The 72,089-nt window shown below is 34.5% G+C and overlaps 2 protein-coding genes, 1 long non-coding RNA gene and 2 pseudogenes across 3 annotated transcripts; 1 reads left to right on the top strand and 4 right to left on the bottom strand.

The window, feature by feature from the left end:
• Positions 1-27: 27 nt before the first annotated feature.
• LOC120577323 (TMV resistance protein N-like) lies at positions 28-1,348 on the bottom strand (annotated as a pseudogene).
• Positions 1,349-20,374: 19,026 nt separating this feature from the next.
• On the bottom strand, positions 20,375-21,695 carry LOC120577322 (TMV resistance protein N-like; annotated as a pseudogene).
• A 12,484-nt stretch (positions 21,696-34,179) lies between these two features.
• Positions 34,180-63,267, top strand: LOC25502826 (probable LRR receptor-like serine/threonine-protein kinase At3g47570). Its single transcript, XM_039828493.1, has 6 exons — positions 34,180-34,824; positions 37,430-37,645; positions 48,026-48,100; positions 54,410-54,625; positions 60,514-62,499; positions 62,672-63,267. Exons 1-6 carry the CDS (start codon positions 34,200-34,202, stop codon positions 63,022-63,024), a joined length of 3,471 nt encoding a protein of 1,156 aa, XP_039684427.1. The 5' UTR covers positions 34,180-34,199; the 3' UTR covers positions 63,025-63,267.
• Positions 63,268-64,102: 835 nt separating this feature from the next.
• LOC120577321 (disease resistance protein RPV1) lies at positions 64,103-65,287 on the bottom strand. The gene is made up of 2 exons (XM_039828496.1): positions 64,665-65,287; positions 64,103-64,562 (listed from the first exon to the last, which is right to left on the bottom strand). Exons 1-2 carry the CDS (start codon positions 65,153-65,155, stop codon positions 64,277-64,279), a joined length of 777 nt encoding a protein of 258 aa, XP_039684430.1. The 5' UTR covers positions 65,156-65,287; the 3' UTR covers positions 64,103-64,276.
• A 1,875-nt stretch (positions 65,288-67,162) lies between these two features.
• Positions 67,163-68,044, bottom strand: LOC120577324 (uncharacterized). The gene is made up of 2 exons (XR_005643377.1): positions 67,909-68,044; positions 67,163-67,642 (listed from the first exon to the last, which is right to left on the bottom strand). It is a non-coding gene; the product is annotated as an uncharacterized lncRNA (long non-coding RNA).
• Between the last annotated feature and the right edge of the window lie 4,045 nt (positions 68,045-72,089).

Below are 72,089 nucleotides of genomic sequence, written 5' to 3'. Positions count from 1 at the left end.
GGTAACTTTGGTACTTGTAGTTTGATAGATTGAGAACATGAATTTCTTTCTAAACTCTATGTTGAGAATCTTTCATTGACACTGAATTTGTTCTCAGACAGTTCTGAATTACCTTAGTTTTACTAAACTCACAGTTAGACACATTGTGCTCTTAACTTTGTGCTGATCAAAGTTTTGTAACACATTCTTTCAATAAAACAAAAAAAGTTTTTTAACACATACATTGATCAATATGTAAAAGAAGAACCACATTTATAATGCAACTAAAATAGTTTTTCATAAGCTTCTGAATCTTCCATGTATGAAAGCATCTCACGTGTCAAACGAAGCATGTGGATGCTTCTCTTCATCTTAAGTTCAGTTATGCGTTGAACCGTTGCCTCATGACTTACTTGATTTTCGTAAGTATCTATGCTTTTATAATATTGAAGCTGAAGTTGTGCAAGTTGCTCTAATTTAATAATTTGCTCTAATTTAATATTGAATCAACTTTTGCAGCACATCCATCGCAATTTCCTCAACAAGTTCAGCTTCTGTTCTGTTTGTACAAACATGGAAAAATATAAACATACTTCTTTTTTTTAGAACAATTCGCCCATTCAAATTGACACCGGAGAAAATCGAACGTGAGATCTTAAAATGAGCATACTTCTAGGTCCCAAGCCAATACCACCCGGCCAACCCAAGTGGATTCATTTTTTAAAAATCTTATTTTTCTAATAGTTAATCAAATAACATTAATATGATAATAAAAAAGTTACCTGTTGATGGAGCAATCCCACCCAGAATGGTTGGCTGCTTCTCCCAAAGCATCCCTCTATTTTTGCAAAATATTCATTGTACTTCCAAAACGCTGCTCATGCTTAACAAATGCCTCAGCATAAACTTCCTAATTGGTGTCGAACATGGAAAGGATCAACTTCATAAAAATCTGGCAATATAATTTGCTCTTTGTATTTTCTACACTCGAGTATTTTCACAACTTCATCCAAACACCATTTTGAAGTTGCATAGTTTTTTGAAAAAACAATCACAGAAAGTTTTGCCTCATCGATTTCCTTGAGAAGCGCTTGTGATATTTCATCTCCTCTTTCAAGATTGTCATCTATGTAAGTCTTGATATCTAACCTTCTTAGTGCACTATTGAGATGGCTTGTGAATGTTTTACGAGTATCCTCGCCTCTGAAGCTAAGGAATACCTCATGTGTTTGTTTAGGATTTGTAGAGGAGGAGGAGGAGGAGGATTTTTCCATTTACTATTGCTATAGCTAGATTATGAAACTTGTTTGGATATATGGAAGTTTATCCTACCTTATATACTTGAGAACTTCCCTTTTATATAGATAGATGGTCGATCTATGCAACTTCTTTGCTCATTAAAATATGTAGAAATTAAAGCAAAGAGAGAATTGAGAATCAAGGGAGTTTAAAATATTGGGTTAGTTTCTAATGTTAAAAAGAGAGTGTACAAATATTTAACTTAAAATATTAATTTAAACTTGTAGAAACAACAACCAAATCTTATTCTATTAAGTGGGGTGATTTCAACTCGTAGAAACTTAATGTTAAAAATGAGGACGCCTAACATGGATCCGGTCCAAAAGTGTACAATCATATTACAAAATGACATGCTAAATAAAACTTGCAAGAGAGCATGGCATTCATTGGCTTGTTAATTATGTTATAAGCATAAGTGTGACTTGATTTAAACGAATAATAGCTTGTCATCATCTACAAGATCAAATCCAACCACCTGAATGTAGAAGAACACTGAAGTAAATAACAAAAAAAAATCAAGAAAACAAACAAGTTTAAGAATCTAACTTCTAAGGCTTAAAGTAAAACAATGAAATTAAAAAAAAAAAAAAAAAAAAAAGGCTAATGAAGAAACAAGTATTTTCTTCTAAAGCATTCAGTATAGGCCACAGACCGCTGCAATATGGGGCAAGACCTTTTTCCATGCTACAGTAATAACGCTATTGAGATAAGATTATAAGAAGGAATTTTAAGTGAGAATGTCATAATGTTAGAAATTGAAGCTAGGGTTCATAGATTCTAGAGAATTCACAAAGCTCTTTGAGCTGTTTCTATTGATTATGATTATTGAATCATTACAATGATCAATGATCTCTATTTAAAGACTTTCCTAACCGTAACTAACTCTTAAAGTTAGTTACAGAACTTATGCTAAGCTACAGCTAGCCTATGATAAGTAGCATGCAATTGTAACTAATTAGTTACAGTTGGTTACATAGAGGTGTAACTACCCTAGGTGTAGTCTATCATACATACTGTGTACTCCTAATAGCAGCCCTCAAGTTCACCCTGGTGAGAAATGTAAAATAGGATGCTGCGGGTTTCAATAGAGGCATGGAGGATTGTTGAGCCCAAAGTGGAGTCAGTTGACTTGATTGTGGTAAAGCATCAAGGGTTGTGTTGGAACTTGGAACATAGTCTTTCTTGAACCAATCGTAGCAGGTTGATGCATCATGGTCATACGTATGACACACTTGACATCCAAGGTACTACGACCACCTCCTCGACCATTACGGACACCACGACCATGGTTGCCAGACCCTTGGGAGTAATTGAGATCAGTGACGTCATCTGAGGCTTGAGAAGAATTGTCTGGAGACAAATTTGTGAGTGGAACAGAATTCGGACTACTGGACGCCACTGACGAAGCAACAATAATTGAAGGAGTTGATTTCTTACGAAACCTCTCATTATGACTTCATGTCCAAGAAGTACGAGTTTCAACTTCAATGATGGAAATTAAACCAAATTTCCAACTGATAAGCGAGATTTTAGACTCTTAATCTTGAGGCAAACCCTTAAGAATCACATCCAAGTATTCTTTAGCTGAAAGAGTTTCAGCAGTTGCTTGCAATAAATCAATTAGTGATTGATTGTGAGCAAGAACAGAAACAGAACCTTGATCGATTTGCGTAGCTCGAAGCTCAGATTGCAACCGTTGCGATTTAGTTTGTGAGATGTGATGGATAGTTCCTCCTGCTGGCACCACACGAGGTAGTTTTGAGTATCCAAATTCTCTTAATTTGCATAGAAATGATTGCGATAATGCGAAGACGATGCAACCAGGGGCGGAGGAATGATTGAATGCACCACCATGGAGGTGCTGTGCGGCAGAGGAGGAATCGGAATCGAGGAATCCATTGGGACTTCTTCTGATACCATGTAAGAAATTGAGTTGGGGATCATAGGTTCAAGATAACTCACAAAGATCTTTGACCTGGTTCTATTGATTATGATTATTTTTATCATTACAATGATCAGTGATCTCTATTTATAGATCTCCATAACTCTGAAAGTTAGTTACATAACTTATGCTAAGCTAGCCTATGATAAGTAACATGCAACTGTAACTAACTCTTGTTAGTTATAGTTGGTTACAGAGGTATGACTACCCTAGGTGTAGTCGATCATACATATTGTGTACTCCTAATATATAGGAACCAAGAAGAAGGATTAGGTCACCCAAGTCTAAATGAGGTTATCGGGCCTAAGGTATGAAGAGCATACTACTATAAGAATAATTTTTTCCCAAAATCATCTTTTAGAAGAATAATTGGATAGATATTTGATATTTTTCAGTGCAAAATTGGAACTTTTATTTTTTAGTGACCAAATAGGTGTCCATATTATCTTTAATCAAAATCAATTTTCTTTAAAATTCTTAGTAACATTTCTTGCCCCGCAGACTGTTTACTACCATGCTACATATAGCAAACTATGTACCAAAACATACAAGCATACAAAGTAGAGGTGTGCACAAGAGCATAAATATACAGATTGACGAACCTGATCCAAAACAAATGTAATTGAGGATGAGAATTTGGATCTACTGTGGCTTCAAATAGAGGAATAAACACGTTATCCAGAATATTCTGAAAGGAGGTAACAATTCCCATACTCCTGTAGATATTATATAGACGCGGTAACTGTGTGAAGAAAGAAGAAAACAAAGAGTCAATGAGCAAAATGATAAATCTAAAAGACTCTAGAGTTCAAAACAGAACATTATATTGTATGTTCCACTATTCACATGCAACTTTACCCTCATGTGGTTTCAAAGTCAAATTTTTTGAAGTCACTTCCTTTTGTTATTTAGCATTCCTCTTTGGGGTCTACTTTTTGTGGGAACAGGGATGTTGTGATAGTCCTTAGCCTAAGTGATTATTCCAATCAGCATCACATGTCATTGCTCAAACCAGGAAGTCACATTTTTCTAGTGCCAACAATCACTGTACCCGCAAAATAAAAGTAACATAAAAATCACTTCAGGTAGAATATCTATCCATAAAGGATAGATAGATTGTAAAAAAAAAGTAATAGATAAAAAAGGAAAAAAGTGGATAACAAAGATATTGTTCTTTACAACAATGACATGGTGAGGTCAATTCAATTAAAAATCATTTATTCGGTAAGTGTAATAGGCTTGCTGTATATTTCTTGAGAAGGTAATAGCACTAATGGGTTATTCCTATAATTAGGAAGAAAAGAAAAAAGGAAAAGATTCCCTTTTGATAAGATGGACCATATAGCGCACTTAAGAGACATCATATTAAGTGACAAGTGATTTGGATCAATTTTCCGAGGGCATTTGACGTGAGTATTTTTGCATTGTAAAACTGTCTATTGCAATTTCAAGCCAAAAATTATGCTGGTCCTGCAACAACCACCAAGCCTTGTTCCACTAGGTGGGGTCAGCTACATAGATCAAATTATGTCATAGTGTTATATCATAAACCATATTTGGATCCAACTCATTGACCTCTAAATCCTTTCTAAAGGTTTCTCTTATAGGTGCTACCCCCACACTCTCTCTAATGGTGTCCTTCCTAATCCTATCTCATCTAGTCTTACCACTAATCCAGCTCAACATCCTCATATCTGCTACACTTATTTGATTCTCGTGTTGGCTCTTAACCGCCCAACACTCCGTAGCATACAACATCGCCGGTCGAACTGTTTTGTGATAGAACTTTCCTTTCAACTTAATTGGTACTTTCTTATCGCACAAAACACCTGAGGCTCTTCTCCATTTCAAACACCCCCTGCTTGCATACGATGATTTACATATGCTTCTATTTCCCCGTCATTTTTACGCTGGTCCTAAGGCTAAAAAATTCTACAGAAGACCCATTCAAGTAGTGGAATCCTTTAAAACTTTAATAGGAAAATGGTGTGTCATAACTGAAACGACATTTAACATAAACTCATAAGAAGCCCTGTTATCATGGTTTTTGGGTGCCAAGCCATTAATTGGACTTGAACCTTTTGACCGGTGATATCTCTCTTTTTTCTTGGGAAGGGTAAAAGGAGAAAAACCCTTGAGTTTCCGAATTCGGGGGTCGTTTTCGCTATGGGAAGGTGTTAGGCACCCGGAGCGATTATGGTATTCCATAAGAACCGCTTTCCTAAGTTTATTTCTACGCTTTAGTTTTATTGCTTATTTGTAAAAAAAAGAAGGTGTGATTAGTTAAGAACGGGGGTGAGAAGAAGTAGAATTTGATTTTATTTCGGCTTGGATGAGTTTTGACTCATTGCCTACGTACCGTTTTACGGGATCAAAACCGATCGTAGTTCGTTCTCAAAAATGGTTTTTGTTTTTGTTGGTTGATTTTAGGTTTGAAAAAAGGAATTTTGAAGAATGGAGATGAGAGGCCTCAAGGGCATGAGATTTGGAAAATGTGAGGTGGAATTAGTTATTTTGCAAAATGAAGTCTAAGTATGGTTAAAGTTCATTAAAAGTTTTACTTAAGAAAATAAAAGGGAAAAGTTATTGGAGTTTTGACTCCATTTTTTCATAAAAATATTTGAAGTGAGTTTATTTGCATATTTTTGGAAAAAATTGGATTTTCTCTAAGTGTTCAAAACTAAACGTTCATCTAATCATGCAATCCTAGTCATACATCTATGCATACAATCATAAGCATACATCTAGGGTGAGTGTGTGCGTGTCGGTGCGTCATAGTGTCCATAGTCCATATTACAAAAATTGCCTAAATACATTCTATGGCCCCTTTGCCAAGCTACAAACCAATGGTAACAAATTACACCACTAAATGAATTAAAACTTGCAAAAATAAATGCTAAGCTAAAGAAAGTGGAGGGAATGCTAAATGAGATGCATGAAACATGGAAATAAACTTGTTAGTGAAATAAAGCATAAAGAGTAGCAAGAGGCAAAAACGCATAAAATGCCACAAAGATGGTAATAAAATGATAACAAACCCTAAGAATTTTGATATGAAATTTAAAGCACTTGTGGCCTCTAATTCTCATGCCATGGTAAATTTTGAAATAGTTTTCTTTATCTCAAGCTATAACATGGAATTATTGGAAGCATTTCAAGTATAATTTCATACCAACTTTCTTAAAATAGGCTTAACATTTCATTGCCCAAAATATACATATATTGCTCACAAAATCAAAATTTCATGAATCAATCCAAAACAGCAAGATCAACATGTGATTATAGGCATAACTATCTCATATCAACACACCAAAAGGTTTTTAACACATATCCACAAATCAAGGACAAAAATATGACAAAAAAATCATAAGAAATAATCCAAAAAGAAGTAAAGTGCTATGAACTAATTGTATAAGATTTTATCAACCTCAATATGCAAAAATGCCATAAAAACATCAAGAAAACATCAAGAAGCAAGCATGAATTTTCTAGAAATTGTATCAAGATTTTTTATCATAACACTGGTTCAAATAGCGAAGAAAAACAGTGCAAATAGCAGAAAAGAAGCAACAAAAACGAAAACATAGGCCCAAATCATAACAAGAAAATCTGGAGCATCAGGGAGCGTTAGATCAATCTAACGATGGAGAAAGAAAAGAGAAAACCGAAAATAAACCGGACCGGTTCAAACCTCTATATATATGTGTGAAATCCGGTTTTTTTCATTTTTTAACTTCCCTTTCTCTTTCTTCTCTTTTAGAGAGAGAAGCTCTCCCCTGTCTCTAGAATTCCGGTCATCTTCTCCGATGTACTCCTCCGTTCCGGCGCGGCGGATGGCGGCGGCGCCACCGTGCCGGAAAATCAAACTGCTCCGATTCGAGAAATTTTTACATTTTTAAATATCCTTTTTTATATACTTCTCGAATCCGAACTTAGATTTTTTGAAAAAAGCTTGAATCGGAGTAGATCTGAGTTTGAATCTTGATGAAATTTTTGTAAAAGAAACGGAAGATAAAGGAAAGGAACAAACGAAGAGGATGCTTACCTCTTCTTGCTTGCTGTTACGGTCCTTGCTGCTTGTGCTTCACGTGCTTGCTCGCGTGTTTGCTTGCTCGCGCGTTTGCTTGCGCGCGTTTGCTTGCTCGCGTTTGCTTGCTCGCGTTTGCTTGCTGTTTTTTCGGTTTCTTCTTCTTCCTTGCAGATTCGGTTCCTTCTTCTTTTCTCCTCTTCTCTGTGATCGTGCTTATTCGCCGCTTTTGGTGGTGAATCTGCACTCGAATTGCAGAGCAGTGATTCGATGATGATGATTCAGTGATGAATCTTTGAGAATTTCTGATGAATTTTCGGTTTCTGGAAAACGGTTAGGGTTTGTGATTGTTCAGTGTTCTTGAGAAATTCTGAGAAATTTTCTGTTTTGATTCAATTGCTGAGAGAGAGAAAATTAGAATTGTGTTTGTGAGTTGGCGTGTGATTAATGGATCTCTGGATTATGTGGCACTGTGAACAGTATTTATAGCTGATGTGTGAGTGATTGGACCATTAGAAAGCTGACATGTGGCATTGGACTGAAAAAGGGGCGCTGCCCTGTAATTTGACTTGAAGGACCTGTTTGCAAATTTGAAAAGTATATGGACTGGACTGAAAAATGAAAGTAAGGACTGAAATGAAATTAAAAACTGTTTGGACAAAAAATGCAATTTTGGGACCTCAATTGAGGGACCAAAATGCAATTAAAAATAAAATTGAATAAAAAACGTAATTTGACCAAACGTAAAGCGAAACAAAAAAATAAAATAAAATTGACAAAACGGACCAATGGCTTAAATGAGGTACTTCAAAGTAACCTCTCTATGCCGAAATTTTGTGTGAAATGACCCAAAATACCCCTAGGGCTAAAATTGACCTAAACAGATTCAAATTGACTTGACACTGACTCAGATGCAAGTTTGAAATGAATTTAACAAGGTTTACTGATGAAATATTAAAAATCAATCTGAGAAGACTCAGAGACAGTCACAAGGATGAAAATGGGTCCCACTGCAGGAAATGACCAAAATACCCTTTTGTACGACTTTTTGCAAATTTTGAAATAAACTGTAGAAAAAGCAATGTAATGATTCAGAGACACTTTTGAATGACTTACAAGACAAGTAAAGACATTTCGAAAGGTTTTATGCAAGAAAAACATAGGTAAAATTGTGATTGAAAACACTGCGAGGCAGAGACAATTTGAACTGTGCAGTTGAAATTTGATAATTGACAAAGTTTGAAATGAAATTGGGCCCAGTATTTTTAGGTCCAAAAACAGGGTATAACAGCTGCCCCTATTTAAGTTTCTTTGTCTGGAGAGTCAAGAGACGGAGTCTTTGGCTTGACAGGACGAAGATACTTAAATATTAGCATTTGCACTGTGTTTGGACGTAAAAATACGCCTACCCATTTTCAAATAATATGCATGCCATGCATCATTCGGATTATGAATGCAAGACCTCATGGGGATTGGAATTAACAAAATATGTCGTATCCAATGCGGGATTGGTAGACATTGACAAAGATAGTGAATAGCAGAGTAACGGGAAACTAGAAACAAGTTGGACAGGTACAAGCTGTTCTTAGATTCAAACTAGCCACTTGACCGGGAATGAAACAAACAGACAACTGCGAGTTGTTCTTGTGGATTCGAACTGGTCACTTCACAGGGGATAGAGGTTACTGGACAAACATGAGTTGTTCTTATGGATTCGAACTGGTAACTCACTTGGGGATATTGGAAAGTGCGAGTTGTTCTTATGGATTCGAACTGGTCACTCGACTGGAAAAAGAAAAAAATTGACAGGTACGAGTTGTTCTTATGGATTCGAACTGGTGACTCGACCGATAACATTGAAAGGTAAACAGATGCAAGCTGTTCTTGGATTGAACTGGCCACTTGATCTCACGGAAACAAAGGTACAAGCTGTTCTTGGATCGAACTTGCCACTCGACCAAACAGAAACAAATTGATGGGCACAAGCTGTTCTTTGGATCGAACTTGCCACTTGAGCAGATAGAAAGAAATTGATGGGTACAAGCTGTTCTTTGGATCGAACCTGCCACTTGACCGAACTGAAACAAATGTACGAGCTGTTCTTGGATCGAACTTGCCACTCGACCATACAGAAACAAATTGACGGGCACAAGCTGTTCTTGGATCGAACTGGCCACTCGACCATACAGAAACAAATTGACTGGGGATGGTTTTTTTTGACAAAATATAGATTGAAATTGACTTGACGTCGATTTGATTTGAAAGGTAGCAATTGGCCAAACTGCACCGGCTCACAGGATAACAGAGGTAGAAGTAAGTTGACTGGGACAAGCTGTTCTTGGACTGAACTAGCCACTTATCCGAACATGTATGGGAATCACTGGAGATTGAAATAAGAATTTGAAACTGACTTGACGTCATCTTAGTTTGAAAGGTGGAAACTGGCCAAACTGCACTGGCTCACAAGGTAACAGGGGTGTTGATTATTGACTTAAAATTGGCATTGCTATTTGAATTGAAATTGACATTGATACTTGAATTGAAATTGACGTTGACATTGAATTTGAAATTGACATTGACATTGAATTGAAATTGACATTGACATTTGAATTGAAATTGATATTGACATTAATTGAGATTGACATTGACATTGATATTGGAAATGCAACATGTATGGATGGTATAACAATTTTTATCAGATGTATAGACATGTAATATGCATGATCATGCATGTATGAATGATTGAAATGCATGATGGTTGACAGTTTGTAGACACGACTTCACGGGGATAGACAAGACATTGGAGTATTGGGCACGTAGTGGCTCGTGCTACATTATAGAAATCCTCTTTGGAGATAACGCCGTTGGGAGACGTACCGGAACCATGGCTGAGGGCAGATAGCTAATCAACTTGCTGGGGATAGAATCCTGGAAGACCCGACTGGGGATAACGCCGTCGTGCTGGGCATTTCAGCGCTGGGTATATTGTAGACATTGCATCTGTGGTCAATGCTTTTTGCATGTTATATTCTCATTTTTCACATCCCATTTTTGCCTGAACCGCCCTTTCGGGTTTTCGATCCACCGGGAAAATAGATTCTTTTCTTGCCCCATTTTTGCCTGAATTGCCCTTTCGGGTTGTCAATCCAGCGGGGTGCTCATTTTTGCCTAAGTCGCCCTTTCGGGTTTTCAACCTAGCGAGCTCATTTATTTTCATGCATTTTCATTCTGTTTTTTCATTCTTGCCATTGACCACAGACTATCCTGGGGAAGAGCCTGCTTGTAACACATATTGAAATAAACATCAACATACTCTCGCTCATGCATGTTTCATTTGAATGTACCCTGTTGCTCAGGTTTGCTTTTCAAAATAGACAAAAAGTATTCAATTTTTAAAATGTTTGTTTCAAGCATTGTCATTATCAAAATAGAAAGAAAATGTTTTGTATATAGCTATGAAAGTAGAAGAAAAATAGAGTTTCAAACAAAAGCAAAGGCTCAAATTGATGTATAAGAGTGGTGGTCAGCCAAAGGCATGACTCCACGGATTCACAAAGCTTGGAAAATGGTAATTTTATTGGTTGGTGGTACATTGAACACAGTAATCACTACATTTCCCGGAAATTCTGAATTCACAAGCACAGAAGCTTCTGATGGAGATAGTCACTAACAGCTGTGGATGCCCCAAGGGAATTGTGATTTGCCAGATATAGTTACTTGCCTTTTGTTTCAATCTCATTTTTGCATGAACCGCCCTTTCGGGTTTTCGGCTCATCGAGACGCTCCTTCTTGCCTGAGTTGCGTACAATCTCAGCGAGCTTTTTCATATTTGTTTTTTTTTTGTCCCTTATTTTTGCCTGGATCGCCCTTTCGGGTTTTCGATCCACCGGGAAGCGCATTTTTGCCTAGGCCGCCCTTTCGGGTTTTCGACCTACCACGCTGTTCTTTTCATATATCTAGGCAAAGTATTTCTTGACTATATCGGCATTCACTGGATTTGGAAGTTCAACACCATCCATGTGTGTAAGAATTAAAGCACCACCGGAGAAGGCCTTCTTGACAACATAAGGACCTTCATAGTTAGGTGTCCACTTCCCCCTTGGGTCGGGTTGCTGGCTTATCCTCCTTTTCAATACAAGTTCACCTTCCTTGAATTCTCGAGGATGGACTTTCTTGTCAAAAGCAGTTTTCATTCTTGCTTGATATGACTGTCCACGAGCCATGGCATCCATACGTTTTTCCTCAACCAAATTCAACTGATCATACCGGCTTTGGCACCATTCAGCCTCAGATAACTTTGCTTCCATGATCACACGGAGAGATGGGATCTCCACTTCCAAAGGAAGAACTGCTTCCATACCATATACAAGAGAGAAAGGGGTTGCCCCGGTTGAACTGCGCACTGTAGTACGGTAGCCATGCAAAGCATAGGGTAACATCTCGTGCCAGTCCTTGTAAGTAGTAACCATCTTCTGAACAATCTTCTTGATATTCTTGTTGGCGGCCTCAACTGCACCATTCATCTGAGGTCTATAAGGAGAAGAGTTATGATGCTCAATTTTGAATTCTTCACAAAGAGCTTGCACCACATTGTTGTTCAGGTTGGTACCATTGTCTGTAATGATCTTGCTGGGAACACCATATCGACAGATGATGTTGTTCTTGATGAACTTAGCTACCACTTGCTTGGTCACATTGGTATAAGACGCAGCTTCGACCCATTTGGTGAAGTAGTCAATTGCCACTAAGATGAAACGATGACCATTTGAAGCCTTCGGTTCAATTCTTCCAATCATGTCGATACCCCACATTGAGAACGGCCATGGGGATGAAATAACATTGAGAGCGTGCGGAGGCACATGGATCTTGTCAGCATAAATTTGACATTTGTGACACTTTCTGGCGTGCTGGTAGCAATCATGCTCCATGGTCATCCAGTAGTAACCTGCCCGTAACAACTTTCTTGACATAGTATGCCCTGTAGCATGGGTTCCGAAGGTACCGTCATGCACATCATGCATTAACTGCTCTGCTTCATGTTCATCAACACATCTTAACAATACCATGTCATAATTTCTCTTGTACAGAATATCTCCATCTAACAGGAATCTACTGGCCAATCTTCTCAAGGTCTTCTTGTCTTGTTTGGAAGCACCCGGCGGATACTCACGGCTCAGCAAGAACTGTTTGATGTCGTAGTACCAGGGTTTATAGTCAACCACATTTTCACCGGTCTGATCGATCACATTCCCAATAGCAAACACATGTGAAGGTCTTTCAAGGCGTTGCACTTTGATTATTGGCACATCATTCCAATGGTTTACTCGAAACATGGAGGATAGAGTAGCCAGAGCATCAGCCATTTGGTTCTCGTCACGAGGAATATGGTGCAGCTCAACTTTTGTAAAATAGGTCAGCAAACGCCTCGCATAGTCGCGGTAAGGAATCAGATTGGCATGGTGGGTCTCCCATTCACCCTTGATCTGGTTGATGACAAGTGCAGAATCTCCATAGATGTCGAGGTGTTTGATTCTCATGTCAATTGCTTCCTCGATCCCAAAGATACATGCTTCATACTCAGCCATATTGTTTGTACATTCGAACAGAATCCGGGCGGTAAAAGGGATGTAATGCCCCTGCGGGGATACAATGACTGCTCCAATTCCTTTACCATAAGCATTGACAGCACCATCAAAGACTAAACCCCATTTGCTATTGGGATCTGGACCTTCACCAATCAACGGTTCTTCGCAGTCTTTTGATTTTAAATACATGATCTCTTCATCGGGGAAATCAAACTCAATTGGTTGGTAATCATCGAGAGGTTGGTAAGCAAGATGATCGGCAAGGATGCTACCTTTGATCGCCTTTTGAGTTTTGAACACAATATCATATTCAGACAAAAGCATTTGCCAGCGTGCATTCTTCCCAGTAACAGCAGCTTTCTCAAAGATGTACTTTATCGGATCCATTCTGGATATCAACCACGTTGTATGATTCACCAAATAATGACGCAGGCGTTTGGCAGCCCAAGCTAGAGCACAACAAGTCTTCTCAAGCATTGTATACCGAGTTTCACAGTCGGTGAACTTCTTGCTTAGATAGTAGATGGCATGTTCTTTCTTTCCAGTCTCATCTTGTTGACCAAGTACGCATCCCATGGATTCATCAAATACTACCAAGTACATAATCAAAGGCCTTCCTTCCACGGGTGGGACAAGGATAGGTGGTTTCAGCAGGTAATTCTTGATGCTATCAAAAGCTTCTTGGCATTCATCATTCCACACAATAGGCTGATTCTTTCTGAGTAGCTTGAAGATCGGCCCGCAGGTTGCGGTCATATGAGATATGAATCGGGAGATGTAATTCAAACGTCCGAGGAAACCTCTGACTTGCTTCTCGGTCCGTGGAGCTGGCATTTCTCGGATGGCCCGGACTTTATCAGGATCGACTTCAATGCCCTTTTGGCTGACAATGAAGCCTAATAACTTTCCGGATCTGACGCCGAATGTACATTTGTTTGGATTCAATCGAAGCTTGTACTTTCTCAACCTTTCGAACATCTTTGTCAAATATTCGACATGCTGCTCCTCATCTGTTGACTTTACAATCATGTCGTCCACATATACTTCGACTTCTTTGTGAATCATATCATGAAACAGAGTAGTCATTCCCCTTTGATAGGTAGCACCAGCGTTAATTAGGCCGAATGGCATCACCTTGTAGCAGAAAGTCCCCCATGGGGTGATAAAAGATGTCTTTTCTCTATCTTCAGGAGACATTTTGATCTGATTGTAACCGGAGAAACCGTCCATGAAGGAAAACACTTTAGGCTGAGCAGTATTATCAACAAGCATATCAATATGAGGTAATGGAAAGTTGTCTTTTGGACTGGCTTTGTTCAAGTCCCTGAAGTCAACACACATCCGGACTTTACCATCCTTCTTTGGCACAGGTACAATATTGGCAACCCATTCAGGATACTCAACTGTCATGAGGAAACCTGCATCAATCTGTTTTTGAACCTCGCTCTTAATCTTGAGAGCCATATCTGGATGAGTCCTTCTCAATTTCTGTCTGACGGGAGGACATTCAGGCTTCGTGGGAATCCGATGCTCCACAATTTTAGGATCTAGACCTGGCATATCTTCATACGACCATGCAAAAATGTCCGGATATTCCCGGAGGAGCTGGATGATCTTCTTTTTAACCCCTTCCTCTAGAGCAGCACCGATCTTGATTTCTCGCTTATTTTCCTCGATACCTATGTTGATGAGCTCAATCTCTTCCTGGTGAGGCTGAATGGCTTTCTTTTCTTGCTCAAGTAACCGAGTGATCTCATATGGTATGTCACTTTCTTCATCTTCAGCTTCATATACCGGGAATTCAAAGTTTGGAAGAGGCATAGGATTACTATGTTCAATGGGTTTATTATGGTTCAACCTGCATATAATGATTGGATGATTTTAGAAAGAGTTTTTTTTTTTCATGCGGGTTTTTGAAATTCATAAGAAAATACAGATGTTTTGGTTTTTTCTGGCATTACCATTATTTCCAAGGAAAAAAGCACTTAAAAAAAAGAGCAGTCGTGAAAGAAACGACAATTTTTATTCATCAACGGCAATGCCGAAACAAACACGCCCTTACAGAAAATATCACTTTCGCTTTGGGCAGAGCGAGAGGATTGTTATTTTGAAAACAAAGTACTAAAGCAACAAGACGCATTACTCGGAAACATGCATGATTGAAGGAATGTCAATGGCATCCCAATCTCTAGCAATGCCTCCTGGTATGACAAATATGGGCCTGAGACCAGATCCAGTTGCTTCTTCAGTGATAGTATTAACAAACCCAGCACTGTGGAAGACTCCCGAGGAAACCCTTGATGACGGGGAGAACCCGAGACCTTCTTTACGCTTGTTCTCATGAAGCTGTATCACCTTGCCCCAGCCGGCAGTCTGACCTTCTTGAATAACCCTCTGAGCATCTTTCAATGAAGCCATAGCAGCCCCAGCTTTCTTAGGCTCCGCGCCTTCAATGGTTAAACCTTGGAAAGCAGTTCCTTCAGCAGACCCTGCTTCAATACAAGAGAAGGAAGACAGCTGGCTGACTAAATATGCTTCTTCACCATGGACTGTAACAAGTTTTCCATTCTTCACAAACTTTAACTTCTGATGCAAGGTGGAGGTTACCGCGCCCGCGTCATGTATCCAAGGCCTTCCCAAGAGGCAGCTGTATGAAGCATTAATATCCATGACTTGGAACGTAACTAAGAAGTTCTCAGGGCCGACAGTTATTGGCAAATCTATCTCCCCGAGGACATTCTTGCGGGACCCATCAAATGCTTTTACTAGGAAAGTGCTTCTTCTTAGCGGAATCTCACGGTAGCTCAACTGGTCCAGCGTTGACTTGGGCATTACATTCAAAGACGATCCTGTGTCCACCAACACATTGGACAACATATCAGATTTACAATTCACCGAAATATGCAAAGCCAAATTGTGGCACTTTCCCACTTCAGGTAACTCGTCTTCACCAAACCACAGATTGTTACAAGCTGTAATATTCCCCACTATATCACCAAACCGATCCTCGGTAACCTCATGGTCGACATACGCTTGCTCTAACACCTTCAATAAAGTCTTTCTGTGAGCCTCAGAACTCAAAAGCAAAGATAGGACAGATATCTTCGACGGTGTTTGTAACAACTGATCCACGATCTTATAATCGCTCCTTTTGATTATCCTCAGGATCTCGTCCAGGTTGGAGTCCTCTAGAGACTGACTGGACTGTCCCACACCTTGAACAACGGGAGATACATCAGTCGGGATTGACTCATCAGCAGGTGATGCAGCAGGTGTCTTTTGCTGAAACAAAGGAGGACGAACTCTTCCACTCCTTAACACCGCTGTGGTCCCTTCAACATTGTTATTCATCACAACTGAGGACGCCAAAGGTACCTCCTTTCCATCTTCAACAACGGTAGCATTATACTTATAAGGAACGGCCTTGTCTGAGGTATAAGGTACCGGTCCAGGCAACCTTATCACTAGTGGCACCACGTTCTCTCTCATGGGTGAACTCCTTGCAGGCGCATCATGGAATACCGGCACAATTACACAAACATCACTAACAGTCAGATGATTATCATTCATCAAGCTCTGGATATCCTCTTGCACAACGCGGCAACCCAAGGGATTAAGGGCGCACTCGGAGTAACTGTCATGATCATGTTTAAACAAAGAAGCCTGGCAAAGTTTAACATGCAGGGGCACCAAAGGAGTCGCAACATTACGGACATCTAGTTTGGGCGCTTCTTCATACGCTTCAATCATGTTTACTGCAGCATGGTCTGGAAGAGGGTTATCAAGGACATGAGGAGTACTGTTCTCAAAAGTCAGCTTTCCTTGGTCAATGAGCCTTTGGACAATATACTTCAAAGCATAACACCTCTCAACATCGTGACCCAAGGCACCCTGGTGGAAGTCACACTGGAGATCGGTACGAAACCTGGGTGGTAACGGATCTGGTGGAGGTTTTCCCTGCCTAGTCGTACAGTGACCTCTCTGAAGTAATGTTGGAAGTAAATCAGCATACAACATCGGGATTGGAGGAAAAGTAGGCCTAGCAAAATGCTGCTGTTGTTGTTGTTGTTGCTGAACTGGTGGTTGCTGTGGCTTCTGCTGCACAATAGCATTCACGGGTACCTGAGGTGGTCCTGATGGCAAAGGATATTGATGGTAAAACGGTGGGAAGAATGGATGCTGGGAATATGGTGCATAGGGGTATGGTGGAGGTAGCTGAGCAGCATTAACAGGGGCGACAGTAGCCGTAGACTGACCTGCTCCCGAGGATACCATTCCAACCTCTGTTTCCTTCTTCTTGTGGTGGCCATTGCCATACCTCTTCGACCCACTTGTAGAAGTCTCACCCTTCTCAAATACAATGATACCCTCTCTGACGGCCTCCTCTAGACGAGTCCCCATAGTTACCATCTCAGAAAAGTTGCTAGGGGCAGCAATAATCATCCTTTCAATGTAGTCTTTCTTCAAGGTTTTCAAGAAAGTTTGGGTCATCTCCTCTTCTTCTAGAGCGGGAGTAATACGGGCAGCAGCTCCCCTCCATCTTTGGGCATATTCACGGAAACTTTCGTCCTTCTTCTGAGAGAGGGACCTGAGAGATTCCCTATTTGGCTTTAATCTGGTATTGAACCCGTAATGACTCTTGAAGGCAGCAGATAACTCGTCAAAAGTGTGGATGTCATCCTTGCTCAAACCAGTATACCACTCTGCAGCATCTTCCATCAGACTATCCTGAAAGCAGTGGATCATAAGGGAATCATTGTCTTTGTAATTTCCCATCTTGCGGACATATTTGATGATATGATTTTGAGGACAAGTCAGCCCGTTGTATTTGTCGAACTCCGGGAGCTTGAATTTCTTCGGAATGTCTACTTTGGATACCAAACATAGGTCGTGAGCTTTGGCGGAGTCACCGCTCCTTTGATTAGCCTTGATTTCTTGTCTGAGCTCTCTAGCAAGTTGTTCCATCATCTCCTCCATAGTTCCAGTTACTGGAGTATTTCTGCGAAGTACCTCAGCATGTGTACCTTGGGAAGTTGTGGCCATGATGGGCTCAGCCATAGTCGAAGTTGCTTGAGTTGATGTAGTGTTGATAGAAGTCATATTAATCCCAGGAATTGGGCCATTGTTAGCTGTGCCAGAGGTTCCTCCTGCGGTACTTGGAGTGAAAAAAGGTGGAAGCCCATATGGAAACCCCACTGGCATAGTAAAGCGAGCGTCTGCAGAAGTGGTTGGGAGCACGCTTGTAGTCACCGGTGCAACTGTGGCTGTAGGGATAGCTGTAGCTGATTGCTCTTGAGCGGCTAGCAGAGCAGTCATGACATCATTAGCTTTAGCCAATTCCTCCCTTAAAGTGGCTAACTCGGTGCGGAGCTGAGCGTTCTCTTCTTCCATAGCCCTTTTCTTTCTTCTGTATTCTCTGGTTCGATCGATTCTATCAGGTTCGTAGACCCTCTGAGTACGAGCCACTTTTCACACTGCGGCAGAGGAACCAGGAGACAGTGAGCACTTGGAAGCCTTTGTGACCGATGCATGATGCATATGATGCATGATATGCGAATGCAAATGCGAAAGACTTATTTTTTCATCGAAGGATTTTTAAACAAATTAGAAATCTTGCAAATAAACAAAACTACATAGCATTCTCAAAAGGAAGACTGTGAAATTTCAACAAGATAAACAGATGAAGCCCTCAAGCATAGGAAGTAGTCGGAACATCATCGGACTCGGAATCTGAATCACAGTATCTGGCAAAGAAATCTCGTCGTCCTCGAGCTCTCTTGGAATCCCTCATAAGCAGCTCGTCTTTCTCCTCCAATTCCCTCCGGACCTTAGCTAGCTCTTTCTTCAGCATCAGGTTCTCATGAGTCTTCTGCTCATCTCTACCATCCAAAGTCATGATTAGATTCTCAGCTTGATTGTACCGGGCCTTCCACACTTGCTTCTCACGACTCTCCATAGCTAGATGCTCCTGATATATATCCTGGGTCGTGGGGAGCAGAGGTAGAGGCATAGATGGGGTAGATGGAGACACGTATCTCATAGCTGGATAAGGCATGCCAATCTCCTCAGCTCGATCTATCACCCACTGAGTATAGGCCTCGTGAGCAATACCGGATCTCACACCTAGATGCTTCACACTCTTCCTTCGAACCTTGGACCAAGCATCCATGAAAGCTTTCCTTTGCCCGGTAGGAGCATTCGTGTAGAAGAAGAACTCTGGAGATGTAGCAAGATTGATGGGCTTCGACTTCATAGGGAAACCAAACTGTCTCATAGCAAGCTCGGGGTTGTAGTTGATTCCTCCACGAGTACCAAGAAGAGGTACATTGAGAAAGTCTCCACAACCCATAATGATTTCCTTCACCTGAGCGGCAGGAGTGAGCCATACGACCTCATTAGGAGTGAGGGCCATAATCCGCTGCGAATAGGACCAGCTCTCCGAGTTATCATGAAAGGAACTCGGAAGGTGCGAAATAAACCACCTATACAAAAGAGATATACAGCAAAGAATATACCCACGGCCCTTGAGAGTCCTGTCATGAATGGCGTGGTAGGTATCTGCTAGCAAAGTAGGAACCGGGTTCTTGGAATGGAAGATCTCGATAGCATTCATGTCCACGAAGTTGTCGAGGTTCGGAAAGAGAATGAGCCCGTAGATAAGCAAAGCAAGAATAGCCTCGAGTGTATCCTGACGAGTAGTACTGAGATTAGCCTGATCAAGAAGATACTTTGAAGTGAAACCCCGGGTGTGAGACTTGGTAATAAGATGGTTGGAGACGTCGGAAATCTTGAGGTAGAGATCCTTAGCAATAACCAGAGGAGTAAGAGAAGTCCCGGGACCGGTGAAAGGCGTCTTCTCGGCTATAGGTAAACCCACTAGATTGGAGTAAGCCTCGAGCGTAGGAACCAACTGGAAGTCCGGGAAAGTGAAGCAACGGAAGCTCGGATCATAAAATTGCACTAGAGTGTGCACTAGCTTCTCTTCCACATCGGTTCGGAGCAAAGTAAGCAATCCCCCATACCGGAGTCGGAACCCTGTTTGACTCTTGACCTTAAGTGCCAACTCTCTCAAACTAACCAAATCCACTTCCTTGAACTTGTAGCACTTAGTCTTCTTCATACCTGTGATTATTTACAAAAATTTCCATTTGTTTAAGCCCTTCGATGAATGCATGAAAAAATGTTTATGCATGAATGCATGTATGCATGATATTTTTTTTCTTTTCAATTACGGAGAAAACATGGAGGGTTGAGATTTAAAGTCGAGGAGCAATGGGCGGACACGGTGCCCGGTGAACTAAGGCTTTGGATAGTAGTAACCAAGGTTCTAACACAGTTCCCAAACTGCAACCTCTCTCACATATAGTATCGTGTCAGGTGTTCGTGTCTGTGTCGATTTGACCTCACAAAATGGAGAGCTATACTTAGCACCTCCATTGTCGTTGTGCAGTATATTTTCTTTCTACAAGTACCAACATGTCTCAGTATTGTTGTAAACATTGTCTTCACGATGCGGGTAACTTTGGTACTTGTAGTTTGATAGATTGAGAACATGAATTTCTTTCTAAACTCTATGTTGAGAATCTTTCATTGACACTGAATTTGTTCTCAGACAGTTCTGAATTACCTTAGTTTTACTAAACTCACAGTTAGACACATTGTGCTCTTAACTTTGTGCTGATCAAAGTTTTGTAACACATTCTTTCAATAAAACAAAAAAAGTTTTTTAACACATACATTGATCAATATGTAAAAGAAGAACCACATTTATAATGCAACTAAAATAGTTTTTCATAAGCTTCTGAATCTTCCATGTATGAAAGCATCTCACGTGTCAAACGAAGCATGTGGATGCTTCTCTTCATCTTAAGTTCAGTTATGCGTTGAACCGTTGCCTCATGACTTACTTGATTTTCGTAAGTATCTATGCTTTTATAATATTGAAGCTGAAGTTGTGCAAGTTGCTCTAATTTAATAATTTGCTCTAATTTAATATTGAATCAACTTTTGCAGCACATCCATCGCAATTTCCTCAACAAGTTCAGCTTCTGTTCTGTTTGTACAAACATGGAAAAATATAAACATACTTCTTTTTTTTAGAACAATTCGCCCATTCAAATTGACACCGGAGAAAATCGAACGTGAGATCTTAAAATGAGCATACTTCTAGGTCCCAAGCCAATACCACCCGGCCAACCCAAGTGGATTCATTTTTTAAAAATCTTATTTTTCTAATAGTTAATCAAATAACATTAATATGATAATAAAAAAGTTACCTGTTGATGGAGCAATCCCACCCAGAATGGTTGGCTGCTTCTCCCAAAGCATCCCTCTATTTTTGCAAAATATTCATTGTACTTCCAAAACGCTGCTCATGCTTAACAAATGCCTCAGCATAAACTTCCTAATTGGTGTCGAACATGGAAAGGATCAACTTCATAAAAATCTGGCAATATAATTTGCTCTTTGTATTTTCTACACTCGAGTATTTTCACAACTTCATCCAAACACCATTTTGAAGTTGCATAGTTTTTTGAAAAAACAATCACAGAAAGTTTTGCCTCATCGATTTCCTTGAGAAGCGCTTGTGATATTTCATCTCCTCTTTCAAGATTGTCATCTATGTAAGTCTTGATATCTAACCTTCTTAGTGCACTATTGAGATGGCTTGTGAATGTTTTACGAGTATCCTCGCCTCTGAAGCTAAGGAATACCTCATGTGTTTGTTTAGGATTTGTAGAGGAGGAGGAGGAGGAGGATTTTTCCATTTACTATTGCTATAGCTAGATTATGAAACTTGTTTGGATATATGGAAGTTTATCCTACCTTATATACTTGAGAACTTCCCTTTTATATAGATAGATGGTCGATCTATGCAACTTCTTTGCTCATTAAAATATGTAGAAATTAAAGCAAAGAGAGAATTGAGAATCAAGGGAGTTTAAAATATTGGGTTAGTTTCTAATGTTAAAAAGAGAGTGTACAAATATTTAACTTAAAATATTAATTTAAACTTGTAGAAACAACAACCAAATCTTATTCTATTAAGTGGGGTGATTTCAACTCGTAGAAACTTAATGTTAAAAATGAGGACGCCTAACATGGATCCGGTCCAAAAGTGTACAATCATATTACAAAATGACATGCTAAATAAAACTTGCAAGAGAGCATGGCATTCATTGGCTTGTTAATTATGTTATAAGCATAAGTGTGACTTGATTTAAACGAATAATAGCTTGTCATCATCTACAAGATCAAATCCAACCACCTGAATGTAGAAGAACACTGAAGTAAATAACAAAAAAAAATCAAGAAAACAAACAAGTTTAAGAATCTAACTTCTAAGGCTTAAAGTAAAACAATGAAATTAAAAAAAAAAAAAAAAAAAAAAGGCTAATGAAGAAACAAGTATTTTCTTCTAAAGCATTCAGTATAGGCCACAGACCGCTGCAATATGGGGCAAGACCTTTTTCCATGCTACAGTAATAACGCTATTGAGATAAGATTATAAGAAGGAATTTTAAGTGAGAATGTCATAATGTTAGAAATTGAAGCTAGGGTTCATAGATTCTAGAGAATTCACAAAGCTCTTTGAGCTGTTTCTATTGATTATGATTATTGAATCATTACAATGATCAATGATCTCTATTTAAAGACTTTCCTAACCGTAACTAACTCTTAAAGTTAGTTACAGAACTTATGCTAAGCTACAGCTAGCCTATGATAAGTAGCATGCAATTGTAACTAATTAGTTACAGTTGGTTACATAGAGGTGTAACTACCCTAGGTGTAGTCTATCATACATACTGTGTACTCCTAATAGCAGCCCTCAAGTTCACCCTGGTGAGAAATGTAAAATAGGATGCTGCGGGTTTCAATAGAGGCATGGAGGATTGTTGAGCCCAAAGTGGAGTCAGTTGACTTGATTGTGGTAAAGCATCAAGGGTTGTGTTGGAACTTGGAACATAGTCTTTCTTGAACCAATCGTAGCAGGTTGATGCATCATGGTCATACGTATGACACACTTGACATCCAAGGTACTACGACCACCTCCTCGACCATTACGGACACCACGACCATGGTTGCCAGACCCTTGGGAGTAATTGAGATCAGTGACGTCATCTGAGGCTTGAGAAGAATTGTCTGGAGACAAATTTGTGAGTGGAACAGAATTCGGACTACTGGACGCCACTGACGAAGCAACAATAATTGAAGGAGTTGATTTCTTACGAAACCTCTCATTATGACTTCATGTCCAAGAAGTACGAGTTTCAACTTCAATGATGGAAATTAAACCAAATTTCCAACTGATAAGCGAGATTTTAGACTCTTAATCTTGAGGCAAACCCTTAAGAATCACATCCAAGTATTCTTTAGCTGAAAGAGTTTCAGCAGTTGCTTGCAATAAATCAATTAGTGATTGATTGTGAGCAAGAACAGAAACAGAACCTTGATCGATTTGCGTAGCTCGAAGCTCAGATTGCAACCGTTGCGATTTAGTTTGTGAGATGTGATGGATAGTTCCTCCTGCTGGCACCACACGAGGTAGTTTTGAGTATCCAAATTCTCTTAATTTGCATAGAAATGATTGCGATAATGCGAAGACGATGCAACCAGGGGCGGAGGAATGATTGAATGCACCACCATGGAGGTGCTGTGCGGCAGAGGAGGAATCGGAATCGAGGAATCCATTGGGACTTCTTCTGATACCATGTAAGAAATTGAGTTGGGGATCATAGGTTCAAGATAACTCACAAAGATCTTTGACCTGGTTCTATTGATTATGATTATTTTTATCATTACAATGATCAGTGATCTCTATTTATAGATCTCCATAACTCTGAAAGTTAGTTACATAACTTATGCTAAGCTAGCCTATGATAAGTAACATGCAACTGTAACTAACTCTTGTTAGTTATAGTTGGTTACAGAGGTATGACTACCCTAGGTGTAGTCGATCATACATATTGTGTACTCCTAATATATAGGAACCAAGAAGAAGGATTAGGTCACCCAAGTCTAAATGAGGTTATCGGGCCTAAGGTATGAAGAGCATACTACTATAAGAATAATTTTTTCCCAAAATCATCTTTTAGAAGAATAATTGGATAGATATTTGATATTTTTCAGTGCAAAATTGGAACTTTTATTTTTTAGTGACCAAATAGGTGTCCATATTATCTTTAATCAAAATCAATTTTCTTTAAAATTCTTAGTAACATTTCTTGCCCCGCAGACTGTTTACTACCATGCTACATATAGCAAACTATGTACCAAAACATACAAGCATACAAAGTAGAGGTGTGCACAAGAGCATAAATATACAGATTGACGAACCTGATCCAAAACAAATGTAATTGAGGATGAGAATTTGGATCTACTGTGGCTTCAAATAGAGGAATAAACACGTTATCCAGAATATTCTGAAAGGAGGTAACAATTCCCATACTCCTGTAGATATTATATAGACGCGGTAACTGTGTGAAGAAAGAAGAAAACAAAGAGTCAATGAGCAAAATGATAAATCTAAAAGACTCTAGAGTTCAAAACAGAACATTATATTGTATGTTCCACTATTCACATGCAACTTTACCCTCATGTGGTTTCAAAGTCAAATTTTTTGAAGTCACTTCCTTTTGTTATTTAGCATTCCTCTTTGGGGTCTACTTTTTGTGGGAACAGGGATGTTGTGATAGTCCTTAGCCTAAGTGATTATTCCAATCAGCATCACATGTCATTGCTCAAACCAGGAAGTCACATTTTTCTAGTGCCAACAATCACTGTACCCGCAAAATAAAAGTAACATAAAAATCACTTCAGGTAGAATATCTATCCATAAAGGATAGATAGATTGTAAAAAAAAAGTAATAGATAAAAAAGGAAAAAAGTGGATAACAAAGATATTGTTCTTTACAACAATGACATGGTGAGGTCAATTCAATTAAAAATCATTTATTCGGTAAGTGTAATAGGCTTGCTGTATATTTCTTGAGAAGGTAATAGCACTAATGGGTTATTCCTATAATTAGGAAGAAAAGAAAAAAGGAAAAGATTCCCTTTTGATAAGATGGACCATATAGCGCACTTAAGAGACATCATATTAAGTGACAAGTGATTTGGATCAATTTTCCGAGGGCATTTGACGTGAGTATTTTTGCATTGTAAAACTGTCTATTGCAATTTCAAGCCAAAAATTATGCTGGTCCTGCAACAACCACCAAGCCTTGTTCCACTAGGTGGGGTCAGCTACATAGATCAAATTATGTCATAGTGTTATATCATAAACCATATTTGGATCCAACTCATTGACCTCTAAATCCTTTCTAAAGGTTTCTCTTATAGGTGCTACCCCCACACTCTCTCTAATGGTGTCCTTCCTAATCCTATCTCATCTAGTCTTACCACTAATCCAGCTCAACATCCTCATATCTGCTACACTTATTTGATTCTCGTGTTGGCTCTTAACCGCCCAACACTCCGTAGCATACAACATCGCCGGTCGAACTGTTTTGTGATAGAACTTTCCTTTCAACTTAATTGGTACTTTCTTATCGCACAAAACACCTGAGGCTCTTCTCCATTTCAAACACCCCCTGCTTGCATACGATGATTTACATATGCTTCTATTTCCCCGTCATTTTTACGCTGGTCCTAAGGCTAAAAAATTCTACAGAAGACCCATTCAAGTAGTGGAATCCTTTAAAACTTTAATAGGAAAATGGTGTGTCATAACTGAAACGACATTTAACATAAACTCATAAGAAGCCCGTCTAAACAAATCTCAGTGAAAATATCAAACCACTTAAGATAAGATAGACAGATCAGACATTTTGACACAGCCAAAAGTGAACAGACTCTATATTATCGAGGCCAAAATGGGTTACTTCCGAGACCCTATGGCCTATCACCAAACCAGGTATGAGAGAAAGAGAAACCAAAATACTACCTGGATTAGCCATACGGCATTCTTGCTATAAAGAGCATTGTTCACAAACCAACTTGCAAGCTGATCCCATTCGCTCTGTTTTCTTCCATAAACAGAGATCCTGTACTCGGCCATCTCAAAATTTTATTTTAGGCTTAAATATGCATTTCATCACTGCAATTATAGGTCATTTGATTTTTCATCCCTGAACTTACTAATCCTCTCATTTTGCCCCTGCAAATATTAATCATTTGACTTTTGGTTCTAATTAGGTTTTTTTGCTGAAGTGGGCTGTCATTAGTGACGTGGTACCCAAGTGGCAAGTGATGATTGGGCGAGGTGGTTTTCTTAAATAGGTCTTTCATCCCTGCAAATATAGGTCATTTGAATTTTCGTCCCTGAAGTTACTAATCAGATGTAATTAGGACCAAAAGTCAAATGATTAATATTTGCAGGGGCAGATTGGAAGGATTAGTAACTTCAGGGACGAAAATTCAAATGGCCAATATTTACAGGGACGAAAGACATATTTAAGCCTTTATTTTATAACAAGTGGTTTGAGATGTCAAATATCACATGTGAAATAAGCAACTTAGATCACTCAAAAATTTACCTGACATTTACTTGCTTCAAGATCTAACAAAACTTGCTTTGTTACTTCAGCTAGAAACCTTCCTGCAATACGGGTAGTTTTAAGCTATTACGGAGTCGAAAAACATCAACTAACACTTTTAATAATCATTTGGAGTTCCTAAACTTTACACTTAAATAATAGGAATCATTCTCATTTCCAAACTAACCCTGGATAAGATTATCCTGCTTTAGAAATATCTCTCTGAGTCTATTCTGTACACAAGGATTATACTTTAGGTTGAATTTGTCAAATCTATGAAATGTGCTCTTATCCAACAAATCCACATTCAGATCATATCTGCATCTTAATCTTCACTAATTAGAAAAATGCAAGCCCATAAATATATCCTGACCACATTTTTCAAAAAATCTACATTAAATTATCATAGGACAATGCATACCCAGTCAAATCCAAACTCTCAAACACCTCCTTAAGCGTCATTTTGAGAGAAAAGAAGGGAAAGTTCTTATTGATTGAAAACTTGTTACTCACATTAACAATGAAATTGGGTTTACATCATAGGTATATACAAGCTATGTACATTACTTGCTAAAAAAGTAATTATTCAAAACTAACAAACTTGCTTAAAAGTAGCTAACAAACATAACAAACTTTTTCAACCAATTTCTATCTTAACTAACTTGAGCTTATCTCGACTAACTTGAATTAAAAACTAACATGATTTTGATTAACTTTTTTGCAGAAAACTTCCAGCAACAGCTTAACCATCTCAACAACGGAGCTTTGAACTAATTGGTTTCTCGAGGTGCACAGATAGGGTAATTCATTCAAGAGAAAAAGTTGTCTAGCCGAGGGAGAGGTCCGTACGTAGTCTCGATCTTTGACACAAAAAATTTACATGTATCTTGCCTTAAGGCCAGCCATAAGAAATGACATATGCTCATCAAAAGATCGGACTGAATACGCCTTTAGGTTTTCACTTTTATGTTGTATTTTAAAATAATTTAAAAAATATTTACCGTAGGGGTAAACTTGTCAAAATAACACATTTGAAATAATTTATTACTCCAACCACTTTTCTTAATACCCGCGTTTTTTTAAAGTATTCCTATAACTAAGGACGGAGGGAGTATTGTTCTTTTTAAAATAAAATAAAGGATAACTAAAATAAATAAAAGGGCTAAATATATCTTTTGAAATCTTTGGTCCTTTGGTGGCCTCACTAGAACTATATTCACGCAATTGATGGGGTCTTTTATGTTAAATTTAGGTTTCATTTGCTGCCAACTCTCAAAACGAGGAAGTGTTAAGCCGTGCTATATCTCTTGCTGCGAACTCAGGAAGACTCTTTCCTATGTCTTATTACCGGGGAGTTTCTTTTCCGACTCATATTCTTCAAGCCGATGACATTCTTATTTTTTGTGTTGTCGCCAAGGAAAATATTCGGTGCTTGCTGCAAATTTTTCACTATTATTCACAAGCTTCGGGACAAGTTATTAGTCCTTTTAAGAGCAAGTTTTACACTGGAGCTATAACAAATAGTCGCACTACTATGATTTCGAACATGCTTGGTTCTACCGAAGGTGTCATTACTTTTACTTACTTGGGAGTTGGGATGCTCTATTTTTAGAGGGAAGCCGAAATATATTCACTTCCGGGCTATCGTAGATAAAATTAAGGTGAAAATGGCTACTTGGAAGGGCTCTCTATTATCAATCATGGGCCGGGTTCATCTAATAAAATCTATTATCCATGGAAAGTTGGTTTATTTGTTTCATGTTTGCCAATGGCCGATGAATTTGCTAAAGATGTTAGACACTTGGATAAAGAATTCTATTTGGAGCGACGATATTCATACAAAGAAAGTGTGTACGGTGGAATGGAAACATGTATGCCTTGGGAGGAGGGTGGTCTTGACCTCTCAACCCGTGATTTTGTTTCGGAAGCGGTTTTTTGCGGCCAGGAGACCTCTCCACCGTCACTTTAAATCTTCTTTTTAGCCGAGCATCAGCAACCATATGGAAACTTTTCTTAGCAATTCGATGTGGATTGTGGGCAGTGGTGAACAAATTAATATGTGGACCAACAATTGGTTGGGTGATTCCTTGTTGTCGTTACTTGACCTCCCAGCTTCATTAGCTCCCTCTCTTCCCGAGAAAGTTTCATCTATCATCACAAATGGGCAGTGTGATCTCCCACAGGTGCTGCTATTTTTTCCTTTGGCGACTGATCGCATTATTAAGACTGTTATTCCAATCAACCCGTTGCAAGATCATTTGATTTGGTTGCATTCCTCCGACGGTGATCTTTCTTCTAAGCATGCTTACGCTTTCCTTAACCCCTCAGCAGGTGTCCTCTCTTCGGTGGCCCTTATTTGGCGAGTAAGCATCCCCCCTTCACAGTCCTTTATCTTTTGGCGTCTTATGTATAACAGCTCGATTTCGCTAGATTTATTTTTTAATTATTTTATTATGTGTTTGTGTGTCATTATTTATCATTGTGTGCATTTTCATGGATTTTTGTGTTAGAAGGGTAATTTATTCATTTTAGACTTAGGGGTATTTTGATCATTTTGGGTGTAAGAGTAAATTAATAACTTTTGGTGAGAACTACTTTTAGTGGTTAGTGAGAACCGTTATTTTTGTTAAGTTACTATCGTAGTGATTAGTTATTATAATTTTACCGTTAAGTGACCGTTGTTGTGTTTTACCGTTTAGAGTGTAGAAATATTTTAGAATTGAATTGAATTGGGTTAAGTCCACTAAGCCTTAGGGTTAGACCCAATAAGGGGACATCCTTTATAAACCTTGTCTTACAGGAAATTTCCTTCACACTTTCATTTACATAGATATTTTGAGAGAGATAGAGAGAGAAAGTGGGAGCAAAGAGGAAAAGGATTAGAGAGAAGAAGAGCTTGAAGATTCAAAAAGAAGAGAGAACCTAGGAGCTAAAGTGGAGCTTGGGCTAGGGAATTGATCTAACTAAGGTAAGGGGGTTAGAATTCAATCATAATCATTTTTAGTGTAAATTTTCAATTGTTGTATGAATAAGTGTTTAATTGAGTAAGTGATTAATTGTTCATACATGTTAAAATTTGAGCTCTAACTATGATGATATGTTTGAATGCATGAAATTAGTGATAATTGAATTGTTGTTGGTGAAATTGCATGTTCAAAGCTTCTGAAAATGATATATGTTGAATTATGCTCAAATTGTTGAATTGTTCCATGTGTTGTTCAATTATGATGAGAATCATGTTTAATTGATGTTGTTGTTGTTAAGGAATGATGTTGTTGATGATTCATGGCTTAGGTGTTCATATATCATGATTAGATGATGAAAAATAGTTGTTGTTGTTGTTGGTTTTGTGAAAATGGGTTGATTTGGTGAATTGTATTTAAATGACATTTGTTGTGATTTTTGATGTGTTCTTGAGAGTCGTTTTAAGTGTCTTGACCTGTAAACAATCTTGGGAAACATATTTGGGCGTTGGGAGATCAAAATTTGGGTTTTTGGGTGAAAAATAGTTTAAAACCGTGATGAAAAATAGTTTAAAAATAGTTGAAAAATTCTGCAGAACTGATGACTGTTCGCTTAAGCGTGCCGAAAGCGAGCTGTAAGCGAACAGCTACTGTAAGTAGTTCGCTTAAGCGAAGAATCCATCGCTTAAGCGAAATGCTCTCTGACAACTTTTCTTGTTTCGTGTTCTTGTGTCTTTTTCACACATTTTGGTTTTGAATTGGCTTTTGGTGTAAATATGAAAGTTATAGATAATTGTGTTAGCTTTCCAATGGTTTTGGTTTGACTTGAAATTAATTTTTAGATTTGGAGTTATGATGAAAATACTCCAAGTGGGTTTTAGCAAAACTTTATGAAAATTCAGCATAATTATTCCTAAGTTAAACCAAACCTTATGGTTTGTTTCCAAACTTCAAAATTTGAGTATTTGGAGTTTAATTAAGAGGCTAGAGAGTATCTAACCTATGTTGTAATGGATTTAACTTGGTTTTTCTTTGAAAATGAATTGGTTTTGCATTATAAGTAAAACGATACGAACTTTGCAAAACTTTGAGATTTAAGTGAGTTGGCCTATGAAACGTTGATGTATACACTACTGCACTCATATGTGATTTGTGTATATACTTAGTTGAAGTTTCCCAATGTGTTTGCTTTGTTTTGTTGGATAACTTGGAAAATGGTAAAGTGATACGAACTTGTCGTAACTTGTGATTTTGATGATTTTGTCGCGGTCGGTCGGTGAAACGCACGTGTAACTACACTCCTATGTGATCTAAGTGTATACATAGTCAAGGTCCTAGAGTTTATTTACTTGGTTTTGGTTCATTTGTCTCAATTATTCTAAGTTGTGTAATGAGAGACGGACTTTGTCGAAAATGGTTCTTTAAAGCCAATTACCTTATAAATATTTTGTGGATATCTTTATATGATTATATGAAGATATGTGAATGATTTTTAGGTGTTGAATATGATTTTTATCATAATGTGTTGTATTTTCTCCTTTACTTGACTTGTGAAAAATTGTATGGAGTTGTTGAACTATATGATATACTTGATATTGATTAATGCATATATGTTAATTGATGGTGATATTGTTGGTGAATACATATATGTTGATTGATTGTGATATTTTTGGTGAATACATATATGTTGATTGATTGTGATATTTTTGGTGAATACATATATGTTAATTGATTGTGATATTGTCGGTGAATGCATATACGTTAAGTGATGATGATTTTGTTGATGATTACATATATGCTAAATGATTGATGATGATGTGGTGATGGCTCTTAATTGATTTATGACTTGAATGTTGTGTGGACGTAAATACTTTATAATGCAATTGTTGTGGAGATGATCAATATATTTGGAAGTTGTCCTTTATATTGTTGTGAAAATTATGAGGTGATCTTGCATTGTTGAGTCTTTTCTTGTATGTCCATGCATCATAGTCATGTTGAGTCTTGTAGTTGTAAAAGGGTTGAGCTCTTTTACTTCGGAGATCATGTAAGACGGGTGTGAAATCTTACATACGATGTTTTTGTTGCATCGAAGGTGACGACCTTGAGGTGATTTGGTACCACATGCATATATGTGTCGAACTAGATGCATATCATGACCTTCCTTTGTTGCCCTTTTGCTTCAATTTGTGTTTGCAGAATTTTGAAACATCGGCACACCTCTTCCTTTGTTGCCCTTTTGCTTCACACCTTTGGACTTGGCTTGGGGAGCTGCTCCGTCGCTCTATTGATACATCTACGGTTTTCTCCACTCTTTCTTAAATCCCCACACGCGGCAGCTCACAAGTTCGTGGCTTATTTATCTCCGGCATTATTCACATGTTCGATACCATTTGGTTAGTTCGGAACTGCATGCGTTTCAATGGCTCTAAAATTTCGCTATTGACTGACAAGGAGAAGATTTCGGCTATTGTCACCATGTCGGGTCATGCTTCGAATGGTCATTGCCTCCCTACGAGCTTTGACATTAATCTTTTTGACAGATTTCCGATTTCCCCGTCATTCCGGAAGTTTAAGGATATTGAGATTATAATCTGGAAACCTCCAATTCATCCTTACATCAACGTTAACACGGATGGGTCTCTTCGGAACCTTAGTGCGGCTTGTGGTGGTATTTTCCGTGATCAAACAGGTTCTTTCATGGGCGGCTTTTCAACTAATCTTGGTGATTACTCGGTGTTCGAAGCAGAAATTATGGGCTTTATATAGCGATAGAAATGGTAGTTAGGCATCATTGTCGGTACATTTGGATTGAGGGGGACTTGACGAGTGCTCTTTTGGCTTTCTCTCATCCCTCTTTGATTCCTATTCGGTGGCGAAACTGTTGGCATAATTGATTGTCTCATGGTATGCAGGTTCTCTCTTCACACATTTTCCACGAGGGCAATGGTTGCGCGAAAAAGCTTGCTACTCACGGTCACACTGTTTTAGATACAGGTTTGGTGGGAGTCTTTGCCCGTCTTTGTTCGGGATTATTTCTATAAGGACAATTATGGGTTACATAATTTTCGTTTTCTGTAATTTTTCTATTTTTTAGGTTTGACCCCCCTTTTTCTACAGAATTATTCCATGTTCTATATATATATATATATATATATATATATATTCTATGAGTGGACGGTAGAGGATTGGAGTAAAAAAAAAATGTATGAAATTACAAATGTTCCATTAGTTTTTTGTTCTATAAGTGGATGGCTCCTTGATGTGTTCCTCACTCTTGATTCAGTAAAAAAAAAATGTTTCATTTGGTTCCATTAGTTTTTTGTTTTAATATTTTTAAATTACAAATATTTGACACTTTAATCCTTTAAGATTTATTGGTGTCATTTTGTTTACTTAATTTTATACTTTACACACTTTGGTCTTTTAAGGTACAAAATGTATGAAATTTAGATTCCTTACGATATTTATAATTAGAGACGTAGGTAGTAATTATTAACAAAAGTGAATATTGTTTATAATTTAGAAGATCAATATAAAACAATTTTTTAAGAGATCTTTATTTTTGACAATTTTTTTTAAGAGTTCTTGGTGTCTATTGTTTATAAGCTAAAAGATTAAAATGGAAAGAAAAAAAAAATTAGGGGACGAAATATATAATTTAGTCAAAATTTCGTAAGACCTAAAAGAAAAAATTGATGATTTTATAGGTATTAAAAACATATTATTGTAGTTCTTGTGAGCTTAGTTTAATTGTAGAGGCAATATATTTATACAAGAGCCGAAATTTCAACTTCAGACGTCGCATATATTCACATTGTGGATTTATAGTCATTAGACTAAATGATAAAAATAATAATAAAACATTATCGTATGCTATACTCTTTTCCTTTATGGAATTCTTTGCATTTGCCCTTCATCTTTAACATTATTATTTTAAGAATAAGTGGAAATCCCTTCATCTATCTATAGTTGCTTCATGGTTGTATCGTATTTTCGTCAAAGACAATAATCATTTCAATATCTATCTTTGTTGACCTAGTTGACTTGAACCACACAATCCGCCAACTAGTGTTGGAAATGAATCGAGTCGAACCGAATCTGTCTGAACTCGATTCGATAAGAATTGGTTCAGCTCGAAAGACTCGAGTTCGATGCAAACCCTTTTTTTAACTTGAGTTCGGCTCATTTAAAGTTCACTAACAACTCGGTTCGGTAGGTTCATCCCGTTGTTCAAGAAACATAATTCAAAAGTTTTTTTTTTTTTTTTGTCAAAAGCCATATCTTGACCATTTACTTTATTTAAAAAAAGAAAAGAAAAGAAGAACTAAGATAAAATTATAGAACATGTTTGTTTTAAGACTACAAAGAAGAAAATAATATGTAGTCATTTAAAACTGCAACTGTAGCGTACTATGCATTCACACAAGCGTTTTTGTTTTATAACCACCACTCCTCACTATTGTTTTTAAACTCCCCGATGTGGGACTAATTGTAATACACATGTAACATGTTTAGTTAATTATTAATTAAAATCCTGCAAAAGTATGTTACCCATTTGCTTCTTTATTTCCTCCCCTTTTTGTCGTTGATTGACTTTAAAATAGAAACTTAACTTTAAGGGATTCTTTTCATTTGCCCTTCGTCTTTAAAATTATTATTTTAAGAATAAGTGGAAATCCCTTCATCTATAGTTGCTTCCTGGTTGTATCGTATTTTCGTCAAAGACAATAATCATTTTAATATCTATCTTTGTTGACCTGGTTGACTTCAACCACACAACCCACCAACAAATAGTGGTTAATATATATGTATCATTCCTGTCAGTCCCTTGCCTCATCAATTATTCACACACATTACCGGAAAATGGTTAATCTATCATCTCATCTCTTTCTTTTATCGCTTTCATTGCATTGTTGTTTTATTGCTTGCTTAGCTGCAAATACAAAAAACATCACAACTGATCAATCTGCTCTTCTAGCATTCAAATCCCTAATTACTTCAGACCCTTATGATGTGTTGGCTAATAATTGGTCAACCTCCTCTTCTGTATGCAATTGGGTTGGTGTCACTTGTGATGAGCGACACGGTAGAGTCCACAGTTTGATTCTCCAAAACATGAGTCTTAGAGGTACCGTTTCCCCAAACTTGGGGAATCTGTCCTTTCTTGTTATACTTGACCTAAAAAATAATAGCTTCGGTGGTCAGTTTCCTAAAGAGTTATGTTCGTTGCGCCGATTAAAGGTTCTTCATATCAGCTACAACGAGTTTGAAGGGGGGATTCCTCCAGCATTGGGGAACTTATCACAACTTCAATATTTGTATCTCGGCGCTAACAATTTTAATGGTTTTATTCCCCAATCTATCGGTAACCTTCATGGGTTGATAGAATTGGATACCATACGGAACAAGTTGTCTGGACTCATACCTCGAACAATTTCTAACATGTCTTCCATTGAAGTTCTCCATTTATCTTTTAACTACTTTTCAGGTACTCGTACTTTTTGATATAATGTGTTATATTTGTTTCCCACTATCTCTGATTTTAGAATATTAATATAGGATTCATTTGTTACTCCTCCCATTCCACACTAACAGCGGTTACATATGACCATTTTATAAAAATCGCAATAAACTCCGCACGGGTAAAGCGTCGAAGCCCAAATCATGCGTTATAGTATTTACAATGTCATCTGCATTGAAAAATAATAAAAGATTAATGATAAGTTGATGTTAGATATAAAAATATTAAAATAGTTATTAATAAATATTAGGTCAAATAACACAATTGATTCTTTTAGTTTGATAGAATTTCCAAGTTAGTCCTTTAAGTTTTGAAAGTTTCAAATTAGGTCCTTTTAATTTGACAGAATTCTCAAGTTAGTCCTTTAAATTTCAAAAGTTTCAAATATATCATTTTAGTTGATAAACTATTTCACTGTTACCCCTGCCGTCAGTATCCGTTTAACTGATGCTGATGTAGTCGTTAAGTTGTTGACTTGGATCAAAATGTTACCTTTTAAAAGCTCCATGGTGTAAAAAGCAACTTTTAATAATCACAAATGATAATTTATAGTGCCAGAAAGACAACTATTTACACCAACAAATACATTTCTAGCACTATTAAACGACATTTATAGTGCTAAAATGATGTTTGTGACCATTAAACATAACGTTTTGACACCCGAAACTTTTAAAATGCATCGTTTTAATCCAAGTTAACAACTTAACGGTTACATCAACATCAATTAATTATTAACTGACAGCAGGAGTAACGATGAAATAGTTTATCAAGTAAAATGACATATGTGAAACTTTTGAAATTTAAAGGACTAACTTAGGAATTCGGTCAAACTAAAAGGATCTATTTGAAACTTTTGAAACTTAAAGGACTAACTTGAAAATTATGTCAAACTAAAAGGACCAAATATGGTATTTGGCTTAAATATTATAATATGTTAGACTAAAAATATGTCATAGTATTACAAATAATAAAGATATATCTCATTAATAATAAAGACGGCGTTAATGAGTCTCATGTATTTTATGTAATATTTACAAATATTTGTATTTTTTATATAAATTTTTAAATAATAAACATGATCTCATTAATCATGGCGTAGGAAACTCATTTTCAAACAACTATGTCCCTTGCTTTAGAACACATTCTCTCAATAAATCTTTTAAGGACTGGATAGTCCTCTCGGCATGACCATCTTCACAAATGTAAACAAGGCAATATCAAAATTCTCCTAAAACATCCAGATTATAGCATATATGTGCTAATTCAATCTCCAATACATAAAGCATAAATGATCCATCCTTCAAGCAAGACAGCTGATAAATATATTTACTCCCACAGTTCCTTCCACATAGCCCCTTGACAATCTAACTATAGTATATATGCTTATAAACTTGATAAACGACTTAATTCTTTAATGATGAAAGTGTCTAGGTTTTGCAAAATCTGTATTTCTAAGATTTTATTTAAGATTGGCCGCAATCCCCTTTTGCCACTAAAACATATCACACAATAATTTAAGATTGACAACAATCCGATTATTTTGTAAATTTTCATAAAACTATATATCTCTTTCCAATTTATTATCACTATAATATTCAAATTTTAGTTTAAGATGTAATAGATCCCACACACCAGTCACAAAAAGAGCAGTTGAGGCATCATAACACTATTTGGTAAAACAACCGATAAAATTAATGGTTCGATTAACTTATTAAGTCATTTACTATTAGCTATCAACTAACTTATTATAAATATGAAATTAAATTAAAAACATTTGTTTATTTTTTTTCCTTCCAATTAAGACAACTGTTGTAAAAATTAGAAGAAGAAAAATAATGATAAGCTTAAAGCTAGTAAACATATTAGTTATAAACTCGTTATCAAATAACGGTTACTAAATAGATCTTTTTTAATTAGTCATAAGTGCTTATAAGTTATAATCTATTGATTATAAGATAACTTACTGTGCTTGTTAAAAAGCCCCATAACTCTTCTTAACTCGTAAAAGAATTTCCTAGTAAAAATACAAAATTAAAACTATTTGCCTTATAGGATCCTCAATTCTTTCACCGCTTGTTTGGAAAAAAGATAATCTCAATCCGTGACGATAGACTAGTTAATAAATATATCATTTTTATTTATAATTTAAATTTTATTCAAAAGAAAGGCAAAAAAAAAAGTAAGGACATGCATGAACATATTTTATAAAGAAACTCATTAAATAGTGTTGATTCCAACAATCCCAACTAACATATTTTAGTCAGAATACTCCCCCAATATCATCCCAACACCTGTTTATTTTTTTAGCAAAATATTACTAACACCAATACCAAGCACAAGAGGTACAAGATATCATCAATTACAAGAAGACACAAGCGAATCATATACATCGCTTAAACCTGTAATATTGCTAACCAAATACATACAGAGCAGCAGAACACCAAATAATTTCAGTTCAAAAACAGAAAATGTGTCAAGTTCACAACATGTCAAGTCAGAAAATTTTATAAGGCAGGTGAAATTCCATCGCTGAACAAATATTAAATGTGATATTATTGTTACACACATGCAGGTGAAATTCCATCGCTTAACAACATGACTTCTTTGAGGGTGGTAGATTTTGCCTTTAACAATTTAAATGGAAGACTACCAAATGATTTTTTCAATCAGCTTCCTCAACTCAGAAATTTTAGTTTAAACAACAATCAATTTGAAGGAAGCATTCCACAATCAATTGGTAACTGTACATCATTGATATACTTAGATTTATCATCAAACTTTCTCACAGGTATGTTGTGTTTTCTATCTCGACATATTTACCTCAAATAAGATTCATAATTATCATTTTTTCAATTATTTTACATTTCCTAAAAGCATTCATTTACCTTTTTTTTTTTTTATTGAATTTCATCTTTTTATTTTAGAATTATATTCTCTTAATATTCATAAAAAAAAAACAGTCTCTTAATTGAAAATGTTCTTTAATATTAACAACTTTTGGTAAAAGATGCATAGTTAACCCTTAAGAAATAGAATTAAAAATTCAAAAAAAATTATTCAAGAATTTTCTCAACAATAAATTTAATGAAGTGTGTGTAGTTGGATAATAAAGTGTCAAGTCCAATGAGATAATAAGTGGTGTAGTCTAAAAAGTTCTAGAGATGTGCAGAAGTCGGCTAGTAGTATAAAAGCAGAGTATTACACGCATGCAGTAGAGAGAAGTGTATAGAACTCTCTCGGAAAATGTGTAGAATACTGTTGTATGATGCATGCAGAACTCTTTCCTGAGGCCTATAAAAATGGTAGAGCTTATCATTTGTATACTAAGCAAGTAAAATGCAAGAAAATAAAAATCAAAGCGTCCTCTTAACAAGTAGATATTGTCCTTCTCTTAAATTTTATGTCGTCCTCAATTTCTCCCAAAAGCTCGCTATAACCTCCTCATTTCAAAAAAAAATTGTGGCGTCAAAGTTTATGTTACAATAATAAATCCTTCCATAGTCATGGAGAATACCGAAGCAGTGTCTTTTCATGTTCCACATCTAAAAGGGAGTATCTATGATAATTTGCGTATCATAACGACACATAGTCTGATAGAAGCAAATATAATCAAACACAAAGATATATATATATATATAGAGAGAGAGAGCAGACACAAAGCAATTATATTGGTTCCTCCTACAATGTAGGAGTAGTCCAGTCCCCGTGCACTTCCAAATGATTTTCCATTATAATCACAACTGATTGAAATTGCTCAAGGACACAACCAAGAGACTTTCAATACTTAAACACACAAGCAAGAGACTTCCAAATATTTAATCACAATTAAAAGAGAGTTTTATAATAGTTTACAAATTTGTTTTTATTGTTTGTACACTTGATATACAATCAGAGGTGTAAATATTTATATTAAGAACATACTCTATGAACTTAAAATTTCCAAGATAAAAACTTAGTAAGTAATTCTTAAAGTGTTATATGCGCTTTTGAATTTGACAAAGTAATGGCACGTTAAAATAACAGAGTCTTGTTATATTCCTTCAAGTCTTCAATTCCTTATATAGGTAAAGATTTGAAAGACGTTGTAGAAGTGTTAGCGCACTAAGAGTCGTTGATAAGCTTAAAAACTAGATAGTTAGGACTTTGCCTGATATGAATAATGTCGTTGATTAGACATTTGAAATTCCTTTACTGCAATTGGAATTATCCTTCCATTCTCTTTGTCCTTGAAAATTCTTGATGGAGACAAGTCATAGAAGAGGACAAATCTAACGTGACATCTGGGTCCTCAAGATTCTTTTCTTTAGAGTCTAGAGGTCTTCAGAGTTTGATGTCGATCTTCAGCTTCTGAGTGATCTCCTTTCTTCTGATTAAAATGTTAACTTCTGATTGACCTTGTTATCATGGTTTTTGGGTGCCAAGCCATTAATTGGACTTGAACCTTTTGACCGTTGATATCTCTTTTTTTCTTGGGAAGGGTAAAAGGAGAAAAACCCTTGAGTTTCCGAATTCGGGGGTCGTTTTCGCTACGGGAAGGTGTTAGGCACCCGGAGCGATTATGGTACTCCATAAGAACCGCTCTCCTAAGTTTATTTCTACGCTTTATTTTTATTGACTATTTGAAAAAAACTGAAGGTGTGATTAGTGAAGAATGGGGGTGAGAAGAAGTAGAATTTGATTTTATTTCGGCTTGGAGGAGTTTTGACTCATTGCCTACGTACCCTTTTAAGGGATCAAAACCGATCGTAGTTCATTCTCAAAAAATAGTTTTTGTTTTTGTTGGTTGATTTTAAATTTGAAAAGAGATTTTGAAGAATAGAGATGAGAGGCCTCAAGGGCATGAGATTTGGAAAAAAGTGAGGTGGAGTTAGCTTTTTCAAAATGAAGTCCAAGTATAGTTAAAATTTATTAGAAATTTTACTTAAGAAAATAAAAGGGAAATAAGGAGTTTTGACTCCTATTTTATTTTCAAAAAGGTTTTCAAGTGAGGTTATTTGCATGTTTTGGAAAAAAGTTAGATTTTCTCTAAGTGTTTAAACCTAAGCATTCATCTAACCATGCAATCCTAACCATACATCTACACATGCAATCCTAGGCATACATCTAGGGTGAGTGTGTGCGTGCCGGTGCGTCATAGTGTCCATAGTCCATATTACAAAAATTGCCTAAATACATTCTATGGCCCCTTTGCCAAGCTACAAACCAATGATAACAAATTACATCACCGAATGAATTAAAATTTGCAAAAAATAAATGCTAAGCTAAAGGTAGTGGAGGAGATAGTGGTGAAATGGAGAAATACTCATGAAATGAATGGAACAAAAGAAATGAGATGATTAGTAAAATAAAGCATAGAATAAAAGAAATGCACAAAAAATATTAAGAGGAAAGACATACAAGAAGCTAATAAAGTGACAAAATGTGCATGAAAATGGTCCTAAGGCTCTAGCATATGTATGACCCGTAATCCCTTCATTATGGCATTTTTAGAAGTCTTGCCTTGTGCCATAATGTGAAAAAAAAATGGGACATATTTGATGCTAAAGCTTATGGCACACTTTCAAACTATTTTGGCACTTTATTTACTAGTAAAAATGCATACTAATTGCAAGCCAAGAAGGGAGATGAAATTGAGATACACAAGCAGCACATTAAACATGTAATCAGCAACAAACTTATCACAAAATTGCATTCCAAAAATTCATATCACATGTCAACATTTCATGAGGAGTACACTACTAAAAAAATGCACAAATTTATGTCTAAATACACTAATTAACCAAGAAATATCACATGTTTTTTTTTTTTATCATTTTAAAACCATTGAAAAATATAAAAAAAAGTATGAAAATACATCAAGAAACATGTGATAATTTTTGGAGGTTTTTAGAGAAAATTTAAGCATGCAGAAGTTCAAACAGCAAAGAAATATGGTGCAGATAGCAGGAAAATAAACAAAAACGTACAGAAGAAGGCCCAGCCCAAAACCAAAGGATACGGATTCACAAGGAGCGTTGGATTGATCCGGGGGGGGAAACCCTAGATCCAACGCTCAGGATTGAAGGGATTGGACCGGTCTTGGACCGGTCCGGTTCAGTTGCCTATAAAAACAAACTAGCGCCGGTTTTTTCAATTTCACTCCTCTTTCTCTCTCTACACTCAGAGCTTCTCTCTCTTCTCTCTTCTCTCACCTCGCCGGATTCTAGCATGGCACGCCGGAGAGGATGAAGAACTGGCCGGAACCTTCATAGGTCCGCCAGAAACTTCATCTTCTCCGGTGAAGATCTAGGGTTCCGCCATGAAACTTTTCAGAAACTTATGATTTTTACATCTTTTGATTCGTCCTTTAACCCTAAACACGAATCCAGCAAAGATTTTCTCAAACACAGCTTGAAACGACGTAGATCGGAAAATCTTCGTACGGTTTTGAAACTAATTTTTTTGATCTTTTTTGAAAGAAAATGTTTATATCTTTAAGGATCTACATCGTTTCGTCGTTTATCACTTCTCTGGTGCTTGTTCTTGCTTTCAAAACTTGGATCCTTATGGATCTAGTTTTGGTGTTTACGGTTTGGTTTTAGTTTTTAATTCTGGAAACTTTTGGATTCTGTTCGTTCACGTGATTCTACAGGTTAAACTATGCTATCACTTTTGAAAAGGAATTTTGAGTTTTACCTGAAGTTTTTGATTGGAGGTTTTATGAGATTCTTCGGAAATCTTGATTCTGTTCTTGATGATTTTTTGATCCTTCTGCTTGTTCTTTGGACCGAAAATAAATCGGTGATTCACTGGCTTAATCCCTTCATCTTCTCCGATTCTTTCTCTGTGATTATACGCTTGAACTTGCTTTCCCTCTTCTGATCTTCTCTCTGTGATCAACGCTTGAGCTTGCTTCAATGCGAGCTCGCGTTTGGAATTGCAGAGAAACGACCAATTCAGTGATGAAGATTCCACAGAATCTCCGAGAATTGATCCAAAAATTGTTGATTCTGATGAATTTTAGGGTTTCTGGAAACGGTTAGGGTTTTGGGTTCTTGGTGTTCTTGAGAAATTCTGAGAAATTTTCTGTTTTGATTCAATTGCTGAGAGAGAGGAAATTGGATTTGTGTTTATGAGTTGGCGTGTAGTTAATGGATCTCTGTGGCACTGTACACCTTTTATAGCCTGCCATGTGTGATCTTGGACCATTAGAAAGCTGACATGTGGCATTGGACTGAAAAAGGGGCGCTGCCTTGTAATTTGACTTGAAGGACCTGTTTGCAAATTTGAAAAAAAATATATGGACTGGACTGAAAAATGAAAGTAAGGACTGAAATGAAATTAAAAACTGTTTGGACAAAAAATGCGATTTTGGGACCTCAATTGAGGGACCAAAATGCAATTAAAAATAAAATTGAATAAAAAACGTAATTTGAGAAACAAAAAATAAAGTTGACAAAACGGACTAAAATGAACCAATGGCTTAAATGAGGTACTTCAAAGTAACCTCTCTATGCCGAAATTTTGTGTGAAATGACCAAAATGCCCCTAGGGCTAAAAATGACCTAAACAGATTCAAATTGACTTGACACTGACTCAGATGCAAGTTTGAAATGAATTTAACAAGGTTTACTGATAAAGTGTAAAAAAACAATCTGAAAAGACTCAGAGACAGTCACAAGGATGAAAATGGGTCCCACTGCAGGAAATGACCAAAATACCCTTCTGTATGACTTTTGAAATAAAAATGCAAATTTTGAAATAAACTGTAGAAAAAAAAAAAAACAATGTAATGATTCAGAGACACTTTTGAATGACTTACAAGACAAGTAAAGACATTTCAAAAGGTTTCATGCAAGAAAAAACATAGATGAAATTGTGATTGAAAATACTGCGAAGCAGAGACAATTTGAACTTTGCAGTTGAAATTTGATAATTGACAAAGTTTGAAATGAAATTGGGCCCAGTATTTTTAGGTCCAAAAACAGGGTATAACAGACCTTTCTTCACATCTTCTACCAAAGTATTTTAACTTATCTTATGCTTTTGATGCTCTTATACATGTTCAGACCTTGTTAAATTTTAATCTATGGTTCTTCAGTACTTTGTTATCATTAAAACTCTAGAGAAAATGTACAAACTAATTTTGTTCCAACAAAATGATGTACCTTCCTCCAATTATCACCTTTCAACTCCCATTTAGTGCTCCTTAGAAGTTTTCCTCGCACTACGAACTCTTTGGGAGAAACAACAAAACGTCATCGACCAACCAACAATTTTGAGAATATACAATCTACTCATGTCATAAAGATAATGAGGGCTTAGGGGGAATTTGTTCCAGACCAGATTTCGGTCCAATTCAATAGATGTATTAACCCATTACACCACCTCGCACAAAATCACCACCCTAAGGCGATCCTAGCCGTCCAACTGATCTCTAACCAAATCCTAGAATCTCCAACGTACGAGTTTCACAAAAGCAGTTATAGTGAGCTCGTTTATATAACCGTGGCACCACTGCCACACCTAAGTACAAATGCATTTTACACACTTTCTACTCCTTAATTATATAATAATTTGAGCGTTGCAAAAGTTACCTACTTTACATGTTTCTTCCCCACTGTCGAAGGACAACCTCCACCGTATCAAAGCTCTTCCTTCGCCGGACCAGATCGTCTTCAGCACGAGTGTCAAGATCTAATTGTTATCGTAGTTATAGTTTCAAACATATCATATATATGCAGGAAGAGAGAGAGTTCCTTTTTTAAGTGAGAATAATGGGAATAGTTATTGACCTTGGATTTAAATTAGATGGTTAAGATTAAAATTCCCTATTTAAAAAACAACACCTCCCTCTATTCTATCTATTCTCATAAACCCATTTATATTTTCATCTTCTTTAATTACAATAATCTAAAACCAAATTTTAAAATAGACTTTAATCCGACTTTTCTGAAGATAATCCATTGATTTTCTCGTAACCTTTTTTGTGTTTGCTATAAAAATATTGAAATAGTTATTAATAAATATTAGGTCAAATATCACAATTGATCATTTATAGTGCTAGAAAGACAACTATTTACAACAACAAATACATTTCTAGCACTATTAAACGACATTTATAGTGCTAAAATGATGTTTGGGACTATTAAACGTAACGTTTTGACACCCGAAACTTTTAACATGCATCGTTTTGATCCAAGTCAACAACTTAACGGCTACATCAACATCAATTAATTATTAATTGACAACATGGGTAACGGTGAAATAGTTTATCAACTAAAATGACCTATTTGAAACTTTTGAAACTTAAAGGACTAACTTAGGAATTTGGTCAAACTAAAAGGATCGATTTGAAACTTTTGAAACTTAAAGGACTAACTTGAAAATTATGTCACACTAAAAGGACCAAATATGGTATTTGGCTTAAATATTATAATATGTTAGACTAAAAATATGTCATAGTATTACAAATAATAAAGATACATCTCATTAATAATAAAGACGGCGTTAATGAGTCTCATGTATTTTATGTAATATTTTACAAATATTTGTATTTTTTATATAAATTTTTAAATAATAAACATGATCTCATTAATCATGGCGTAGGAAACTCATTTTCAAACAACTAAATATGTGTCATCCCATGTCCCTTGCTTTAGAACACATTCTCTCAATAAATCTTCTAAGGACTGGATAGTCCTCTCGGCATGACCATCCTATTTTGCAGCAAGACCTGTTTTTTCACAAATGTAAATAAGCCAATATCAAAATTCCCCTAAAACATCTAGATTAAAGCATATATGTGCTAATTTAATATCCAATACATAAAGCATAAATGATCCATCCTTCAAGCAAGACAGCTGATAAATAAATTTACTCTCACAGTTCCTTCCACATAGCCCCTTGACAATCTTAATCATAAAAACACGCAAACACCATTCCTGTTAACAACATAGTAATTGATTCCTCAGTTTAAATTTAATCCCATACACAATTTGTTAACACAATGAATCATTTTTAGGCTGTATTGAGTGTTAAGATGGGGCCAAATCAAAGTTATAATATATGTTTTCCTATATAATTTGGATTGTTGTGAAGTATATATTATTATTACATGTACCTTTGCAATCTGCTTCACATTCATAACATATTTGATATCTAATGTGATTAGAATTGGATTTATAATTTTTGTGCATCTTGCAATCTCATCTATTCAATAGATAACCATAGTTAGCTATTCCTATTCCTCCAAATTATAAAGAAGCAGTATGGTTAAATAATTGACCTATCACAAAATATGAAATTATTGTTGTACTTGCAGAAAAAGTACAATAAGGATTATAGGGTTAAGAATCGTCTATTAGGGTTTAGACTGAATATTGGATGCTTGAGAGTGTTCTCAAGGGTGGTATTTATAGTCTTCTATGGGCTTGGGCTTCGGTTGCTTAGTCTCCAAGTAATAGGGGTATTTAGGCCTTTTGGGCGGTTTCTAGAAGATTCTAGAGGTTTAGAAAGGCGGCTTCTGCGCCTTGGGCCTTGGGGCTTTCTTCAAGGGCGCTGAGTCCTTTCTGAGAGTCTAAGAAGCCCTTTTGGAGGTCCTTTAGGTCCTTAGGAATATTATGACGGTCCAATTGTAATACATCAAATTATTATATATAAATGAAACAATAGCATGTGATTATCAAACACTAACTAAATCACATATATTTTCAAAACGACATCTTTAAAAATGGTTTTTATGAAAAGCTATTTGAAATAGATTTTTTTTAGAGATTTTTTCACAATTTTATTATCAAAAAAAAATTTCAACAAAATGATGAAATTTTTAGAATTACATTTTAAGATAAGTTATTCAAACAAATTTTTCATTTGAAACTTTCCTTAAAAATTTCTTTGTTAAAAAAAGTGCAACAAACATATTACACTACTAAAATCTATTTTAAAAAAAGTTATAACAAACGGGTCCATTATAAAACTTTCTAACAAAGAACTATCAACATTTATAAGTAAATTTTTTTATTAAATTATTTTTGGATACAAATTTTCTCTATTAATATAACATTTATGTCTTACAATTGTTTTTACTGTTATATAAAAATAAATAATAAACTATATGTACATTAATTTGCTAGTTTTTCTCCCCTTTTTTGTTGGATTTATGGATTTTTGTCCTTCATTTCTAAATTCGCAATTTTGCTCCTTTAATTTTTCCAACTTATGATCTTGTACAATATAAAATATTGATGTGACATTACACAAATTGAATCCACATATTAAACTTAAACTTTTTAATACTTGTAAATTCTATATTCAATAATTAATAGTAAGTTCCAATTAAAATCTAACTAAATAAGCAAAAAAAAAAAAAAAATTCTAAAAACCAGAAATTTAAATTGTTTGATAAATAAAAACCGTGAACCCTAAAATTTCATCTTTATCCAACATTTACAACCCAAAGACCAAAGGATGTAGTACTTCGATTTTCAATTCAGCTAAAAACCATGAACCCTAACTTGTAACCAATTGTATAATTCTTCTAAACAACATAAATAAACATCCCAACGTAAACAACAAGCAAACATTATTGTGACTAAAACAAACAACAACCTATATATATAACCCAAGAGAATTCAATAAAACCACCCAAGTACTTTATTATTATTTTCAATTTTGATATTTTGTCCTTTGCTGCATCCTCTTTCTTTTTCAACTCCTCTTTCAATTCTGACATTTTGCCCATAAATTACAATGCCAAAAATGTTTTACCATATAAATTCTACACCCTTAAAATTGTTGTCACTTTATCCGGACAATTGTGAGTGAACTGAAGGTCTAAAGAGACCACAATTGAGAAGAGAAGTGGCGATGATTGACGATAGAAAAAGCAATGTTGTATGAGAAGATAGAGAGATGAAATGAAAGTATATATAAAGGTTTTTATTTATGATTAAAAAGATACAACTTTATAAGTTTGGTGGTGTGCTTCTCTTAACTTTATTTAAGATTTCAAGTTCAATTTGTCAATTTCGGTTGGTTGGTTCAACTTCTTAAAAAAAACAATCTAAGAAAAAATTCTTATTTCTATGGTTGAATTGAGAAAAAAATTAGAAATTCCAGCTTTATAGATTTTGTTAAGGTTTGTTTATTTTATTATTTTTTGAGCAAGTTAAGGTTTATTTCTGTTGCTTAAAATATAAAGAAAAATAAATTTTGGTCCATAGGATGGTTAGATTTTTTGTTCATACAAAATGTACTTGGATGTTAGTCTACGGTTATATATGTAATTACTAGATTATACTTGAATTTTATAGTAACTTTTCAATGAAATTATTGGTTCTCAATGACCTTACATTGGTCTCTATCTCATAATAAAAAATACATGATGTAAAAGTACAATAATACTTAGATGTAAAAGTTACACATATGCATGTAAAATTTCACCGCTTAACAACATGACTTTCTTGAGGGATGTTAGATTAGACGATAACAATTTAAATGAAAGTCTCCCAACTGATTTTATCAACCAGCTTCCATAACTTGAAAATCTCACTTTATGCAACAATTAATTTGAAGAACCATTCCAAGATCAATTGACAACTCACATTGATGCACTCTTAGATTTTACATTAAATGAGATTATTGTTTCTCATGAACCATTCCTAGATCAACATGGGATGTCTGTTTCCTAATCAAAATTTTAATATAAAAAATAAGGAACTCAAATAACTAACTTGGACACTTGTCAATAAAAAAAAACTAACATGGACAGTACAATCATATCTTCGATGTAAAAGATGTAAGTTTAAACTAAAACTTAATGTTTGTACTATCATTTACAATACCCATTTTAAATTTCAAGTCCCTTGATAATTTCATATAAAATTAAAAATATTATTAATGTTGTATGAAATAAAGAGATTATAAGTTATTATACAAAATTACACTTTGTTATAACTTTGAGAAAGATATGTTATAAAATATAGGAAAAAAAGTAATAAATGGTAAATAATATGAAAGAAATATAAAATATTATTAAAGATTCATATTAATATTGTAAAACAACTTATAAAATAAGACAATTTTGTTTTCAGTAATGAAGGTAGTATTTAACTATTTATTTTGATTGGGTGTTTGAACTATCCTGATTAAGTATTTGTCTTTCCCTTTTTTCATTGTTGAATTACAGGTGAAATTCCAAAAGGGATATTGGGTGATCTTACACAGCTAATATCATTGTCCCTTATGGATAACCAGCTTTCAGGTAAGATTTTTTCATTGACCCTTACTATCTGTTTGTTATACTGGTTTCTCTATAGTAGTATATGTTTAATGATGAAAGTGTCCAGGTTTTGCGAAATCCATATTTATGAGATTTAATTTAAGATTGGCCGCAATCCCCTTTTGCCTCTAAAACATATCACACAATAAGTTAAGATTGGGAGCAATCCAATTATTTTGTAAATTTTCATAAAACTATATATCTCTTTCCAATTTATCATCACTATAATATTGAAATTTTAGTTTAAGATGTAATAGATACCACACACTGGTCTTATATAAAGAACAAAAAGAGCATTTGAGGCATCATAGCACTATTTGGTAAAACAACCAATAAAATTAGTGGTTCAATTAACTTATAAGTCATCTACTATCAGTTATCAACTAACTTATTATAAATATGAAATTAAATGAAAAACATTTGTTTACTCTTTTTTTTCAATTAAGACAACAGTTATAAAAATTAGAAAAAATTGATCCTCGGTTGAGTTTTTTTTTTTTTGTTTGTCGTTTCAATTAAGACAAGTGTTGAGTTTTTTTTTTTTTTTTTTGTCGTTTCGATTTATGATTTTTTTTTTGGTTTGATCCTCGGTTTTATGATTTAGCCAAATTTTTGCCACATCATCATTTGTTTGTAAAATCAAATTTTTTTAATAACAATTGACAACATGGACTAAATTCAAAACTTTTGTAACTTACGGTGTTTTAAAAATAAAAAAAAATAATGCATGGATGAAAACCAAAAACCCATTAACATAAGAGACGAACTATATCTTTAAGCCAAAATTATATCATGTCCAATAATTTTTCAAATTTACTCTGTCAATATAAAATTAGTTTCTAATATTCCTCTATTCCATCTTCATCCTTGTATGGATTTGAAAAATTGGTTTGGTAAGAGACATAAGATGTTTTCTTGATATTGAAATGTAAACTTGAAGTTGAAGAGGAAAATTAAAATATAAATATCAATTTTACAATGTTTTTCTTTTCATTCGCATCTTAAACATTAACCAAATATTCTTCAAAGAAACAACATGCGTTCCCACCATTAAAAACCGTGTTAGGTTATTAAAAAATATGTAACGGTATCACCAAATAATTTCTTAATGACATTAAATAGAAAATTAAACAGATATTAAAAAGTTAAGCTAAGCTTTTATCATAGAAAGCAGGAGTCTGAAAAATGAAACTATAGCAAGCAATCGTAAACAATTTATTCATCAAGATCGAGTTATTATATGAAATTAGAACACACTTACTTGAAAACCATGATCACAGATTCGCCGAGATTTGAGACAAGAGTGTCTTCCTTTTCCTTTCACATGCTCCGGAACTTAGGGTTTTCGATGGGGCAAACCATTAATGAGCAGAATAGTTAGAGTGATGGCAAAGGGACACCCACCATCACAACTCTTGTAGCGGCGGAAAGGAGATAACGCCGGAGAGTGGGAAACGACCACCGCAGGAAAAGGCCCAATAACTGACGACGACGACGATCAACGACGACCACCGCAGGAAAAGGGACAAAGATCAACGACGACGGCCAATAACAACCCGATTAGGGCAAGAAGAAGGTGCGATAGTGAAGACATGGTCTTCCAAACTATGCACCTTTCTCAGATATCTACATGGTGATTAGAAAAGATTTTGATGTGGGTGGGAGGTGAGAAAAGGTGATGGACGATGGAAGTGTTTATAGAGAGAAGGGAGAGCTTGCAATTTCTAGAGAGAGAATGGGACTGGTTTTCTGTTGTTTCACATTTGATATTTGAAATATACATGAATTCATCTCATCATCAATATTTAAATTGAATGAAATTTCACATCAATATATCAAAGAAAATAAGTGAAAGAAAATCCCATGATCACAAAATTGGTAATATAAAATTCAAACTCCCACTAACCTAATGCACCAAAAGAATTCACAATATTCATGTTATTCAAAGTGACTCTTGAAAACAATGAATCTAAGTCATTTGGTTAAAAGAACAATTAACGTCAAAATTAGGAAGCCAATGAATGTAATAAATAATTTATTACCATAAATTATAGTAGTTGAGAGCCACTAATTTCAATTTCAACAATTTCTAAGGGTTCAGAAATGCTAGTTCTAACCTTTGGTCTTTGTAAATTTGCTTCTAATGCAATCCACAGAAGTACCTGGATGATCAAACTTTAAAAAAGGTAGAATATTTACTTGGATTAATTTCACAGGCCTTTCACCAATAAATATTATCCAAGTGCTTATGTCATAAAGTAAAGGATGTCTTCCTCAACATTAGACCTTATAGCAACAAAGAATTTTGACGACGAAAGAAGAAGCTAGGTTATGTGAAGTCAAAGACAACTTATATAAACCATCAACAAAAGATCCAGGGAGTCATGAACCATCTACGTATAGATGAACAAAGGATGAAACAAAGTTACGTGAGTTTAATCTCAAACTTACTTTTCTACCTCCAAGAGTAAAACTAAAACAAAGTTGTTCCAACAAAGAAAAACAAACAAGATTCATCCTAAAATAAGGTACATGAAAGAAATTTTTCAAAACAAGTTCAAAACTAGAATGTTAAAATTTGGTGACATCTCTCAGTGACTTCACAGTTACTCCTAGATTAATATTGTTATATTTTTATGCCCAATAACTTTTTCATTAGACACATGGAGACCAATATGGTCAGGTGCTTTAATTTGTGAGTTACCTCCCACTTACCAAAAGGTTATTTTAGTTCAGACATGTTCTCCTAGAGATAACTCCAAATCTTACTTCCATTTATTCTAGTTTGACTTGTTTAACATCTCGATGGAAGCAGAACAAACATTCACAGAAAAATTCATTGTTGATAAAAAACATGAATTCATTAAAATATGTCATAAAATAATATTTAACTCAAAATAAACAAGCTATTATAACGAGTCTAATATAATTGTACAATCACCTTTGGGCAGAATGTACAAACTAAGGTCAAGAACCCAAGCCAAAACCTCAAATGAGTTAATCAATGAGGATACATTGAACTTGAAAAATTGCCACCTTTTGGCAGACAAATTCTTCTGTTCATCATATTCTCCGATAACTCCATCTCATGTAAATTAGTTAATGAGTATGAATAATCAAATCATAACAAAACGATTATTCATGGAGAAAGAAATTCACTCTGTGAGACAAAACATGAGTGTATTAAAATATATCATTAAATAAGATATAGCTCAAAAATAAACAAGCTATCATAACGAGGCCAATACAATAGTACAATCACCTTCGGGCAGAATGTACAAACTAAGGATAAAACCCCAGTCAAAACCTCAAATAAGTTAATCATGTATTGAATTCGGAAAATTGCACCTTTGGGCAGACAAATTCCTTAGTTCAAAACATTCTCCAATAACTTTATCCCAAATCAATTTTTAATTGTAAAATGCAATAACCACCTTTGGGCAGAAAACTACATGTTATGATTAAAAACATTCGTCACACAACAAAAAAAATTTCATCAATCAATCAATAGAGGTGGTCCCACAAAAAAAAAATACATATTAGATGCACATACACAATGAATCACAACCATGATATTAAATTTATTTCAAAATCGCAAACCTTATGGCAAAGAAACAGACATAAAATCACAAACCTTAGTACAAAAGATAAATGATGTTGATTTAAACATGACTACTCAAAATTGTCTTTGAATCCACACATGCGATTGCAATTCAATCATGATAAACATACTCTTAAACAAATTCAATCAATAAATCAAATCTCAAATCCACTGAAATAATTGAGAAGAAACGATAGTCATATAGAAAAGAATGTGGATAAAAAATTGAAAATGAACAATTGGATCAATTTTCCAATCTCATACATATAGCGCATAAAAGACAAACCAATTATTAAGCAAAATCATCCGTCATTTAGGTAAAGGAAATTTTTCTAAAAAAATAATTCCATAAACAAAACAATCAAAATTGATAGTATAAAGCGTTGACCGATAGATATAAATTAAATGTGCCGAACTGAATCCATCATAATTTGAAAAAGAATCAAATAAAACTGACAAACTTATTTTGAATCAAATAAATTAATATCCACAGAAATATCACTTTAGTAACACATGAATTCAATCAACCCATGACAAAATATGAACAAAAATTATGTCCAAATTAAAACATAAAATCAATGCATGAAAATGAAAATCAGTATCACTAGGTGGTTCACATAAATTCTATAGAACTTAATTCGTGTAAGCATAAAAGCCCCAAGGTAGGTAAAATTGCAAATAAGTAAACCTTAAAATTTTTATGACACGTGCATAAGCCTATTTACTAGATACAAAATCGAGTGATTCATCAAGTACATGAATTTTTACGCATCGACCAAATTCATCCCTCAATTATGCGAAATATCAACTTAATCCCTAAATTTGTCAGACGTCAATCAAGTTAGTCTTTTTGTTCGGGGCGTTAACGGTGCTGACGTGGTCGTTAACCACATGTTAGACGCCACATAGGCAGAGACTAATTTGGCCGATAATAACAAACATTTTAAATAATGATTGATATGCAGAAAATGTTTTGACTTTCTTCTGCAACGGCTCTTTCTTCCCCAAATATATAAAATTGGAACCCTCATTATACTATTAGTAATCTACACTCCAAAATAACCAAAAACTATTGAAATTGAATCTGAAATCATGAGGGGTGGGCATATTGAAAAAAAATAGTTATGAAAGTTGTAACGACCCAAAATTTGAGACATTAACTTAATAATAGGTTTAGTACTAGCACACACAAGAAAATCTACAAGGTAACCATATTCATTATTTCTTATATATTCACATGGTCACCCAATTTTCATACTTTTTCTTAATAGGTTTGGTGATTTTGGAGTGTAGATTACATATAGTATAATTAGAGTTCCAGTTTTATATATTTGGGGAAGAAAGAGCCGTTAGGGAAGAAAACCAAAACATTTTCTGTAAATCAATCAATATGGTCCTTTGAAATGTTTATTATTATCGGCCAAATTAGTCCCTGCCTATGTGGCGTCTGACATGTGAAAGGTTAACGACCACGTTAGCACCATTAACACTCCGGTTGAATAGAAGGACTAACTTGAATGACATTTGACAAATTCAAGGATTAAATTGTTATTTCTCATAATTAAAAGACGTTTTTGACCAATGCGTGAAAATTCAAGGATGAACTTGATAATTCACTCATCCAAAATCATGTGCCATTTAATCATGATATGAAAGAAAATAAGTGTCACACCAATTCAATTAATTTGTCCCAAAAGAACCACTCTTGACGTATGACACATTTGAATGGAAAAAGTGTAAGCAAATATATCCGCGGTTATAAGCACCATAGTCAAGAAACAACTGAGCAAAATTCCTAACCAAAACAAAAAAGAAAAGCTACAAAAACAATAAGCTATAAAACTGCTAACCAAACCACACACATTTGTTTACTTTTTTTTTTCCAATTAAAACAATAATTGTAAAAATTAGAAAAAAAAATGATAAGCTTAAAGCAGTAAACATATTAGTTATAAACTCGTAATCAAATAACGGTAACTAAGTAGATCATTTTTAATTAGTCATATGATTTTATAAGTTATAATCTATTGATTATAAGATAAATTATTGTGCTTGCTAAAAAGCCCCATAACTCTTCTTACCTCGTAAAAGAATTTCTTAGTAAAAATACAAAATTAAAAGTATTTGCCTTATAGGATCCTCAATTCTTTCACCGCTTGTTTGGAAAAAAATAATCTCAATCCGTGACGATGACGATAGAGTAGTTAATAAATATATCTATTTTATTTATAATTCAAATTTTATTCAAAATGAAAGGGAAAAAACAAGTAAGGACATGCATAAACATATTTTATTAAGAATACTCTCGAAATATCATTCATACGTTTTTAACCAATAAAGAAGCTCATCAAATAGTGTTGATTCCTAAAATCCCAACTAGCATATTTTAGTCAAAATACTCTCGCAATATCATCCCAATTACCTGTTTATTTTTTTTAGCAAAATATTACTAACACCAATACCAAGCACAAGACGTACAAGATATCCTCAATTACAAGAAGACACAAGCAAATCAGATACATTTCTTAAACCTGTAAAATCGCTAATCAAATAAAAACAGAGCATCAGAACACCAAATAATTCCAGTCCAAAAAGAGAAAATTAGTCAAGATCACAACATGTTAAGTCAGAAAATTTGATGTCTTATCTTAATAAATATTTAATGTGATATTAATATTACACACATGCAGGTGAAATTCCATCGTTTAACAGCATGACTTCTTTGAGGGTGGTCAAATTTAGCTATAACAATTTGAATGGCAACTTACCAAATGATTTTTTCAATCAGCTACCTCAACTTGAAAACTGTAATTTACACAACAATCAATTTGAAGGAAGCATTCCACGATCAATTGGTAACTGCACATCATTGATATACATAAATTTAGCATCAAACTTTTTGACAGGTATGTTTTATTTTCTATCTCGACATATTTACCCGAAATAAGATGCATATTGATCATTTTCAATTATTTTACATTTTATAGAAGCATTTAAAAAGCATTCATTTATTTATTTTTATTGAATTTTATCTTTTTATTTTAGAATCATATTCTTTTAATATTCTTAAATAAAATAGTCTCTTAATTGAAAATGTTCTTTAATATGAACAACTTTTCGTAAAAAAATGTATAGTTAACCCTTAAGAAATAGAATTAAAAATTCAGAATAAATTATTTTCACAATTTTCTGATCACTAAATTTAATGAAGTGTGTGTACATGTGTGTAGTTGGATAATAAAGTGTTATGTCTAATGAAATAATAAGTGGTGTAGTCTAAGTGTATGTTTGGTATGGCCGGGAGTAAGAATTGATTTTGATAAAATTGAGTTTAGGAGAATTGATTTTGGTTAAAAGTGAGTTGGATGTGAATTGATTATGTTTGGATACACTTATTTAAAAGTGATTGGATAAGCCTTTTAATTGATTTTGAATATTAAATGACCAACTTACCCTTTTAATTGTATTTAAATTATAACCCTTTTTTAACATTATTTTATTTCTTTTTTCATTAAGTTAACTTTTTTTTGAAGAATTCATTAAGTTAATTTAACTTTTGGAACACTGAAAATAAAAATAAGCTACGACCACCCAACTTTCAACCAAAAAAAAATGACCTTTTTTTTTTTTCACAACAAAAGAAACTTAACTATGACCCAATCCAATAAAAAAGAAACGGAAAGAAATAAATGTAAGAAATCTGCTATTTACCCATACGTTTTTGCTCATTTCTAAAGTAAATGACAAAAATATCCCTACGTATGTTAACTCATGCTATTGTTAATTCTGCGTGACTTAACTCACACGCTAGTGTAAATCTCTACGTGAGTTAACTCACGCTAGTTTTAATTTCTACGTGAGATAACTCACGTTAATTTTAAACAACGACTCAAGGCACCCCTTTTGCTGATACAACAACTATGACTCCAACCAAAATGGTGCTACTTTTTTTTTTTCGTAAACGATGACTCAAAGGCACCCCTACTGCTTCTTTTGGTATTGTGGCTGCTTAAGTTTACAAAATGTATATCATATCGTACTCTCAAGAAGATTGCGTAATGGCGTTTGTCCAGGAAACTTGGTGAGAATTTATTTTGTCATTGATCTAAGATATTTATATGCGAAGATGAATCTAGCTTTCAATTAGAACAAAAACCCCAAATCATTTTTTTACAATCTTTTGCATGCAATTTGTCTTTCACACGTTCGCGATAATTCATGAAGTCTTTTATTTTTCTTCTCTCAAATTTATTCTTTTACTTTACACTTAAAATTTTTAACAATTGCTACTCATCTTATTTATAGAATTTAAACTCTTCTTGAAACCATTGTTTATAACAAAATTTTGTTTAAATTTAAAGATAATAAGAAACAAACTTTGCTTAAAATAAAACAAACTTTAGTTTTCCAAATAGATAGCATTAATTAGTTTTATTGAAAAAGATAAAAGTAATTAACAAATGGTATAATTGATAAATCGTACCCTTAAAATACCAAAAAGACAGTTAAATAGGAACGAAAAATTCACATTAAAAAGACACTTAAAAAAGAACGGAGGGAGTAATTGATTCCTCAGTTTATATAAATTTAATCCCATGCACAATTTGTTAACACAATGAATCATTTTTAGGCTGTATTGACTAATGAGTGTTAAGGTGGGGCAAAATCAAAGTTATAATACATGTTCTCCTATATAATAAGGATTGTTGTGAAGTATTTTTATTATACGCACCTTTGCAATCTGCTTCACATCCATAACATATTTGGTAGATAACCATAGTTAACCATAATACGGTACATATACTTTGAGGGACCTATTTCTTCCTTTTCCAGACGTTACCCCCTCTCCTGCTTTCCTTCCTCTTATCCAATCACTTAAGAAGGCTGCATTATTCAACTTTCGATGCTGGGTCCGTTTGTTATAGATTTTTAAAAAATGAATTTTTCTTTCTATTTTTAAAAATGGATTTTTTGGAAATTTACTAGAAAATAGTGGAAGTTATTTCAAACTCACTTCTTGGCATAAGTTAAAAAAAGAGATTTTAACATTCTCTAACTTAAATATTCATCGTTCGAAATTTTACATTGTAAAAATCACATATTTATTTACAATGACATCTTTAAATTAGTTTTTTTTTTTTTTTTTTTTTTTTATGAAAAACTATTTTAAATAGCTTTTTTTTAGTGATTTTTTCACAATTTTATTATCCAAAAAAAATTACAACAAAATGATGAAATTTTTAAAATTACAACATTGATCCGTCATGGTTTTGACATCTTCCATTTGGGTAGTTGAATTTTGGAGGCTTAAGTTTGATGTTGAAACAAAATATGGCTTAGGATGCTTTTTCCAAAGGATTCAAGTTCAAGCACCAAGAAGTCGTTCAAGCTTATAAATGTGGACGTATGTGGATCGATCAATGATTTTTGAAGAAAACACGAGATTATTTCTTGAAGCAGAGATCATAAGTTTTTTTTTTTCAAGAATAACAAAGCTATTATGGAGAGAACCAGCTTGCAGATAAAAGCTATATGGACGTACCGAGGATATGGATTAACTTCTAAAGAGTTTCTGAAAGAGAATTGAATTAGGCTTCAACTAACAAAACAGAACAAATTATGGTCCGAACCATTCTTTTTAGGAAGGAAAATTAGAACAATTCTTGATATGGCTCGAATCATGTTGTCAAAAATGAACAACAACAAGATATAAATTAGTCGAGATGTGGTCTTCATCGTTGAAGAAGAAAAATTTAGAGAAGTTGAACAAGTGTCACGCTTACCAAAATTTTCCACTTCTGTAGACATTAGGAGGGAAAGGATCGTGATATGCACACGTAGTATCACCTCGATGACTTAAAGATCTCTATGAGGAAATTGAGGAAATGGATAATCCACATTATTATGTCTCTCATACACAAACTTAGAAGCAATTACAAAAGATAAGAATAGAACACATAAACTCGACACCCTTCTAAAAAAGCATAAGGCTACCAATGTCTAGAAAGTGTGCAATGAAGGACACAAGGAAAGAATAGTTGCAAAAGGCTACACTGAAAAGATTGATTGAAATATAGTATTTTTCGCAAGTCGCTCATCAAAATACCGTAAGAATAGTACTCTCACGAGTTGAAAAACACGAGTTGAGAGCTCCTCATATGGACAAGAAGTGTGCCTTTTTGAATGGAGTCCTATAGAAAGAACTATACATTTAGAAACCATTGGGATACAAAGTAAAAAGCGAGAGGGAAACAAGATATTACTGTTGAAAATATTATTAGGAAATAGATTTCGGAAAGATAGAAGAGAGATGTTGCACCGTGGAAAAAGCCACTGAAATGAAAGCAAATTTTCATCGACAAGAAGTATGCCTTTTTGAATGGAGTCCTATAGGGTGAAAAAATAAGTCTTTTTTTATTAGCCACAATGCTTCCGACAATATTCATCATCGATCATGAAATAATGTCCAACGTTCAAAAATATTAATAGCATTCTTGATAAAAAAAAAAAAGACTGAGTTGATAAGAAAAGGTTCATCCCAGATAAATCAAAAAGATTTAATCTAACTTAAGTTAGAAATGAAGGGATCTGGGTGGCTGAACTATTTTTAACTAAGAGTTAAGAAGTAGGAGATATTGGGTTTAAATCCCGATAAAGAAAAAAAAAACTAATACAACAATTTACGTACAAAATTTACCATTAAAAAAACTCCTGTTAGAAATTATATAAAAAAAAAAAAAAAAAAAAAAAAAGAACAAACAATCAATTGAACTATTTAATCCTATAATTATTTAGTCCCTCAATTAGCTGTTAGAAATTATTAAAAAAAATAATAAAATGCAGAAACAGTCAATTTAACTATTTACTCTCTCAATTAGCAACATTGGTTTTTTTCATGGTAGTTTGAAAACTAAATTGATGTATTTTTCATTGTTTAAGGATATTTTAGTGGATTTTAATTGTTTAAATACTAAATTGAGGATAGAGTGTTAGTTTATGGATTAAATTGATTATTTATTAAAAAAAATGGGAATCAAACATCACAAGTATTAAGCCATTTGTTAAAAAAAAAAAAAACGTACTCAAACCATTATTCGTCAATAAAAAAGTAATTATTGACGATATGAGAAAGAAAATGGGATTAATATATATCAGTAACATAGAGGGAGCAGGAACAACAACCCACGAAAAGGGGAATTTAAAAACATGATATTTTTTAAATTAATTAAAGTAAACTTACAAAACTAGTCTTGTATTTAAATTTTGTGTCAAATAGGTTTTTTGTCAAATAGGTTGTTAACTTACACATTCATGATTTTGAATTGGTGTAAATTAGCTGCCGTTAAGAGAATGACTATTTCTATTTCTTTAAAGGGTGCTTTGATTTCATATTAGCTTGCTTTTTACTTACTTGACTTACAAATTACATGATCTACCCATTTAATAAGCTCCAAAGGAGAGTTTTACATAGATAATATTCTACACGTTTCTCTTGTTCAAAAAAAAAAAAAAAATTCTACACATTTCTGGTGAGAGTTAACATTTAATAATATGTCCTTATGTTAATTAGGGGTGTAAGCGGTTCGGATAAAATCAATAAAACTGAAAGTCCAAATCGAACCAAACCGAAAATGTATCCGACCTTGTCTGGTTTGGTTCAAAACCGATCTTGTTTGGTTTGCTTCTCAGTTTTTCATTTTGAGATTCAAGAAACAGATGAATCTAACCGATGCTAACATCACTCCTCATTTTACTATTATTATCCCTCTTCACACACACACACACTTATGAGTATGCCCAAAATTAAAGCCCAACATAAAGTACTACTTAATCCATTCACTTTCTCCCATCATCATCTCATGTCATCACTCAGACTCGATTTCATTTCTACTAAAATAAGAACCCTAGCCATCAACCACGCCCATGATCTATCCCAACGTTCCTCATCACCGCTGAGATCATTCATATGTTCGTTAGTTTTATCATGTTTATGCCTTCAAACTTTTGAAAATATATCGTTTTCTATGCCTTTGAAATATTGAGTAAGGTTAGTTATAAAAAGTTGTTTGAAAAATAGATAACATGAAAAAACAAAACAAGAAATACAAATTCCATGAAATATTTGAGTATGACGTATGTTTTATGCATGAAATACAAATTTGTGAGAATATGAATTTTTTTTAATAGTATTTTCAAATAAACCGATCAACCGAACCGATCCAAACCGATTCGTTTGCTTTGGTTCCTTTTTTAAAAAGGAGTGAAAACCGAACCAAACCAAACCGATGAAGATTTCATCGGTTTGAACATTTTTTGACTGAGAGCCGATCCAAACCAAACTGTTACACCCTTAATGATAATGTTTAAATTTTAAGTTTTTTATTCTAATATTTCTTTATAAGGATTTCTATATATTGCCAACTGTAAACACGTGAATAGATAGCTAAACCAAAACACATGAAAACCAAACATCGTCCAACGTAAAAATAAATATCCAACGGTTGAAAAGCATTCGTGATATTCCACAAAAGACAAATTCGTTGTATGTTTTTTTTTTTTGACAAATTGTTTTTTTTATTTAGCTCTTTACCTTTTTATTTTATCTTTAAATTTAATTTCTTTTTTTATTTTTCTAAAAGTGTCAAATATTGTTCAATCCTATTTATCACATGACATGAAGTATGTGTTAGCTCTGCAATTAAAAAAAAAAAAAAAAAAGGAAAAAAGTGGTCGTATAGTTTATTGTCCCTCGAGAAATACCATCTTAATAACATTGTTTCTTATCCATTTTCAGGTACGATTCCCGAGGAGATTGGCTATCTTGATAAACTTCAGCGACTATCATTTTCTAACAATAGCTTAAGTGGATCTATTCCTTCCAAAATCTTCAACATGTCATCACTCACTAATTTGGAGGTTGAACATAATAGCCTCTCAGGCACAATTCCATCAAATACGGGATATAGCCTTCCTAGCCTGCAACATCTACACTTGAATAATAACAATTTTGTTGGAAATATTCCAAATAACATATTCAACTCTTCTAATCTTATTCATTTTCAATTGCATGACAACGAATTCAGTGGAACTCTACCCAATATTGCTTTTGGAGATTTAGGATTGCTTGAATCGTTTCGCATATATAACAACAAATTGACAATAGAAGATTCTCATCAATTCTTTACTTCCTTGACAAATTGTAGATATTTGAAATATTTAGAGCTATCAGGGAATCATATATCTAATCTTCCTAAGTCAATTGGAAACATAACTTCAGAAAAGTTTGAAGTGGATTCGTGTGGAATTGATGGTAATATTCCCCAAGAAGTTGGAAACATGACCAACTTGCTACATTTTAATCTTCATGGGAATAATATAAGTGGACCAATACCTGGTACATTCAAAGGGTTGCAGAAACTTCAATATTTGAATCTTGGACACAATGGACTACAAGGATCATTTATTGAAGAGTTTTGTGAAATGAAGAGTTTGGGTGAGTTGGGTCTAGAAAATAATAAGCTTTCTGGTGTTTTGCCAACATGTTTGGGAAATATGAGTTCTATTATAAGGTTATACATAGGCTCTAACAGTCTGAACTCTAAGATACCTTCCTCTCTTTGGAGTGTCATAGATATCTTAGAGCTAGATTTGTCCTCTAATGCCTTCATTGGTAATCTTCCACCTGAGATTGGCAATTTGAGAGCAATTATACTATTAGACCTATCAAGAAATCAGATTTCAAGCAACATTCCAACAACCATCAGTTCCTTACAAACATTGCAGAATCTCTCCTTAGCACAAAATAAACTGATTGGATCAATTCCCAAATCACTTGGTCATATGGTAAGCTTGATCTCTTTGGACTTGTCCCAAAATATGTTAAAAGGTGTTATTCCAAAATCCTTAGAATCACTTGTGTATCTTCAAAACATCAACTTCTCATATAATAGATTACAAGGAGAGATTCCTGATGGTGGACATTTCAAAAACTTCATAGCTGAATCATTTATGCATAATGATGCACTTTGCGGTGATCCTCGCCTCCAAGTACCTCCATGTGGTAAGCAAGTTCAGAAATGGTCAAATGAAAAGAAGCTTATATTGAAATGCATACTTCCCATAGTTGTCTCAGCCATTTTGGTTGTTGCGTGCATCATACTATTAAAACATAATAAAAGGAGAAAGAATGAAAATAATGTTGAAAGGGGTTTGTCAACTTTGGGAGCTCCAAGAAGAATATCCTATTATGAAATTGTGCAAGCGACTAATGGATTCAATGACCGTAATTTCCTTGGAAGTGGGGGATTTGGCTCTGTTTATCAGGGGAAGCTTCTTGATGGTGAGATGATTGCCGTTAAAGTAATTGATTTGCAATCAGAGGCAAAATCAAAGAGCTTTGATGCAGAATGCAATGCCATGAGAAATCTACGACATCGAAATCTGGTTAAGATTATCAGCAGTTGTTCAAATCTTGATTTCAAATCATTGGTGATGGAGTTCATGTCAAATGGAAGTGTAGACAAATGGTTATATTCAAATAACTATTGTCTAAGTTTCTTGCAAAGGTTAAATATAATGATAGATGTTGCATCTGGATTGGAATATCTCCATCATGGTTCTTCAATACCTGTGGTTCACTGTGATCTAAAGCCTTCCAATGTCTTGTTGGATGAAAATATGGTTGCACATGTTAGTGATTTTGGTATTTCCAAGCTCATGGATGAAGGACAATCTAAAACTCATACACAAACTTTGGCTACTATTGGATATCTTGCACCAGGTCATTTCTTCTGTTTTACTTCTTAACATTTTCTTCTTTACGTTTTCAGTCCTAACCAATTTATTTGATTTTGTCATGAAAAAGGATCTACAATACACGCTAGTAATCAACATGTTATATTTGTAAGTAATGTGTACATAGTATGGTTCTAATAACTAGTATTAACATGCAGAGTATGGATCAAAAGGAATTGTTTCTGTGAAAGGAGATGTATACAGCTATGGGATTATGCTAATGGAAATCTTTACAAGGAGAAAGCCAATAGATGATATGTTTGTTGCAGAACTAAGCTTGAAGACATGGATCAGTGGATCATTGCCTAATTCAATTATGGAGGTCATGGATTCAAATTTAGTCCAAAGAACTAGGGACCAAATTGATGATATATTGACTCACATGTCATCTATTTTTAGTTTAGCCCTGAATTGTTGTGAAGATTCACCTGAAGCAAGAATCAATATGGCAGATGTTATTGCGACGCTAATCAAAATCAAGACTTTGGTTGTTGTCGCAAACACAATCTAGTTATTTTCATTTGTAAACTGATGTAATTTTTTTTCCTTTTGTAATGTTTGTCCTTTAACTGTCTACATTGTTGTATGAGATTAAAATACATATTATTTTCTTAATATATTTCCTTTTGCTTTTAAAGAAATCAACTAGTGAATAAGGATCATCACAGAAGCATGTTAATCGTGTGTACTGTATCCATTTATGTTGTATCCCCTCTCAATTATTATTATTATTTTTAATTTAATTTGAAGTTTATTAATGGTGCAGTCTTTGGAGGAGAATAGTAGTAAGGGTCTTGACTCATTGTGTAAGAATGGGAAGAATATTTCTGTCTTTTATGTACTTACTAGGTTGCTAGGTTGCTACATAATTGTGCAGAAAAATATAGTTGGACATGTTTGTTATCATTGTGGATACATTTATAATCAAATTTGATTTGTACTTTAAGCTCAAGGTTGTTGAAGTCTAAGGAACGACGACTTAGACAAAAAGTGAGATGATATTTCCTTTCTTACCAAGTTTCTCAAGCTTTATGTCTTTAATATAGTTTAGAGAAGCTTCAAGTTTCTCAAATGTCTCTAATATAATTTTCAAGATGTGGTGTTACTAATTGAATGATGATGAAGACGGTCAAAGACAAGGATGGGTGTTTCAAATTCACTATTCTTAAAATCATTTTCCACATATATGGAGATGAACTTTTCAGATCCTAAGCATTGAATCATTATCTTGTGTCAAAAGTACAAAAATATATTATATATCATGCATTGTTGTTGCTGTCTTCGTCACTGACATCTTTTTACAAAAATTCACAAGGAAATGTACAAAGAAAAACTAAATTTCAAATGCATGTTGGTCCATTCACCTTTGGATGATTCTAGTTTTGCATTACACAATTCCTCATATGAGTAGCAAAGTATAGTATAAGGGGTTTTCTTAGCTTGCATTGTGCAGGAGTTGTACCCTAACCTGTAGATGATCCTTACACTTATTAAAAGACAATGTATTTCTATGTATATCATAAGGGTACGAATTCTTATAAGAAATGCAATGTCAGATGCTTATTCATTTATTTTGTAGGACGAACATTTAAGATTGACGTCGTGTTCGGTGTCCGACATCGAAACCATATTGGCACATGTCAGATTAACTCCGTTTTGTAGCAACAGACAAACGTATAGTATGCCTCAACAAAAATTTAAGAGTTTACTTGTAACACATACATTGATAAACATCTAAAAGAAGAAGCACATCTATAATGCAACTAAAATAGTTTTTCATAAGCTTCTGAATCTTTCATGTATGAAAGCATCTCACGTGTCAAACGAAGCATGCGGATGCTTCTCTTCATCTTAAGTTCAGTTATGCGTTGAACCGTTGCCTCATGACTTACTTGATTTTCGTAAGTATCTATGCTTTTATAATATTGAAGCTGAAGTTGTGCAAGTTGCTCTAGTTTAGTAATTTGATGATCCAAGTCACCAACATAAACACGATTCAACTTTTGCAGCACATCCATCGCAATTTCCTCAACAAGTTCAGCTTCTGTTCTGTTTGTACAAATATGAAAAAATATAGACATACTTCATTTTTTAAAAATCTTATTTTTCTAATAGCTAATCAAATAATTTTAATATGATAAAAAAAATTACCTGTTGATGGAGCAATCCCACCCTGAATGGTTGGCTGCTTCTCCCAAAGCATCCCTCCATTTTTGCACAATATTCATTGTACTTGCAAAACGCTGCTCATGCTTAACAAATGCCTCGGCATAACTTCCTAATTGGTGTCGAACATGGAAAGGATCAACTTCATAGAAAACTGGAAGTATAATTTGCCCTTTGTTTTTTCTACACTCGAGTATCTTCACAACTTCATCCAAACACCATTTTGAAGTTGCATAGTTTTTCGAAAAAACAATTACATAAAGTTTTGCTTCATCGATCGCCTTGAGAAGCGCTTGTGATATTTCATCCCCTCTTTCTAAATTGTCATCTATGTAAGTCTTGATATCTAACCTTCTTAATGCACTATTGAGATGGCTTGTGAATGTTTTACGAGTATCCTCGCCTCTGAAGCTAAGGAATACCTCGTGTGTTTGTTTAGGTTTGGTAGAGGAGGAGGAGGAGGAGGATTTTGCCATTTACAATTGCTATAGCTAGGTTATGACTTGTTTGGATATATGGAAGTTTCTCCTCTCTTGTACCTTATACACTTGAGAACTTCCCTTTTTATATAGATCGATGGTTGATCTATGCAACTTCTTTGCTCATTAAAATATGTAGAAATTAAAGCAAAGAGGAGAATCAACGGAGTTTAAAATATTGGGTTAGTTTCTAAAGTTAATTAAAAAAAGAGGGTGTACAAGTATTTAACTTAAAATATTAGTTTCAACTTTTAGAAACAACAGGAACTAAGTCTTATCCCACTAAGTAGGATCGGATCGGCTAATTTTAATTTGTAAAAACTTAAATGTTAAAAATGAGGACACGTCTAACATGTACCCGGTCCAAAGGTGTACAATTATATTACAAAATGATATGCTATATCTTTTGAGTTTTATTTCAACTTTTTAAGAATATTCTCCTGGAAGAACTGATTTAAGAGTGTCTGCAGCTTCTTCTTTAATTGACAAAAAAAAAAGTGATTACAGCTAAATAAAAGTCTACTTATGGGATTACAGCTACCCATGGGAGAGGATAAGTTGACTGAGATTTTTAATAGTGATTATTAAAAATACGTACAAGCATGTGTTCTTGCAAATTGGCAAAGTATAAAGTTATTCTAATTTCAACGTTACTTCCTTCTACCTTTCTAGACCGAATCGAGAATAATTCAAGCTAGATTATAAGTATTATATGACATCAAAAGTCTACTCTGCATTGAAGACCAAAGGTGGGAACTAGTTGACTTAGATTTTCAATTACACATTCAAATGGCTGTTAAAATACTGCCTCTTCTCATGAGAAAAACCAAAAATACTGCCTTTTAGGATTGCCGACTGATCCCACAAATCAACACGAGTCTTTTCAGCGTACTTTATCCTCACTCGCACGCTTACCGAAAAACTTTCAAGTACGTCACCCATCCAAACACTACACCAAGTCAAGCAAGCTTAACTGTGGAGTTCTTACGGAATGGGCTACCAAAAAAGGATGCATCTTGTTGATATAGATAGTACCAAAAGCCTTCCTTCAACCATACAGTCTCATACCTGCACGGCCTTGGAATCACTCTCATTCCAGTGTGATTCAGTTTGTCTCAAAGCTGTCGGGAACCGCTCATTGTCGTGTCTTGTACGCCGACTACCACTCCCAGCCCTCATCAGCCTTGGGTGTTACAGTGTGTTTAAAAATAATAGGAATTTATTGGAGAAATGAATATGAACTAAAATTTATTTGTTAGTTATGAAATAAATATAACATAATTAATTTATTGAAAAGAGAAAACCTCTGCAAAAAATATGATTTTATTGATGGATTAAAACGAGGGTATAATAGGAGAAAAAAAAAATTCAAAAATCCACTTTCTTAATATAGTATTACTATTCAAATACGACACTAAAAAAATGAGGAAGTACTATTTAAACAGATTAAATAAAATAACTTCAATATCAATTGAAAGAGAGAATAAATAAAATAACTTTAATATCAATTGAAAATGAAATATTAGACAAAATCGATCCATTAATGATTGTACCTTAAAACATCTGGAAAAAAAAAAAAATCAAAATTTTACTCATCCAGTTACAGAAAAAACAGTTTTGTCCCAGATTTATCTAGGAAGATGCGAAAAAAAAGATGTTTTTACAATGTGATTTGTATATTTGATTACTATCTCCAATTGACTCCACAATATATTTCAAGATTTGAAACAACAATTCAAGCAGAAGTAAAACAACATTCTATATCTAAATTAACATGTCTCGGATAATTTTACTTCACCAACCAACCAAAATTCTAATCTTATTTTTAAAATGTCATTAATTACACCAAAGGATTCAAAATGTGAAAAACTCTTGAGGGGGAGTTTTGTCGACAATTGTGGTCCTACCCGACTCGAGGGGTTAGTCTCTGCGCGCGAAAAATAACTCAATTTACACTAAAAATGTCAATAACAGATAAGTTTTTAAAATCTTTCTGCAACAATCTAAGATAAACAAATGCATAAGAGGATCTTTCATTTAAAACACTCATGTTTTTGTTACAACGGATTAGAAACCCTAACTCTGCCTATTCATACTGATGAAGAACAAAATTGCTACATTATTATTAATTACTAACTACTATAATACTATTGACTTCGTAAATAACTTACAGAAGTGTTCCTGCTTCCTGCCAAGTAATAGTATGGGTGCTGATTCTAGAGCTTACCAACATTATCATCATTAGTAGTAGTGATAGTAGTAGTATTGAGGGGAAATATGAAACAGGACTTGCAAGAGAGCATAGCATTCATTGGCTTGTCACTGCCAAAATTGTTGCTCATCAAAAGAAAGTTCACCAAATCACCGACGTAAGCATCTAAATATCAAAGGGTGAACAATGACTTTCATCTGGTTTCAAGGATCTACATCTTCAGGAAAGGTGGCTTGACCAGCATAAATATATTGCATTTCATCCTTCCATGTCTGCACAAGCACCAAGAACCTTAATCAGGATATAATACAAGAATGGAAATCATGCACAAATAACTAAAGAGAGATGTTGTTTGGTATGAAGACATACGCTCACAAAATACACGAAACCTTGGTTTTTGTGTTTATATTTTAAAATTAATTAAAATGAAATATAAAAAAATTAACACAACATATCAATCCCTTGATGATAAATAGTTGGCGTTTTGTATAAATACATTTATGCAAAAGCATAAAATTCCCACATTCTTCCCAATTACCTTATCTTGATGTGAAAATCCAGATTGGTAAACAGAGTTTCTAGCTATCTCACACAGGTCACAAGCAGAGAGTTTTCATACCTGCAACGCACGTTTTAGTATGATATGACAGTTATGATTGATTGACCATGGAGATTATTTTTTACAATGATGCTAAAATCTGTGTGTATTTGTAGCTAATTAATTGTTAATCTATGGTATGACTCCTTAATAAAGGAAATTATACTTGATAGCTCTAGATCTTTGTTGGATTATTTTACACTTTGAGATTTTGTCCACGTGTCGGATTTGGAGATTTTTATGCTTATGCATTTTTGAGATCATGTGACATGTATGCTTGATGTATATGATTATGTATCCGCTGCGACTGATGAGATTTTATATGCATGCATGTTGGTTTTCGATCTTTGGATTTTCGATTCGTGAAAGTAGCATCTATTTCTTGAATATTTTATTATTCAAATGTTTTATTGCTTTAATCGAAATAGGGCGTAACAATGAACACCTAAAGAAAAAGACACACAATAATGTACATAATTATCTCCTAAGTGGTCCCTATCTAACTCATATATGATAAGGTACCACTATAATTATTCTACAACAAAATAACTAGAAGATAATTATGATATTGCAGATAGGGACCACTTAGGAGATAATTATGTACATTATTGTGTATCTTTTTCTTTAGGTGTTTATCTTTATTAGCTGTCGAGAAAGGGACATGTGAACAATTTGTTAGCCCTTTTTCACTATAAATAAGAGCCTCGTTTCTCATTTGTAATCAATGAATATTGAAGTTCAATATTACTAAGTATTTCGTTCCTATAAAAACTTGTTTTTTTATAGAAGTAGATCTTGAGACAAGACTCTGGAGGAGCTAGATCCTTGAGGTAATACTCTGGAGGGATCACGAAAATGAAAATATAATCATTCGAAGATTATATCTAGCTACAACGAAACCAAAAATATCAACAAAATCTCAAAGAAGATCAACTCACGTATGAATATATCTTTATTAAATTCAAAATTTACTTTTCAGTATCATAGTATTGACATAATAAACAACATAGAATATGACTGAGGTTTCATACTTTGAAGCAACATCTAGTTATTATGCTGATGACATAATAGATAATAAGATAGAAGAAGCAGATTTCTCTTTAACTGCTGAAGAAAATTTCAAAAGAAAGTTTAATAAATTCAAAGAATTTTTCTCAAGAAAAAATATTTTGAAATTTGGAATAATGATAGGAGAAGAAGCAATTTCATATCTACCATACATAAAACTCAAATTGAAAAAAGAATTGAAACATTTTCTGAAAAAGAAAAAAGCAAAATTGGTTATATTCATATATCAACTATTCAAATTTTAATAAAAAATACCTTTATGAAAGGTATTGATTCACATCTAGAAATTGCCCTAGAAGACTCTAGGATTTTAGACAAAAGACAAGCAACAATTGCACAAGTAAAGCGTAATTTAAAATATGGAAAAATAAAATTTGATATAAATTAACAAATGGGATTATCCCTAAAAGATAAAAAGATCTAGATAGATCTATAGTTTTTCATTATAAGTTGGAAAACTCGAATTTTATGAAATAGGGTAATCATCCTTTTACAATATGTTATAGAATTAATTATGCTTTGAGTAATTCACACCATAGTATAGAATTTATAGGAAAAAATACAATTCATATTGATGAATTATTTACACCTTTAGTTACCCTAAAGTCACCTTTATTTAGAAATTTAGCAAGAAATAGGTTTTCCTTGATAGAAGCTGAGAAATATCTATTCGAAGACACAGAAAAACCATTGATCAGGAATTAAAGCCTTAGAGTAACACCACCCAAAAGAGATTTTGAAATCTCAGAACAAAAATAGATAAATAAATTACAAAGTTCAAGTTGTCTCTACAACTCAAAAAACTAGACAAAAGAATTTAAATTTGTCTATAGAAAAAGTCTTCCGCACTCTGCTAAAACTCTGGTATCAGAGCAAACCTCGTTCCTAAAAAAAATTAAAATAAAATCTTATGACGTCCGTTAACATTTTAACCGACTTAAAAGGTCATGGGTACAAATACCCATCATAGTTAGATGGGTAACAAAGAATTTCCCAATTTAAATTTATACAAGAAACTGTTGAATTTGAAAGACTTATTGTGAGATTCTTTTTTTTTTTTTTTTTTTGCAAATACGCTATGAGAAGTTTATCCAATATATTCCTCATATAGTTATATAGAAAATGAAACTGGCAGAGCACTAAGTGATGATTTTGTTTGATTGAGTTTGCAGTCAACAGATAGATAGTGTTGGTTCGCCGCCAATGATGGAGGGGAGAACTATATACTACCATGTTGCTGAGGATAATGGAGATGTGGATGACGAGAATGTGCAGGGCTATTCCTTGGTCTTCAATGGGAATGACGTTGAGCAGCTGACTCGTAAGTTCGTGGAAGAGACGAGACTTGATGGGGTTATTGTGTGTAGTCAAAGTCCTTTGAATAGCTATTTTAATAGCACTAGAATAAAGCTATATTAGCGCCTTTCTAAAAGTGCTATTGACGTATTGCTATTTAATAGGGTTTGGAAAGCACTATTATAGGCTCCTGACCTATTATAGCAGGGGCTTTCATAGCGCCTGGGAAGCGCTATTAAGAGCCAAATTGAGTGCTATTACAGGGGGCATTTTGTAGTAGTGTTTGCATCTTCCTCCAAACAATGTAACCATGTGGGACTAAATCCCACCGAGTGTTGGCCGCTAACACACCCCCTCACGCTTTAACCTGGCCCAATGTGCCTGAAGCGTGGACGGTGCAAGCCCAACGATGGACCCGATAGACTCTGATACCATGTAACGCATATCGAGGCCTAACTCATCCTTATAAAACCAGCTTCTATGGTGAGGAGTGTCTCCTCTTTATAAACTCTTCTCAAAAATTCTATCTATCCGATGTGGGACTAAATCCCAACGACCGTTGGCCACTAACAGTTTAGTATATAGAAAGTAGCAATTTGGTATTCATAGATTTGTGCCTTTGATGTCACATGTGCTGTAGGCTTATGGCACATGTGAATGTTATGAAAAGTTGCTTATTGAATGAAAAATGTGTAGTGTTTGTTTCGACAACTATTTTGTCTGAAGTAATATTAAGTTGCAAGACACAAACACAAACAGTGCACATGACTTTGACACGTAGACATTAGGAGTGATATGTCATAAGTCGTAAGCATATGCGTTGGTGCCATTGTTGGATATTGACACATGTTAGACACTAAACGCACCTTTAATCCAAAGTGTCCATGCTACATATGTAAGAATACAACAATTTAGAAAAGATAATTGGTTAAACTACAATTCCAGCTAAGCTGATTTTGCTACTACAAAATATATTAATTCAACTATGGTTCCTTAGATGTGATTAAAAGCAACAAATATTGATAATTGTCATTTTTTTATTATCGTTTGATGCCTTTGAAATAAGCGAACTTCTAACAAGAAATTATCAAAATCTGGTGATGGTGGGTTGGTTGCTAAGATTTCACACAAGACTTAAAATAATTTTTCTCCTTTAGCATTCTTCTTGCTCTTAACTTTCATCTGTTTTATATATCTTGTGTATTAATTAAAAGTGACCCAACTACGCCTCAAAATGTTATCCTAACGTTTGCTTTCTGTTCTGGTGTTTCAGTTGCAAAAGAATTTGAAGAACAAGGTTTACTGTGACAAGCTAGATTATTGAAGTCTTGAGTGTATTAAACTGCAAGGCCAATGTAACATTGTGACCCAAGTCAAGTGGGTTTCAAATTCTATTTTATCACATTTATATAAAACTCAACCTTGCTCGAGCAGTCTTTTAGAGTAGTCTTTGTTATTGATGCGCTTTGGATTTGGGTACTTAGTTGTCTTATAAACTTTTTTTTTGTTTCTGTAATTTTACTTAGTTCCTCATGTATTTCCATTATTTTGTACATATAATTAACTTGATAGATGGTACTTGTATGCAATGTTTGAAAGTACTTTTCTTCTTCCTCCTCACAAAACGTAAACCAGCACAAAGTCACAAACACTTAAATCTATGTTATTCAGTAAAAAAAAAATATTGTAAAATTTTCTAAAGGAAAAATGATCAAGTTTTTCGAATCATTTCCTTTTCACTGTTTGGTAATTGTACC

Source organism: Medicago truncatula, chromosome 8 (genome assembly GCF_003473485.1).
Source record: "Medicago truncatula cultivar Jemalong A17 chromosome 8, MtrunA17r5.0-ANR, whole genome shotgun sequence".
NCBI lineage: Eukaryota > Viridiplantae > Streptophyta > Magnoliopsida > Fabales > Fabaceae > Medicago > Medicago truncatula.
Note: the sequence above shows the minus strand (reverse complement) of the source record. Positions and strands in the feature narration are given on the sequence as shown.

Bases quoted from the DNA above. Each gene is read 5' to 3' on its own strand.
- LOC25502826 (XM_039828493.1), top strand. From the start codon at position 34,200: ATGGTTAATCTATCATCTCATCTCTTTCTTTTATCGCTTTCATTGCAT. The intron at 54,626-60,513 runs GTATGTTTTATT...ATCCATTTTCAG, and splicing joins AGCATCAAACTTTTTGACAG to GTACGATTCCCGAGGAGATT. The intron at 62,500-62,671 runs GTCATTTCTTCT...ATTAACATGCAG, and splicing joins TATTGGATATCTTGCACCAG to AGTATGGATCAAAAGGAATT.
- LOC120577321 (XM_039828496.1), bottom strand. From the start codon at position 65,155: ATGGCAAAATCCTCCTCCTCCTCCTCCTCTACCAAACCTAAACAAACA. The intron at 64,563-64,664 runs GTAATTTTTTTT...TTGTACAAACAG, and splicing joins TGGGATTGCTCCATCAACAG to AACAGAAGCTGAACTTGTTG.